The sequence below is a fragment of the Miscanthus floridulus genome, chromosome 8, assembly GCF_019320115.1.
Source record: "Miscanthus floridulus cultivar M001 chromosome 8, ASM1932011v1, whole genome shotgun sequence".
Classification (NCBI taxonomy): domain Eukaryota; kingdom Viridiplantae; phylum Streptophyta; class Magnoliopsida; order Poales; family Poaceae; genus Miscanthus; species Miscanthus floridulus.
In genome coordinates this window covers 143,060,388-143,132,476 of record NC_089587.1, presented here as the reverse complement: position 1 = coordinate 143,132,476, position 72,089 = coordinate 143,060,388, and the positions used below count along the sequence as shown (strand labels likewise).

At 46.5% G+C, this 72,089-nt stretch overlaps 1 protein-coding gene, 1 long non-coding RNA gene and 2 pseudogenes across 2 annotated transcripts; 3 read left to right on the top strand and 1 right to left on the bottom strand.

Moving 5' to 3' along the window:
* Nucleotides 1–35,124: 35,124 nt before the first annotated feature.
* On the top strand, nucleotides 35,125–40,763 carry LOC136477322 (pentatricopeptide repeat-containing protein At1g09900-like; annotated as a pseudogene).
* A 181-nt stretch (nucleotides 40,764–40,944) lies between these two features.
* Nucleotides 40,945–43,020, top strand: LOC136473610 (uncharacterized). Its single transcript, XR_010762694.1, has 3 exons — nucleotides 40,945–41,374; nucleotides 41,669–41,743; nucleotides 42,683–43,020. It is a non-coding gene; the product is annotated as an uncharacterized lncRNA (long non-coding RNA).
* Nucleotides 43,021–44,022: 1,002 nt separating this feature from the next.
* Nucleotides 44,023–48,893, top strand: LOC136473609 (uncharacterized; annotated as a pseudogene).
* A 10,558-nt stretch (nucleotides 48,894–59,451) lies between these two features.
* On the bottom strand, nucleotides 59,452–64,222 carry LOC136477319 (high mobility group B protein 9-like). The gene is made up of 7 exons (XM_066475448.1): nucleotides 63,960–64,222; nucleotides 63,428–63,689; nucleotides 61,966–62,044; nucleotides 61,093–61,255; nucleotides 60,924–61,010; nucleotides 60,229–60,611; nucleotides 59,452–60,131 (listed from the first exon to the last, which is right to left on the bottom strand). The coding sequence occupies exons 2-7, from the start codon at nucleotides 63,682–63,684 to the stop codon at nucleotides 59,733–59,735; spliced, it is 1,368 nt and encodes a 455-aa protein (XP_066331545.1). The 5' UTR covers nucleotides 63,685–63,689; nucleotides 63,960–64,222; the 3' UTR covers nucleotides 59,452–59,732.
* Nucleotides 64,223–72,089: the final 7,867 nt, after the last annotated feature.

The following is a 72,089-nucleotide window of genomic DNA, read 5'->3' as shown; positions in this document are numbered from 1 at the left end:
GATACACTATTATGCATTCATCGTATGTTTACTTTTTATGCATTAAACTTCTTATGTGATAGTGATATCTATGTGATTCTGATATATGACATATGTGCTCTCTACTTTGTATTATTTACATGTCATATCAGTTGTGGTAAGCTCATTTGCTCTTGCTTCCGTGTTTTACTCTGATGCGAATGAGCTTTGTTACTTGTACTCATGCTTATTTCATATTCTTTTAAGTACATCATATTGGCTTGGGTCATATAAGCTTGCCTAACACTTTTGTTCTTATTGCCAAAAGCTTATATGAACCAAGCTTGTTAAAAAAACTCATCTCTTTCACATACTCGAGGTAGTATTGTCATCAATCACCAAAAAAGGGGAGATTGAATGCATCTAGGCCCCTAGTTGGATTTCGGTGATTAATGACAATACGTGATTACTATGACTAACGTATGTTTTGCAGAGGCAATTAAGTTAGGTCACGGTAATAGAGATCGATTGGGCAATCATGGTGGTCATGCCCGTACGATGGAAATCGTTTTGGTTTTCAAAGGATGGACGACAAGGTTAAGGATGGACTAGTTCTAAGTGTTGTTTGGAGTTGAAGAGACACTTAGAGTAGTTTAGGACTTTGTTTTTCCTTTAGCCGTACTATTAAGGGGGGTATGGATGGGTAGCTTGACCTAGGTGAGTCTAGTGAGTTAGGTGTGGTGCACACTTACTAAATCTAGCACTAGGTAGCTCCAAAATAGCCCTTAGATCCAATGGAGCAAACTTCATTCATGTATGATCGAGAGTTGAAAGTGAATGGAGGGTCAAATACTGACCGAACGCAGGCTCAGGGTCCGGTCTGTTCATTTGGCCAAGGTATTTTTGTCTGGTGCGATCGGACGCTGAGAGGTCAAGTGACCAGACGCTGAGGGCCAGTGTTCGATCGACACCAGTAAGGTTCTAGAGAGGGAAATCATGACCGAACGTGTCTGGTCACACTGTAAACACTAGAGTTTGGGGTGAACTAACCGGCGCTTCCGGTCAACATGACCGGAGCGTCCAGTCACCCCGCAGAGGCACATAATGGTTTGTTTTTAGCCCATGTTATAAATACTTCCTTCATTCATGTGTGGGGGTACTTTTGCTCATTTCAACAGCTGAGAAACATCCTTGAGAGTGCCAAGAAGAGCAAGGTCCTAGTGAGGTGATTGAGATTTGAGAATCCCAAAGAGAGCCCTCATTAGTGAGATCAAGAGTAGCAAAGTGTGCATCCATCCTTCTCATTAGGCTTGCCATGGTCAAGTGAGAGTTCGTGCTTGTTACTCTTGGTGATCGCCATCACCTAGACGGCTTGGTGGTGATTGGAGAGCTTGGTGATCATCCGGCGGAGCTTGTGGATGACCCAACTCAAGTTGTGAGCGGTTGTGGGTGATTCACCACGATGGAGTATTGAAGAATCAACCTATAGAGAGCACTTGATCCTTGCACAGATCAAGGGGGAGCTACACCCTTGCGCGGGTGCTCCAACGAGGATTAGTGGGGAGTGGCGTCTCTCTGATACCTCAGCAAAATATCATCGTGTTCCTCCTCTCTTTACTTGTGTCTAAATCGTTGTCTCTGCGCCTTGTGTCACCATCTGGTTCCTGATTACGCGCATCCCCACCGACAAATCTACCATCATGGGATACCCCTCGGTGGACTGCCGAGCATCTTTTGTCGATAGTTGGCGCGCTAGGTAGGGGTTGCGCTTGATCCATGGTGAGCCAGATGGATCTCAAATCAACAACACATTCTCGTTGTCAATCTCATGGAGATCCATCCTAGTCCACAACGACAATTCATCACTGCTACACTAGCCCCTGCAACAGCAGATCCGATCTCGGAACCACCTCTGAGGTCGTCTTCACCAACAACTCACCGCCGCTGCTCTCGTCAGCCCTCGTCGATGACTCGCCACTGCTGCCCTCGTCAGCCCTTGACGACGACTCACCACCGCTACCCTTGATGGCCTTCGCCGACATCTTTCACCGACGTCCCTCGTCGATGACTCGCCACCGCTGCCCTCGTTAGCCCTTGATGACGACTCACCGCCGCTGCCCTTGGCGGCCTTCGCTGACAGCCCTCGCCAACATCTTTCACCGACGTCCCTCGCTGTCGACTCGTCATCACCGCTCAACGACCTTCGCTGACATCTTTTGCTGACGTCCCTCGCCGTTGACTCGTCGTCACCGCTCGACGGTCTTCGCCGACATCTTTCACCGACATCCCTCGCCGTCGACTCATCATCACCGCTCGGCGGCTTTCACCGACATCCTTCGCCGACGTCCCTCACCGTCGACTCATCGTCACTGCTTGGCGGCCTTCGCTGACATCTTCCACCGATGTCCCTCACCGTTGACTCATCGTCACCGCTCAGTGGCCCTCGCCGACATCTTTCGCCGATGTCCCTCGTTGTCAACTCGTCGTCACTGCTCGACAGCCTTTGCTGACATCCTTCGCCGATGTCCCTCGCTGTCAACTCGGCGGCCTTCACCGACATCCTTCGCCGACGTCTCTCGCCATCGACTCGTTGTCACCGCTCGGTGGCCTTCGCTGACATCCTTCGCCGATGCCCCTCGCCGTTGTCTCGTCATCATTACTTGCCGGCCCTCACTAACATCCCTCGTCACCACCGAGCTACAAGCAAGCTGCCCGCGTCGCTGACCAGATAACGCCATACGCCACTGACCTGACATTCTGTCTAAAGCTAAGTCACGTTTTAATATTCTTCTAAATATTCTCCAATCTCCGTATATCGCCATTATTTTTCTCCGAGCTATTTTCTCCATATTTGCTCTCCAAACAATTTTTCGAACCCCCGAACAGTCGCGTTGATGCTCGAACACCTCCAGAGATGGCCCTGTCTCTGGCTCCTCCCTACATGTGCTATGGGCTCCACGCTCTACGTTATGGGTGGTCGGCAGCGGCTCCTTAGCGACGCCTGTTCCTCCTACACGTGCACGGGCTCCGCGCTCGATGTTATGGACTATGGGCTAGCTAGGGCTGGAGACTCAGCTACACACTAACTAGTCAGGTGGTTTATATTAAATATAAATATATTTTCATGCCAACTAATCGCCAAACTGCATACGTCGTTTCATCACCATTGCTAATTTTTCTCCGGAGTTTCTTTATTTGTACATCATGTACTACTCGTTCTACATGTTTGTATTGCAGGATCATCGTCCAGGTGATCAGACCACCCGGTGCTCGGACTTCTCCACCGATCAACTGGTCGGACCACTTGGTTCATGGACTCCGTCGCTAGCCAGTTGATCGGATTGTTTGCCGATCGTTTCTACTCAATGTTCACTTCGCCGCCGACCAGTTGACCAGACTGTTCGCCGCTCGTGCTTCATCGCTAGCTACGCCGATTACTCCTCAGCGCTCGGATTCTTCGTGCTCGATGACTAAGTGGGCACACTTCACCGCACAGACGTCGTCAGCTACGTCGGTGCTCGGACCTCGCCGCCTACGCTGGGGACTCCTCGCTCCTTGGTGCTCGGTCATCGCCAGTAACACCGGGGACTCCTCGCTCCTCAGTGCTCGGACATCACCAGCGACGTTGGGGACTCCTCACTCCTCGATGCTCGGTCATCACCTGCGACGCCGGGGACTCATCGCTCCTCGGTGCTCGGTCATCGCCAGCGATGCCAGGGACTCCTCGCTCCTCGGTGCTCGGTCAGTCGCCGCCTACGCCGGGGACTCCTTGGTGCTCAGACCTCACCACCTACACCGGGGACTCCTCGCTCCTCGGTGCTCGGACATCGCCAGCGATGCTGGGGACTCCTCGCTCCTCAGTGCTCGGTCTTCGCCAGCGACGCCAGGGACTCCTTGCTCCTCGGTGCTCGGACATCGCCAGCGATGCCGGGGACTCCTCGCTCCTCGGTGCTCGGTCATCGCCAGCGACGCCGGGGACTCCTCGCTCCACAGTGCTTGGTCATCGCCAGTGACGCCGGGGACTCCCTTGCTGCTCGAATCTTGCTACATCTCATCGGTGTGCTATCAAGCTGCTTCATGCTGTTCGGATCAGGGTGCTGATTTTGGGCAGCACATCTGGGGTCTGGATACGCGCATGTCAGAAGATGTCGGCAAGCTTTCAGACTTCTTTGACCCTGCTACAAGATTCATTCTTCATCTTCCAGTAGGCTCGGGGACTAAGTGGGCATACTTCACCTTGCGGTGAATGTGCTTGTTCCCATCTCGAGGCTACGCCCGGAGACTGGCTGCCTGCTTGGCTGCTCTTCTACTTTATGACCCTGGCACCATGTGACTGCATCACCTACTATCAGGCTCGGGGACTAGCTATGGGGGTATGGCCCCAAAGACATGGGCCGCACCATCAGAGGTGGCCCGGCCCACAAGATCAAGGCATGCACGGCGTGCACCGCAAGACATTATATAGTACCAAATAGGATACTTTACTTATAACCCTATCTCTCCAGACTATATAAGGAGAGGCAGGGGTCCCCTAGCAGATAGGATCTATCAGATTGGATATATATACAGATCAATACAATACACCAAAGACACAGGACGTAGGGTATTACGTCGATCAGACGGCCCGAACCTGTCTAAATCGCTGTCTCTATGCCTTGTGTCACCATCTAGTTCCTGATTACGCGCATCCCCACCGACAAATCTACCATCATGGGATACCCCTCGGTGGACTGCCGAGCATCTTTTGTCGATAGTATGTGTGCTAGATTTCAAGCTAATCCTAAGGAAACTCATTTAATTGCCGTAAAAAGAATTCTTAGGTATCTTAAGCACACACCAAGCATTGGCCTTTGGTATCCCAAAGGAGCTATATTTGAATTAGTTAGCTATTCTGATTCGGACTATGCCAGTTGTAAAGTTGATAGAAAAAACATATCCGGAGGGTGCCATTTGCTTGGTAGATCACTTGTGTCTTGGTCCTCCAAGAAGCAAAATAGTGTGGCTTTGTTCACCGCTGAAACGGAATACATTGCCATGGGTGCTTGTTGTGCACAAATACTTTACATGAAACAAACTTTGCTAGACTATGGTGTAGTTCTAGATAAAGTACCTCTTTTGTGCCACAATGAAAGTGCGGTAAAACTTGCAAATAATTTGGTTCAATACTCTCACACCAAGCACATAGATGTCCACCATCACTTTCTTAGAGATCATGTTGCTAAAAATGATATATCATTAGAAGGTGTAAGGACCGAGGATCAATTGGTGGATATCTTCACTAAACCGCTAGATAAGGCAACATTTTGTAGATTGCGAAATGAGCTCAATGTTCTTGATTTTAGCAACTTTACTAAAAGATGAGCTTGTGTTGTCCCTTGCATTGCATTGTAATATACAACATGTTTAATTTTTTATAATGCATATAGGGCTTGTCTAACATGGTTAAGATAACCGCCGTAAAGCGTGTGAAAAGGCTTAACCTTGGATCAAACTTGACAAGCAACTAGATTTATCTTCAAGTATTGCATTGCATATGCATGAATGTTGTTTTATCATTTATCTTCAATTGCCCTCTTATTGCCTATTTTCTTAAAAAGAATTATAGCCTAAGGCAAAATATTTTCAAAAAATTGAGGGTTTGAGAGAGGTCACTCACATCAGTCCCAATTGGTGTTTATTTAGATCTTATTGGAGTTGGGACTTGATTGGGAACAGGCAGCACGAAGGACTTTGAAGATTTGCTGGAAAAGGACTGACCGGATGCTGTACCGGACTCTGATGTCCAACGTCCGGTCAGTTCATTGGAGGTGAACTTGTTGTGAAGGAGTGACCGGACGCTGGAACAGTGTTCTCCCAGCGTCCGATCAGATGGTGGCTCTACGTTCGATCGATCGAAGACGATGATGGCTGCTTGCACCGGACTCTGGCTGCATCCGGTCGGTGTCCACCGGACGTGTTCGGTCATGATTCCAAGGGTTTTCGACCTTACTGGAATCGACCGGATGCTAGGTGGTAGTGTCCGATCGCTGCCACCAGAGCGTCCGGTTAGTACAAAACGTGCGAGACCCGGATTCTTTCTCCTTTTCCTTTTTCTACTCCACGGGGGACCCCCATATAAGCCGCGCGCCACTTGACCTATTCCCATACCATGCGCCGACATCGCCGAGCTGCCGCATCGCCATCGCGCCCACCGCCGCCATCGCCGCGCCGTGCCTCCGCGCATCGCCGTTCGCGCTCGCCGCGCGCCGTCGTGCCTCCACGCTGCCGCCTGCACTCGGTCGCGCCTGAGCTGCCGCTGCCGCCGCTGCGTCATGCCTCCACACACCGTCACGCCTCTACGCGTCCATGCCTATGTGCCGCCACCTGCACTCAGTCGCGCCCAAGCCGCCACCGCCGCACGCCGCTACCACCGAGCCCCACTCTAGCGCCGGCACCCACATCGTGCCCTAGCTTGCTTGTGCCCTAGCTTGCTCCAGCACCATGATTGCATCTCCACTGCCGATCTGTCTCATCACAAACCCTAACCCTAGCCAATTCGATGGTTCCCCGCGTATCATATCTCGTCTCTTCGGATCGCCGGTTCATCAGGAGTAAGCCCTTGATTCAATTTTGTACCTAATTGTTTGCTTTCATAGGGTTTTGTATCTCTAGATGAATAATTAAGATTATCTGTATATCCTCTATTCTATCATGCAGCGAGTCAGTGCTATTGAGATCCTATTTGCAGTTGTCAGTCAACTTGGGCCCAAGCTCGCAAGTACGGATCGAGGCCAAGCCTCAAAAGTGACAGTTGGCAGTTGTTTCTTGTCAGCGGTAGTTGTTCTTTTCAGATCCAACTGATGGTTCACGTCAAGAATGTTGGAGGTGGTCCCAAAGATGAGGATCCGAGGCATCTGCCTCGCTTGCCTGTAGATCCAAAAGGCAAGGCAACAAAGAAGCTGGCAACAAAGAAGCACAAGTATCCAGATGCAGATATAGCTAGAGCAGCCACAGTTGCAGAGGCCGAAGAGCATGGCAAGAGAGGAGGTGCTCGCAGTGTAGTTATTGTAGATCAGCTGCTTCCACCAGTGACAATAGAAGCACTTGAGCAGGTTGAGCGCTGTCATGGTGGTCTAGCTGGGACTATCATGGTAGTGGGATGGAGAGTTGTCTTGGATGAGAGTCAGCCTCAGGGGGGTCACAGCAGAAGCCACAGGCAGCAGAGCAGTCTTAGGAGGGACAGCAGGCCTAGGAGACAGAGCAGGCACCTTAGCCATAGCCTCGCCGCTCTGGTCGTACTCGTGCTCCAGTCACACCAAGGGCAAATACATAGTGGAGGGGTTCTCATCCACCGCCCAGACCATAAGGTCTGCCTCCAGTGACTCATCTAGATCTAAGGGCTGCCATGGCCAAGTAGGTGCAGTAGCTCAGATTTGTGGAGTTTGAGCAGTGGTTTCTACCGAGGTGAGATGAACGTGCATCAGAGGGCTTCTATACACCACTGTAGGAGGATTTCTACAATGCATATCTTAATAGTGGAGCTATTTTTAGATCTCAGAGGGTGTGCAACATAGAGTCTATTGTTGCAGCAGCTGGAGAGCATATTTGCCCCTACCTTTCTTACCTGCCAGGGTTGATAGACTTACTTGGATGGACAGGATTGTATGTTCCATCTTGGGTCCGTCAGTTCTATGCTTCTCTCTGGATTGACCCATAGCACAGATTCATACACTTTGCATTTAGTGGTAGAGATTATAGGCTGACGAGCACTAGGGTCAGAGAGATACTCAGGCTTCAGGAGCAGCCTGTCTAGCTACATGAGGTTTGCTATGGATAGACAGCGCCCCCAAACATCCTCATGGTGGGATGGTGCCCCCTACTGATCTAGTCCGCCACTGCTTCATAGAGCCATTCAGCATGGGGTCGAGCAGGACACCCAGTGATCTTACTCCCACTGCTAGAGTGCTTGATGCCATTATGAGGAGGACACTACTTCCAAGGATGGGGTATCGCGAGGGCTTGACTCGCATATAGTTGTGGCTATTGAATTGTCTAATACAACAGACAGTGTTTGATATTTGGAATCTCTTTCTATCAGAGATGGAGGACACTATTGCTGAGGGGTTCATAGGTCACCGACAGTTGCCCTATGCCACTAGATCATGTTTCTTTTTCATAGGGTAGTTATAGTGAGGCCGCCTAAGATGCTAGCTGAGTACAGTGGTGCTACAATAGAGTTCCCTGCATATAACCTGACTCAGATGATCCGCCATAGTACACTAACTGCACCTAGCCAGCCTCACCATCATCCAGAGGTGCCAGAGACTATAGCCCAATAGGATGATACTATTAGGGGCATAGCAGCTATTGAGGAGGAGTAGTTAGATGCTCAGCAGGAGGGGATGGTCGAGAGCAACCCCAGTGACAGCTCAGATGAGGACTACCGTGATATCCCTCAGATGCCTCCTAGACGACATGATCATGAGGCCGGTAGCTCTAGTTTAGGTCCATCTGCACCGTAGACTGACCCTACTTATTTCAACAGCTGAGAAACATCCTTGAGAGTGCTAAGAAGAGCAAGGTCCTAGTGAGGTGATTGAGATTTGAGAATCCCAAAGAGAGCCCTCATTAGTGAGATCAAGAGTAGCAAAGTGTGCAACCATCCTTCTCATTAGGCTTGTCATGGTCTAGTGAGAGTTCGTGCTTATTACTCTTGGTGGTCGCCATCACCTAGATGGCTTGGTGGTGATTGGAGAGCTTGGTGATCATCCAGCGGAGCTTGTGGATGACCCAACTTAAGTTGTGAGCGGTTGTGGGTGATTCACCGCGATGGAGTGTCGAAGAATCAACCCGTAGAGAGCACTTGATCCTTGCGTGGATCAAGGGGGAGCTACACCCTTGCGCGGGTGCTCCAACGAGGACTAGTGGGGAGTGGCGACTCTCCGATACCTCGGCAAAACATCGCCGCGTTCCTCCTTCTCTCTTTACTTTGAGCATTTACTTTGAGCAATTCAATTCTTGTCATTTATATTCCTAGAATTGCCATGCTAGAGTAGGATTGGAACTTAGGGTGCTAAACTTTTGAGTGTTAGATCAATAGAAGCACTTTTTGGCACAAGGGGTTATTTGGGCTAACCGTAGAGTTTAATTATTGCAAAGAAATTTAGAATTGGCCCAATTCATCCCCCCCCCCCCCTCTTGGACATCTTGATCCTTCCAACTCTGATATCTACCAAGCTAAAATCTCTAGTTTGGTTTTGGTTAATTGATGAAATCCTAAGTGCTAACCTAGTTTATCAAAGTGATTACGAGATAGGTAGCACTACTCCAAGTCATGAAGCAATGGCAAAGATCATGACGATGGTGATGGCATGGTGATGATCAAATGCTTCAACTTGGAAAAGAAGAAAGAGAAAAACAAAAGGCTCAAGGCAAAGCTATAAACCATAGGAGCCATTTTGTTTTGGTAATCAAGACACTTGGCGAGTGTGATCACATTTAGGATTGATAGCCGTACTATTAAGAGGGGTGAAACTCGTATCGAAATGCGGTTATCAAAGTGCCACTAGATGCTCTAACTCATTGCATATGCATTTAGGATCTAGTGGAGTGCTAACACCCTTGAAAATGTTTGTGAAAATACGCTAACACATGTGCACAAGGTGATACACTTGATGGTTGGCACATTTGATCAAGGGTGGTGAAGTTTGGGAGCAAGGGAAGAAAACTCCACCGGCGGAGTGTCCGCCCATAGAGTGCGGATGGTCCAATGGTGCCACCGGCGCCCTAGACAGAAAAGATAGAGGTCACTGGGAGTGACCAGACGCTGGCCATGGTTGGACCGACACATCCGGTCAGATGTATTAGCAAAGAGGCTGGGGTCGGTCAAACGACCGAACGCTATCAGGGTGCGTCCGGTCAGTGCTGACGTACACTGACGTGAGGCGCACAGAGGAGACGTCGTCTGACCGGACACTGGCAGGGTCCGGTCAAGCATGACCGGACGAGTCCGGTCGGCAAAATACACATTTGGAACCTTACTGGAAACGACCGGACGCTGAGGTCCAGCGTTCGGTCACTTTCTAACTGACGCGTCCGGTCATCACTTGACCGTTGAAATTGGGTGATCGACGTTTGAAGCCGATGACACATGGCGCACATCGCATGACCAGATGCTAAGGTCCAGCGTCCGGTCAATATGACCGGAGCATCCGGTCGGCCCGTGTTCAGTGTAGTGAGGAGCCCAATGGCTCTATTTCATGGGGGCTTCTATTTAAGCCCCATGGTTGGCTCAAGCTCACCCTCTTGCACATTTTCAATGACATAGCAACCTTGTGAGCTTAACCAAAGCTCTCCCACTCATCTCCATCATTGATTCATCATCTTTGTGAGATTGGGAGAGAATCCAAGTGCATTGCTTGAGTGATTGCATCTAGAGGCACTTGGTATTCGTGTTTTGCTACGGATTTTGCTTGTTGCTCTTGGTGGTTGCCACCACCTAGATGGCTTGGTGCAGCGGTGGAGGATTGGCATGAGTTGGTGATTGGTCGTGGGCCATCTCCGGTGATTGTGAGGGGATTTGTACCTTCCCCGGCGGAGCGCCGAAAGGTAACTCTAGTGGATTGCTCATGTCATTGAGTTACCTCACTTGTGGGTAGGTTCTTGCGGTGTCCAATTGTGTGGATGAGGTTTGTGCAACACCTCTTAGCCACTGAACCACCAAGTGTTGGTCGACACAATGGAGACGTAGCGTGTTGGCAAGCACGTGAACCTCGGGAGAAAATCGGTTGTCTCTTGCCCTTTGGTATTCTCCCAGTGATTGATTTCATCTTCATCTTGTGATTGGTTCATCCCTCTATACGGCGGTATAATCACCCTACTCACTCTTTTATATTCTTGCAAACTAGTTGTGGCAAGCTCTTTAGTGTAATTAGAATTGAGAGCTTGATTTGTTATTTAAGTTCATCTAGTGGAGCTTTTAAGTGTAGCAAGATTGAGAGCTCTTAGTGAGTAGTATCATAGCAAGTTGTGTGTCTAGTAATCATTGCAACTAGAATTGTTGGATAGGTGGCTTGCAACCCTCGTAGAGCTAGAGTAAGTTTGCATTTCGCTATTTATCTTACTAACCAAATTGCTCTAGTTGATTTGTAGAATTTTAAATATGCTATTCACCCTCCCTCTAGCCATATTAGGACCTTTCAAGTGGTATCGGAGCAGTGGTCACCGTTTGATTGAAGGCTTAACAACCTTGGTGTCAAATTATGGCTCAAGTTGTGTTCAACCATATGGGGGGCAAACCACCGTTCTTTGATGGCACATGCTATGATTATTGGAAGAGAAAGATGAGGATGTATCTTGGTTCAATCAATGATCAAGTGTGGGAAGTGACCGAGAATGACTATGCTATCATCGATCCCGATGATCCCACCAACCAAGATAAGATCAACAAGCAATGCAATACAATGGCTCTCAACACCATATACAATGCCATTGATTCCAAGGTGTTTGAGCAAATCAAGGATTGTGAAAGAGCAAATGAAGTGTGGAAAAGATTGGAAGAAACTTATGAGGGCACACCGGCGGTGAAGAGTGTCAAATTATATATCCTCAAGGATAAATTGACAAGCTTCAAGATGAAGGAAGATGAGAGCATTCTAGAGATGTTCCATCAATTGCAAATGATTGTCAATGATTTGAAGGCATTGGGAGAGAAGATCAAGGATGATGATGTCTCTCATCGGCTCTTAATGTGCCTACCTCCAAGATTTGAGATGTTGAGATTGCTCATCATAAGAGGAGGATTGAAGGAGATTACCCCCAACCAAGTACTAGGTGATGTCATGACCCAAGAGACATACCGTGTGGAAAGGGAGGGGGATGACAAGGATGACAAGAAGGAAGAAGAAGACAAGAAGAAGAAGAGTATAGCATTCAAAGCTAGCTCATCATCATCCAAGAACAAGGGCAAGTCCAAGAAATAATCAAGCGATGATGATGATCTTAGTGATATTAATGATGAAGCTATGGCCCTCTTTGTCTGCAAGATGGGAAAATTCATGAAGAAGAAGGGCTATGGTGCAAGAAAGAGAAGAGATCACACCAAGAGCAAAGAGTATGTGAGAAGATGCTACAATTGCAAGAGCCCCGATCATGTTGTAGCAAATTGTCCCTACAATAGTGATAATGATGAAGATGAGAAGAAGAAGCACAAGAAAGATAAGAATGAAAAGAAGGAGAAGAAGGAGAAGAGAATGACCTTCCAAAAGAAGAAGAAGGGTGGAGGCTATTAGTCACTTGGGATAGTGATGGTTCCTCAGATGGTGATAGCTCTAGTGATGATGACAAGAAATCTATCAAGAGAGCACTAGCAAGCATTGCCATCAACAAGAAGCTCTCCATCTTCGACACTCCATCAACATGTCTCATGGCAAAGCCTACCAAGGTAAAATATAATGAGAGTGATGATGATGAATGTGAAAGTGACTCTTGTAGGAATGATAATGATGATGATGATGATGAGGATGAGGAGTACACCAAGGAGGAGCTCTTGGACATGTGTGAGGAAGTGCACGCTTGCAATGAGATGAAGAGAAAGGAGTGCAAAGAATTGCGCAAGAAAGTAAAATTTGATGAGCTCAATGCTACTCATGATAGGCTAATGGAAGCCCATGAGAAGCTTGGCAAAGCTCACTCTAAGCTTGAAAAGGCTCACTCCTCTCTCATTGAGCAAGTCAAAGTGGAGGAAGCCAAGAAGGAGCAAGTGATCATATCATGTGATGTGGGACTAACATGTGATCTTATTGATGAATCTATTTTTGTTGCTCCCACTAACACTCCTTGTAGCACTACCACTTCCACTTCACCCTTGAGTGATGGTCTCACTTGTGAAAACTCACTAAAAGTGGAAAATGAGACCCTCAAGAAGGAGGTGAATGAGCTCACTCGTGCCTTAGGCAATGCCTATGGTGGAGATGCCCGCTTGCTAAAGTGCTTGGGTAGCCAAAGGTTTTCTCTCAACAAAGAGGGATTAGGCTATACCCCCAAGAAAGGCAAGGTGGTCTTTGTCACTCCCAAAGCTAGCTTTGTGAAGGGCAATGGTCGGTTTTGCAATAGATGCAAGCAAGTTGGGCATATAGAGCAATATTGCAAGATTAACAAGAACAAGCTACCTAATGTATCCTCAATTAAATTTGATTCTTGTTACATGCTTTTTAAGGGTGCTAATGGTGTGAAGGCTAAGTTTATTGGTACACCAATTGTGGGCCTAAAGAAAAAGGCCATTTGGGTACCAAAGACCTTGGTAACTAACCTATAAGGACCCAAGCAAGTTTGGGTACCTAAAAAGAATTGATCTTCTTTTGTAGGTCAATTATAAAGCCAGAGGAAGGTATTGGGTGCTTGATAGTGGGTGCACACAACACACGACCGGTGATCCAAGAATATTCAATTTAATCAATGAAAACAAGAGCAATAGGATTGATAGCATCACATTTGGTGACAATGGCAAAGGCAAGGTCAAAGGGCTTGGTAAGATTGCAATATCCAATGACTTGAGTATTTCCAATGTGCTACTAGTAGAGAGCTTGAACTTCAACCTATTATCGGTAGCTCAATTGTGTGATATTGGTTTCAAGTGCATATTTGGTGTGGATGATGTAGAGATTATAAGTGTAGATGGCTCTAACTTAATATTTAAAGGATTTAGATATGAGAATCTATACTTGGTTGATTTCAATGCTAGAGAAGCTCAATTGTCAACATGTTTGATCACTAAGTCTAGCATAGGATGGTTATGGCATAGAAGGCTTGATCATGTTGGAATGAAACAATTAAATAAGTTGATTAAGCATGACTTAGTTAGAGGCTTAAAAGATGTCACATTTGAGAAAGATAAGCTATGTAGTGCATGTCAAGCCGGAAAGCAAGTTGGTAACACACATCCTAAGAAGAGCATGATGAGCACATCTAAGGCATTTGAGTTAATGCACATGGACTTGTTTGGACTAACCACATACACTAGCATTGGAGGAAATAAATATGGATTTGTGATTGTGGATGATTTCACTAGATATACATGGGTTTTCTTTCTTGGTGATAAGAGTGATGTGTTTGCAACATTCAAATCTTTTGTCAAGGGTATTCACAATGAATTTGAAACAACAATCAAGAAAGATAGAAGTGACAATGGAAGTGAGTTCAAGAACACTAGAATTGATGAGTTATGTGATGAATTTGGAATTAGACATCAATTCTCGGCCAAGTATACTCCTCAATCAAATGGGCTAGTTGAAAGAAAGAATAGAACCTTGATTGATATGGAAAGATCAATATTGAGTGAGTACAATGTGAGTCATTCATTTTGGGCCGAAGCAATCAACATGGCTTGCTACTATAGCAACCGACTCTATTGTCATTCTATGATGGAGAAAACACCTTATGAGCTATTGAATAGAAGAAAGCCCAACATTGCATACTTCCAGGTTTTTGGTTGTAAATGCTATATATTGAAGAAAGACACTAGATTGAGCAAGTTTGAAAAGAAATGTGATGAAGGTTTCTTGCTTGGTTACTCCACTACTAGCAAGGCTTACAGAGTTTGGAATTTGGCTAGTGCTACTCTTGAGGAGGTTCATGATGTGGAGTTTGATGAAACAAATGGTTCCCAAGAGGAAGATGAGAATCTAGATGATGTGAAAGGTACTCAATTGGTCAAGGCAATGAGAAATATGGACATTGGTGAGTTAAGACCTAGAGTGGTGATTGATATTGAAGATGACATGAATCAAGTGCTCTCTAACTCAAATGTGCAAGCTAGTGGTTCTCATAATCAAATCCAAGCAAGCACTAGTGATGGCAATGTGCAAGATCAACAAATGGCTAGTCATCATCTCAACCAAGCGATAAATCAAATGCTAGCAATCAAGTGCAAGTGCTTCAACCAACCAATGTTACAAAAGATCATCCATTGGACACTATCATTGGTGATATTTTAAGAGGTGTGCAAACAAGATCAAGATTGGCTTCATTTTGTGAGCATTTCTGATTTGTGTCATCCATTGAACCTAAGAAGATAGATGAAGCTTTGAGAGATGTTGATTGGGTCAATGCTATGCATGAAGAGCTAAACAACTTCACAAGAAACCAAGTATGGGATTTAGTTGAGAGGCCTAAGGATCATAATGTGATTGGAACCAAGTGGGTCTTTCAGAACAAGCAAGATCAAGATGGGATAGTAATAAGGAACAAAGCAAGATTAGTGGCTCAAGGTTACACTCAAGTTGAATGTCTTGACTTTGGAGAAACATATGCCCCGGTTGCAAGATTGGAAGCAATTAGGATCTTGTTAACCTATGCTTGTGCCCACAACATCAAGTTGTATCAAATGGATGTGAAGAGTGTATTTCTCAATGGGTACATCAATGAGCTTGTGTATGTTGAGCAATCTCCCGGTTTTGAAGATGAAAAGAAACCCAACCATGTTTACAAGTTGAGAAAGGCTTTGTATGGATTGAAACAAGCACCAAGAGCATGGTATGAGAGATTGAGGGATTTCCTACTCCCTAAGGGATTTAAGATGGGAAAGGTTGACACCACTCTCTTCACCAAAAAGCTTGGAAATGACTTGTTTGTAATGCAAATCTATGTTGATGATATCATTTTTGGGTCAACAAATCAAGATTTTTGTGAGGAGTTTGGCAAGATGATGGCAAGTGAGTTTGAGATGTCCATGATTGGAGAGCTTAGTTACTTCCTTGGTCTTCAAATTAAGCAAATGAAGAATGGCACATTTGTGAGTCAAGGCAAGTATATCAAGGACATGCTCAAGAAGTTTGGAATGGATGATGCTAAAGCTATTAGCACACCAATGGGGACAAGTGGAAGCTTGGATAGTGATGCTAGTGGCAACATAGTGGATCAAAAGATGTATCGGTCCATGATTGGAAGTCTACTCTATGTGTCCGCATCAAGGACGGATGTGATGTTTAGTGTATGCATGTGTGCTAGATTTCAAGCCTCACCAAGAGAAAGTCATTTGAAGGCAACTAAGAGAATATTAAGGTACCTAAAGCATACATAACATGTTGGATTATGGTATCCTAAAGGAGCAAGATTTGAGTTGATTGGATATTCAGACTCCAATTATGCGGGATGCAAAGTTGAGAGAAAGAGCACATCGGGCACATGTCAACTATTGGGAAGATCACTTGTATCTTGGTCATCAAAGAAACAAAATAGTGTAGCACTTTCAACCGCCGAAGTGGAGTACATTTTGACCGGTAGTTGTTGTGCACAATTACTTTGGATGAAGGCCACTTTAAGTGATTTTGGAATCAAGTTCAAGCAAGTGCCATTTCTATGTGACAATAAAAGTGTCGTAAAGCTCACCAACAACCCGGTTCAACACTCAAGAACAAAGCATATAGATGTCCGTCATCACTTCATAAGAGATCACCAACAAAAAGGGGACATTTGCATAGAGAGTGTGGGCACCGAAGATCAACTTGCCGATATATTCACCAAGCCACTTGATGAGAAGAGGTTTTGCAAGCTAAGGAATGAATTGAACATACTTGACTTCTCCAATATGTGTTGATGCACCCCCACTATATGACATGCCTCTACTTCGAGCAAAGCAAGGTAAAATTGATTGACATGTCATCCATCCATCCATTGCTAAGGACTTGTTTAGTGCATCTAGTCATTCCTATCATGTCCTAGGCTCATTCATGAAAATCAAATGAATTTGATGCTTGTATGGTACAACTATTGCTTGTATGCTTGAAATGATCTAGTGGTACCATATGACATGTTTGTGGGCTTGTAAACCTAGTGTTTGATCTATAAAATGAGCTATAAGTGTTTAACTCAACATGGTACAAGATAACCCTTATTTGGAGGTGTGAAGAAGCTTGTCCTTGAATCAAACCGAGTTAAATATCTTTTGCAAGTGATCTAGATTGAACCAAATTGAGAAAATGATCCTCATTTCACATGGTTTCACCCTAACCTATCTATAATTTGAGCTCACCTTTTGTGCTAATTGTTGACAAAGGGGGAGAGAAACAAAAATATGGGTGATAGGTTGACATAGGGAGAGAGATATGATAAAAGAAAGGGATCAATTAAAATTTTGAGCACACAAGTATTAAAATTTTGAGCACACAAGTAGGGGAAGCAAGCTCATAAACTTGTATGATGCATTTGAATGTGCATTTCATATATTTGCTTGTGTGGTGTATGCTAGTTGTAGGTTTGAATGTTGAAATAAAAAACTAGCATGCATAGGCTAAAGTAACTAGACCTATGTTCATTCTATGGAAACTAGACCCTTATTTGTAATATTGATCTCATGGGGTATTCTAGTTTTTGTGTATGTCTAGTTACTAATGGTGCTAAGGATGGTATATTGGTGTACTCCGATTGGTATCAGGCTTCAAAGGTCCATCTCTTATACCTTAGCATCATTTGGTAGACATTATCTCCTATATTTCCTATCTAAGCATATATGCAAGCTACAATCCAAACTCTTAGCACATATATAGGGGGAGCAATTGCTACCATTTGAGATTCATGAAACTTGTCCATATTCTTTTACACATGGTAAATATGCTTAGGCAAGCAACGTGAATTCAATTAAACCTTAATTCATATCTTTGTGAAAGGGTTGTCATCAATTACCAAAAAGGAGAAGATTGAAAGCTCTAGTTTGGTTTTGGTTAATTGATGAAACCCTAAGTGCTAACCAAGTTTATCAAAGTGATTACGAGATAGGTAGCACTACTCCAAGTGATGAAGCAATGGCAAAGATCATGACGATGGTGATGGCATGGTGATGATCAAATGCTTGAACTTGGAAAAGAAGAAAGAGAAAAACAAAAGGCTCAAGGCAAAGGTATAAACCATAGGAGCCATTTTGTTTTGGTGATCAAGACACTTAACGAGTGTGATCACATTTATGATTGATAGTCGTACTATTAAGAGGGGTGAAACTTGTATCAGAATGTGGTTATCAAAGTGCCACTAGATGCTCTAACTCATTGCATATGCATTTAGGATCTAGTGGAGTGCTAACACCCTTGAAAATGTTTGTGAAAATATGCTAACACATGTGCATAAGGTGATACACTTGGTGGTTGGCACATTGATCAAGGGTGGTGAAGTTTGGGTACAAGGATAGAAAACTCCACCGACGGAGTGTCCGCCCATAGAGTGCGGACAGTCCGACAGTGCCACCGGTGCCCTAGATAGAAAAGACAGATGTCACTGGGAGTGACCGGACACTGGCCATGGTTGGACCGATGCGTCCGATCAGATGTATCAGCAAAGATGTTGCGGTCGGTCAAATGGCCGGACGCTGGTAGGGTGCGTCCGGTCAGTGCTGACGTACGCTGACATGAGGCGCATAGAGGAGACATCGTCCGACCAGACGCTGGCAGGGTCCGGTCAAGCATGACCGAACGAGTCCGGTCAGCAAAATTCGCGTTTGGAACCTTACTGGAAACGACCGGATGCTGAGGTCCAGCGTCCGGTCACTTTCTAACTAACGCGTCTGGTCATCACTTGACCGTTGAAATTGGGTGATCGGCGTTTGAAGCCGATGACATGTGGCGCACATCGCATGACCGGACGCTGAGGTCCAGCGTCCGATCAATATGACCGGAGTGTCCGGTCGGCCCGTGTTCAGTGTAGTGAGGAGCCCAACGGCTCTATTTTGTGGGGGCTTCTATTTAAGCCCCATGGCCGGCTCAATCTCACCCTCTTGCACATTTTCATTGACATAGCAACCTTGTGAGCTTAGCCAAAGCCCTTCCACTCATCTCCATCATTGATTCATCATCTTTGTGAGATTGGGAGAGAATCCAAGTGCATTGCTTGAGTGATTGCATCTAGAGGCACTTGGTATTCGTGTTTTGCTACGGATTTCACTTGTTGCTCTTGGTGGTTGCCACCACCTAGACGGCTTGGTGCAGTGGTGGAGGATTGGCACGAGTTGGTGATTGGTCATGGCCATCTCCGAAGATTGTGAGGGGATTTGTACCTTCCCCGGTGGAGCGCCGAAAGGTAACTCTAGTGGATTGCTTGTGTCATTGAGTACCTCACTTGTGGGTAGGTTCTTGCGATGTCCAATTGTGTGGATGAGGTTTGTGCAACACCTCTTAGCCACCGAACCACCAAGTGTTGGTCGACACAATGGGGACGTAGCGTGTTGGCAAGCACGTGAACCTCGGGAGAAAATCGGTTGTCTCTTGCCCTTTGGTATTCTCCCAGTGATTGATTTCATCTTCATCTTGTGATTGGTTCATCCCTCTACACGGCGGTATAATCACCCTACTCACTCTTTTATATTCTTGCAAACTAGTTATGGCAAGCTCTTTAGTGTAATTAGAATTGAGAGCTTGATTTGTTATTTAAGTTCATCTAGTGGAGCTCTTTAGTGTAGCAAGATTGAGAGCTCTTAGTGAGTAGTATCATAGCAAGTTGTGTGTCTAGTAATTATTGCAACTAAAATTGTTGGATAGGTGGCTTGCAACCCTCATAGAGCTAGAGCAAGTTTGCATTTCGCTATTTGTCTTACTAATCAAATTGCTCTAGTTGATTTGTAGAATTTTAAATTGGCTATTCACCCCCCTCTAGCCATATTAGGACCTTTCACAAGCAACCCGATAACAAATGCTAAGTCAGGGCGAGTACACACTTGAGCATACTGTAAACTTCCGACAGCTGAACTATATGGAACCGCTTTCATTTGATCGATCTCATATTGGTTCCTAGGACATTGAAATTCCTCATATCTATCGCCCTTGACTATGGGAGCAGGTGAAGACTTACAATTTTGCATACTATATGTCGGATACCGTGAGAAGGGGTACCCTAAGCCAGAACCAAAAAACGACTGCTTAGACTTCATGAAAATCGAAACCAGCTAAACACCACTGGCCTCGGCCGAATCTCCGACTCGCCCGAGGCCCCCTCACCGCAGGCCTCGGCCAATTCTCCGACTCGCCCGAGGCCCCCTCACCGCTGACCTCGGGCAACCCCCCACCGAAGGCCTCGGCCGACCCCCTCTCGTCGCAGGCCTCGGCCGGGCCACCGACCCTCCGTCTCGCACGAGGCGGGCACGGCAGCACTCCGCTGCCTCTTCCTCCTCCCGTCCCTCTGACAAAACGTCGTGTCGCATTAACTCAGCCGACTGCTGCCCCTGACATCAGCCGCATGCTCGGCACAGTACAGCAGAACGACTGACGGGACAGGAGGCAGGACTGGGCAGGGGTTACCCGCCACTGTGCTAACCACCATACACATGATTGGCGCCCGTACCTCACTGTGCTGCCAACTCCTGCTCCGAGGACAACGCAGCGTGGGGAGCCATGTCTGGGCTACTGTGGCCTCAGAATCAGTACCCAGGACCTATAATTCTCTCCAAGGCCTCGGCAGTTTGCTGCGGGGGCTCGGCAGCCTGAGGATCCATGTCCGTCGGGCCCCCCCGCGATGGCTCGGCCTCGGCACTTGCAGAGCCGTAGCCCCCTACGACGTCATCACACGATGGCCTGCACGTCGCCCGGACGGGGCTGGGGTTACCCGCCACTGTACCAACCACTATGCGCATGGTTGACGCCCATGCCTCACTGTGCTGCCAATTCGTACTCTGAGAACAACGCGGCGTGGGGAACCACGTCTGGGATACTGTGGCCTCGGAATCAGTACCCAGGACCAATAATTCCCTCCAGGGCCTCGGCAGTTAGCTTCAGGGGCTCGGCAGCCTGAGGATCCATGTCCGCCGAAGCCCCACGATGGCTCGGCCTCGGCATCTGCAGAGCCACGGCCCCCTACGACGTCATCACACGATGACCAGCACGTCGCCCGCCGTGTCCTGCGTCAAGCTGTACGGGAGCCCCACAATGCACAAGACCAAGTATGACCGGCGCGTCACTTCTGCACGACAAGGACGGGGGCACTCCATCGACCATGCCACGAACAGTGGCCGGCTACAGGGCTCGGACACGCCACCCCTATTAATAAAGCGCTAGGTAGCAATATGTGTACGTTCCGGTTTCTCCCTTAGAGTATAAAAGGGAGGGACTGGGGCCATTTCTAAGGGGGGAAGAGGAATGGGTAGAAAGACAAACACACCGATAGAACTACACACTTCTACGCTGCTTGGGAACAACGTCTCAAGCAGCCCGCACCACCCTCGCCGAGACCTGGGGCTAGCTCCCTCTCTCACCTAGCTTGTAACCCCCTACTACGAGCACTCCGGTGCAAGGAATACAAGATCGATCTCTCAGACTGGACGTAGGGCCTCGATTGCCCGAACCAGTATAAACCTTGTGTCTCTTTGCATCACCATCCGGGATTAGGGGCACGCAGCACAAATTCACTCGTTGGTTGAGGGACCCCCGGTTCCGAAACACCGACAGTTGGCGTGCCAGGTAGGGGACTCTGCGTGTCAGCTTTGTCATCCTAGCAAGTTCCGGATGGCAGACCCCGTACGACCATTGCGTCTCAGCACCGTAGTTTGGTTCGGGAGCCTGGAGTTCATGTCTCTAGGGCATGAATACGACATGGTGCTCCTCACTCCTTGAGCCCCACCGTCCGACGATGAAGTCACGCCCCGGCAGCCCAAGCGCAGGCGGCGCTCGGGCGGCCGCTCTCACCACGCTTGCCAGGAACGACACGAGCAATGCCACCCCGATGCTACGCGAGCCCGGGGCGGCACGCCATTCCCCGCCGATACCCTACGACCAGCTATTGGTACGGGGTCCCTGGCTGGGGACCTGCCTGGCCTGAGCATGGACGAAGGAAAATCGCCGGTGGCTCGCGCCGATGCCCAGTCATCTAGCTCCGCTCCACCACTCCCTGAAAAGCCGACCCCGGCGGGGCAAAATATGGAGACGGCACCGTCCCCATACCCCTTTGGGTTGAGAAATGCCACCGCCTCTTATGCTTACGCTTACGCTACCACTCACGAGCACCCCTCGGAACGCCGCCAGCGCTTCGCTCTCGACCTGAGCACCCACTCCGACCCCTCGGACGAGGACGAGGCATGGCCCGGGGTAGATTTCTCCGAACTCCACAACCCTGGGGCTTTGCGCCAATTCTTGGCCGCAAGCGACTACTGCCTCGGCTATTCCGACTCCGACAACGAAGGGACTTACGATCCATCCCGTGAGTGCTTCCACGTCGGGCTCGGGATGCCAACAGCGGGCGAAGAGGAAGAGAGGACAGGCAACCATTCACCGCCCCGGGCAGGGGCGGGTGATGCCACACCTCCACGTCTCGAAGCCCCGGCAGCACGGAATGAGAATCCCGTTTGCGGGGGGCATCGTCGCCCAGACCTGGGGCAGCTCCGCGAGCTTCAGGCCAAGGTCGAACAGGACCGACTCCTTCTGCAACAGCTTCGGGACACTCTCGAGCAGGAGCAGCGAGGGCGCGGTGAGGGCGGAGGAGCCCGAGGGAGGGCCCGCGACGTCCATCACCGCATCAACGACAGCGAGGGGGGAGAGCCACCCCCAATCTTTAATCGTGCTAGCCAGAATGTCGCAGCGGCTGCGATGCTGGTCCGAGCGATGCCCGAGCCCTCCACCACCGAAGGGCGACGGGTCCGCGGAGAGCTCCGCGACCTCCTCGAGACCGCAGCGGTGCAGCAGGCCGAAAGTTCCGCCTCCCGCCGGCGCGGAGGCACTTCGGAGCAACCCACAGCGCAACCTCGCCGGGGCCAGGATGCCTCGGTCCGTCCCGAGGCCGCTCGCACACCGATGGTCGACAGGGCCCCCTCGGTGCGCGATCAACCTAGGGACCAACGCGAGGCACAGGGCAATCACGAAGTAGTTGGCAGGCGACGGCGCCACGACGACAGAGCCGCCCGAGGCTACCACCCACACCGAGGCGGTCGCTACGACAGTGGTGAGGACCGCAGTCCTTCCCCTGAGCCGCCAGGACCTCGGGTCTTCAGCAGGGCCATCCGCGTTGCTCCTTTCCCCGCCCGGTTCCGACAGCCGGCCAACCTCGCGAAGTACAGCGGCGAGACCAACCCGGAACTCTGGCTCGCCGATTATCGCCTGGCCTACCAACTAGGTGGCGCGGACGATGATCTGCTCATCATCCGCAATCTCCCTTTGCTCTTGTCGGACTCGGCGCGAGCCTGGCTTGAGCATCTCCCTCCCTCGCAAATCCACGACTGGCGCGACATGGTTAGGATCTTCATCGGGAACTTCCAGGGCACTTACGTGCGCCCTGGGAATTCCTGGGATCTTAAGAGCTGCCGCCAGAAGCCGGACAAGTCTATCCGAGACTTCATCCGGTGCTTCTCCAAACAGTGCACCGAGCTACCCAGCGTCGGCGACTCGGAGATCGTCCAGGCTTTCCTCTCCGGCACCACTTGTCGGGACTTGGTCCGAGAGTTAGGACGCAACGTCCCGCGCTCTGCCGCCGCGCTCCTCGACATCGCCACCAACTTCGCCTCGGGCGAAGAGGCGGTGGGGGCCATCTTCCCCAACAACGACGCCAAGGGGAAGCAGAAGGACGAGGCCCCCGAGGCCTCGCCCACCCGCGTCCCTAAGAGAAAGAAGAAGGGTCACCCGGGGAAGCAGGAGGTCCTCGAGGCCGTCCATGTCGCCACAACAGATCGCAGGAATCCCCGAGGCCCCCAAGGCCCCGGGCTATTTGACGACATGCTAAAGAAGCCCTGCCCTTACCATCAAGGTCCGGTGAAGCATGCCCTCGAGGAGTGCACCATGCTCCGGCGTTACTATGCCAGGCTTGGGCTCCCCGACGACGATGAGGCCAGGAAAAGGGGCGCCGGCGAAAGGGACGGTGATAAAGATGATGGGTTTCCCGAGGTACGCAATGCCTTCATGATCTTTGGCGGACCCTCGGCATGCCTCACGGCGCGCCAGCGAAAGAGGGAACGCCGGGAGGTCTTCTCGGTCAGGGTAGCCACCCCCCAGTACCTCGATTGGTCTCGGGAAGCAATCACCTTTGACCGGGATGACCACCCCGATTATGTTCCAAACCCCAGGCAGTACCCGCTTGTCGTCGACCCGATCGTCGGCAACACCCGGCTCACCAAAGTGCTCATGGACGGAGGCAGCGGCCTCAACATCCTCTACGTCAACACTCTGGAGCTCCTGGAGCTCGACCAATCACGGCTTCGAGGTGGTTCCGCGCCCTTCCATGGCGTCATGCCAGGGAAGCGCACACGACCCCTCGGACGCATCGACTTACCCGTCTGCTTTGGCACTCCCTCCAACTACCGTAAGGAGGTCCTCACCTTCGAGGTAGTTGAATTCAAGGGGGCTTACCACGCCATCTTGGGGCGCCCGTGCTACGCCAAGTTCATGGCGATCCCCAACTACACCTACCTTAAGCTCAAGATGCCAGGCCCCAACGGCGTCATCACCATCGAGTCCACGTACGAACATGCATACGACTGCGACGTCGAGTGCATCGAGTACGCCGAGGCCATCGCGGAGGCCGAGACCCTCATCGCCGATCTCGACCAGCTTGGTAGCAAGGTTCCCGACGCCAAGCGGCGCACCGGGACCTTCGAACCCGCGGAGGCCGTCAAGTTCGTCCCAGTCAATCCCACCGTCCTCGACGGTCGAGGACTGAAGATCAGCGCCACCCTCGACAGCAAATAGGAGGCCGTGCTCATCGACTTTCTCCGTGCGAACGTCGATATGTTCGCATGGAGTCCCTCGGACATGCCAGGCATACCAAGGGAGGTCGCCGAGCACGCCTTAGATATCCGGGCAGGCTCCAGGCCGGCAAAGCAGCGCCTACGCCGATTTGACGAGGAGAAGCGCAGGGCCATCGGCGAAGAAGTGCAGAAGCTCATGGCAGCCGGGTTCATCAAGGAAGTATCCCATCCAGAGTGGTTGGCTAACCCTGTACTAGTCAGGAAGAAAAGTGGCAAGTGGAGGATGTGCGTGGACTACACTGGTCTAAATAAAGCATGCCCGAAAGTCCCATTCCCACTACCACGAATTGACCAAATCGTCGACTCCACTGCAGGATGCGAAACCCTCTCCTTCCTTGATGCGTATTCCGGTTACCACCAAATCAAGATGAAAGAGTCCGACCAGCTCGCGACTTCTTTCATCACCCCATTCGGCATGTACTGCTACATAACCATGCCGTTCGGCCTCAGAAACGCAGGGGCTACTTACCAACGGTGCATGATCCAAGTCTTTGGCGAACATATCGGACGAACCATTGAGGCCTACGTGGATGACATCGTAGTCAAGTCCAGGAAGGCCGGTGATCTCGTCGGCGACTTGGAGGTTGCCTTCACATGTCTCAGAAAGAAGGGCATCAAGCTCAACCCCGAGAAGTGCGTCTTCGGGGTTCCCCGAGGCATGCTCTTGGGATTCATAGTCTCGGAACGTGGGATCGAGGCCAACCCGGAGAAGGTCTCAGCCGTGACCAACATGGGCCCGATCCGAGACCTCAAAGGCGTGCAGAGGGTCATGGGATGCCTTGCGGCCCTAAGCCGCTTCATCTCGCGCCTCGGCAAAAAAGGCCTGCCCCTGTACCGCCTCTAGAGAAAGTCCGAGCGCTTTTCTTGGACCACCGAGGCCGAGGAAGCCCTCGCCAGGCTCAAAGCACTGCTCACCAACCCCCCCGTCCTGGTTCCGCCCATCGAGGGCGAACACCTCTTACTCTACGTCACCGCGACGACCCAAGTGGTCAGCGCGGCCGTAGTCGTCGAGAGGCAGGAGAAGGGACATGCTCTGCCCGTCCAGCGACCTGTCTACTTCATCAGCGAAGTACTCTCCGAGACTAAGACGCGTTACCCCCACATCCAGAAGCTGGTTTACGCCGTAGTCTTGGCTCGACGCAAGCTGCGTCACTACTTCGAGTCCCACCCGGTGACTGTGGTGTCGTCTTTTCCTCTGGGAGAGATAATCCAAAACCGGGAGGCCTCGGGTAGAATAGCCAAATGGGCTATCGAACTCATGGGGGAGACCTTGTCTTTCGCGCCTCGGAAAGCGATCAAATCACAGGTCCTGGCCGACTTTGTAGCCGAGTGGACCGACACACAGCTGCCACCCGTTCAAATCCAATCAGAATGCTGGACCATGTACTTTGACGGGTCTCTGATGAAGACTAGGGCCGGCGCGGGCCTGCTCCTGGTCTCGCCCCTCGGATACACATGCGCTACATGATCCGGCTTCACTTCGCTGCCTCCAACAATGTCGCCGAATACGAGGCCCTCGTCAACGGCCTGCAAATCACCATCGAACTTGGAGTATGACGTCTCGACGTACGGGGTGATTCGCAGCTCATCGTCGATCAGGTGATGAAAGAGTCAAGCTGCCATGACCCCAAAATGAAGGCGTACTGCGCGATAGTACGTCGCCTGGAGAACAAGTTCAACGGTCTCGAACTCAACCACGTTGCACGAAAGTTCAACAAGGCCGCGGACGAACTGGCAAAGATGGCGTCGGCACGGACCCCGGTCCCTCTGAACGTCTTCGCCAGAGACCTCCACAAGCCATCTGTCGACTACGCCTCGGCGACGGAAGAGGGCCCATCGGCCGAGCCCACCGCAGGGCCCGAGGCCCCCTCTGCCACCGAGACCCCGCCAGCCAAGCCCGAGGCCATGGCGATTGACGCAGAGCCTCCCAAGGCCGACCAAGGAACGGACTGGTGAGTCCCTCTCCTTGATCGCCTCGTCCGGGGAGAGCTTCCTGCTAACAGAACCGAAGCCCGACGGCTTGCGCGACATGCCAAGACTTACGTCCTCTGCGACGGCGAGTTATATAGGCGCAGCCCATCTGGTATTCTCCAACGATGCATCACCACCGAGGCTGGCCAATCCTTACTTTGGGACTTGCACGCGGGAGTCTGCGGGCACCACGCGGCGCCTCGGATGCTCGTGGGTAACGCCTTCCGCCAAGGTTTCTATTGGCCAACAGCGGTGGCCGACGCCACGAAGCTAGTATGCTCCTGCGAGGGGTGCCAGTACTACGCTCGACAGACGCACCTCCCGGCCCAAGCCCTCCAAACCATCCCCATCACATGGCCATTCGCTGTGTGGGGGCTGGACATGGTTGGGCCTCTGCAGAAGGCAACCGGGGGCTATACCCATCTGCTGATAGCTATCGACAAATTCTCCAAATGGATCGAGGCTCGTCCGATCGCTCAGATCAAATCCGAGCAAGCGGTGCTGTTCTTTACGAATATCATCCACAGATTCGGGGTCCCTAACGCCATCATCACTGACAATGGGACACAATTCACCGATCGCAAGTTCCTAACGTTCTGCGATGACCACCACATCCGGGTGGCCTGGTCGGCCGTAGGGCACCCAAGGACGAATGGCCAAGTAGAGCGTGCCAACGGCATGATCCTACAAGGCCTTAAGCCAAGAATATTCAATCAGTTGAAGAAGTTTGGCAAGAAATGGCTTGCCGAACTCCCGTCAGTCATCTGGAGCCTAAGGAATACCCCGAGCCGAGCCACGGGATTCACACCGTTCTTCCTGGTCTATGGAGCCGAGGCCATCCTCCCCACTGACTTAGAATACGGTTCCCCGAGGCTACAGGCGTACAACGAGCGAAGCAACCGCACTGCCCGCGAAGACGCCCTCGACCAACTGGAGGAAGCCCGAGACGTCGCGCTGCTACACTCAGCCAGGTACCAGCAAGCCCTACGACGCTACCAAGCCCGGCGCGTCCAAAGCCGGGACCTGAAGGTGGGCGACCTGGTGCTGAGACTGAGGCAGAGCAACAAGGGCCGCCACAAGCTGACCCCACCCTGGGAAGGGCCATACATCGTCGCTCAAGTGCTGAAGCCCGGGACCTACAAGTTAGCCAACGAGAAGGGCGAAATCTTCACCAACGCTTGGAACATAGAACAGCTACGTCGTTTCTACCCTTAAATTTCCAAACGTTGTTTATGTTGTTTCTCGAAATACAATAAAGAAGCATTCTTAGTTGTTATAATCTTTCGAGGAACCCCCCCCTTTATAGACAAGTCGATCGTATAGAACCTAAGGACCGTACGGTCGTCTCAAGGGCGAAAAGGCCGGCCGAGCCGTGAGAACGGCCTACGCCTCTAGGCTATGGCAGCTCCCTCACCACCTTTTTACCCAAAGGACAGCGTAGGCTCCGAGGAAGTTCTGTGCAGAGAGCTTGTCTATCAAATAGGGGCTCAACGTCACAATAGCGCTATAAGGGAGACTCAGCTCTGCCTCTGCAAAGCCGAGCCTCCCTCGGGGGCTAAAAAGGGGGAACCCCCCAAGTCCCGAACACCGTTTGTTAATGATCTTTCAAAAAAAAAATTTACGCCAAACTCTCTCGCGCTCCGACGGGACCTTCGCAAGAAACCCAGAGACCAAAAGCTTGTCTGGAGGCCAAAGGGCCGGTCGAGTCGTGAGAATGGCCTACGCCTCTGGGCCACGGCAGCTCCCTCACCACCCTTCGCCGAAGGACGGCTTAGGTTCCGAGGGATTTCTTCGCGGGTTCCCAAGATCAAGACAGAGGGCACAGGCTCGAAAGTAGAACAGAAAACGGTTAAAAGGCGCACATACGCAAATACTTTAAAGGCCCCGACGGCCACAAAAACGTCACGGTATGACAACTAACCCAATCCGGTTACATGGCCCCTTTTGGCCCAGGTCAAAGCTCAAAGATCGGCGGCCGGCGCGGGAGGGACCACCTCTTCTTCAAATAGACTGGCCAGCGCTGTGCCAGGTGCCTCGGCCGCCTCCAATAGCTTCACGACCTCCGCATCAGCCTCCTCGTCATCTTCTGGCAACACATAGCCGTCGCTGACAGCCTCGAGGTTGATGGCGTAGTGCGAGGAAACGACGGCCAGGGCACGCTTGACACCCGTGTGCAACGCCCCTCGGAGTCTCTCGTGGACGTGGCCGCTCAACGCAATCAGGCGGCTCCTAAGGGAGCTAGCTGACTGGACCTCCTCGACGTCCTCAAAGTTTTTCTAAGTATGCCTTTTGTGATAATCCTAAAACCTCATTTTCTCTATCTCGGTGAATCTCTATTCCTAGAACAAACAAAGCTTCACCGAGATCTTTCATATCAAACTTTGAGGACAAGAACTTCTTTGTTTCTAGTAGTAGATTAACATCACTGCTAGCGAGCAAGATGTCATCCACATACAAGACTAGGAAAATGTATTTTCCATTCTTGAACTTTGCATAAACGCAATTGTTCTCTACATTTTCTTGAAACCCAAACTTTCTTATTGTACTATCAAACTTCAAATACCACTGTCTTGAAGCTTGTTTTAATCCATAAATGGATTTTCTTTAGGCGGCATCCCATACGTTCTTTTCCTTCCACAGCAAAACCTTTTGGTTGTGCCATGTAGACATTTTCCTCCAGATCCCTATTTAGGAACGCCATCTTTACATCCGTCTGATGTAATTCTAGGTCGTAATGTGCTACAAGCGTCATTATGATTCTAAAAGAATCCTTACATGATACTAGAGAAATGTCTCATTGTAATCTATGCCTTCTCTTTGCGTGAAACCTTTCGCCACAAGTTGCGCTTTAAACCTTTCTATATTCCCTTTGGAGTCATATTTAATTTTGTAGACCCATTTACAGCCTACTGTCTTGGCTCCTTTAGAAATTGTTTTTAAGTTCCAAACACCATTGGCTTTCATTAATTTCATTTCATCTTCCATGGCTTCAAGCCACTTAGATGAGTGAGTGCTTCTCATGGCTTCTTCAAATGAGGTGGGATCACCCTCCATTTAAAATTCCTCATATTCATAAACTTCGTAGTCATCAGGAATGGCTGGTCTCCTGACTCTTTGAGACCTTCTAGGGGCATCGTTAGATGATGCTTGCCCTATATGAGGTTGTTGTTGCTCTTTCTCATATGTGACAATGGGTTCTAGGGGATCCTAAAGGACAGGTTCCTCATGTTCATTCATTGTCACCATAGAAGAACTAATAACAGGTGTTGTAACTACAGTGCCTTGCACTATTGGTACAGCAACAACAGGTAGCGTGAAGAATGGCTCCTGAACCATAGGAGGGCACATATACCCGCTTCTCTTCAAAACTAATTTCACATGCTACCATGCTCCCCCTAATCATATCATCCTCTAAGAAGACAGCATGTCTTATTTCTACAAACTTCGTTTATTTGTCAAGACAATAGAAAAAATAACCTTTTAACTTTTCTGGATAGCCAATAAAATGGCAACTGACTGTCTTGGAGTCCAGCTTCCCTATGTTTTTGTTAAATACTTTTGCCTCAGCTGGACAACCCCACACACGTAAATAGTTTAGTGAAGGTTCATTTCCTGTCCATAACTCATACGGTGTTTTGGGCACCGACTTACTTGGCACTCGATTAAGTATATGAATGACGGTTTTTAATGTCTCCATCTATAAGCTTATCGGTAGGGTGGAGTAACTTATCATGCTTCTCACCATATCCATTAAGGTACGGTTGCGTCATTCAGCTACTCCATTCTGCTGAGGCTCGTCCGATGTAGAATACTGGGCTACTATGTCATTTTCCTATAAGTACCTTGCAAAGGGTCTAGGAACTTGGCCATATGGGGTGTGTCGGCCGTAGTACTCTCCCCCACGGTCGGACCTTACTATCTTAATCTTTAAGTTGTGCTGATTTTCTACTTTAGCCTTAAATATTTTAAATTTATCCAATGCTTCCGATCTTTCCTTAATTGGATAAATATAGCCAAAACGAGAATAGTCATCTGTGAATGTTATAAATGAATCATCTATGCTCTTCACAGGAAAAGAACCAGATGTCTGTGTGAATTATTTCTAAAATTCCTACGCTTCGTTTGACATCTTTCTTTATTTTCTTAACATACTTTCCTTTTATGCAATCTATGCATTGTTCTAAATATGAAAATTCTAAGGGCGGAAGAATTGATTTCTTAATCAATCGCTCTATTCTCCCCCTCAAAATATGGCCTAAACGATAGTGCCATAATTTTGAAGATACATCATGCACTCTCTTTCACTTATTTATTGCATTCATAGACGAGGAAACATTCTTATTATTAATACTTACATCATTCACATTCTCAGAAAGTGATAATAAATAAAGCTTGTCTTGTCGGAAGGTAAGACCAACACATTTATTATTATAAACAATCTGACATTTGCCATTACCAAAATGACAATTATATCCATCGTCATCTAAACATGAAACACTTATTAAGTTTCTTCACAAAGAGGGTACAAATAGTACATCTAAAAGCTTAAGTAGAAAACCATCAACTAATTCTAGAGATGGTCTCCAATGGCTTCAACTCCATTTGCTACTTTAATTCTTCTTTCTGCTCTTTGCAGGGTCCTCCTCATATGGAATCCCTGTAATGAATTTGCAACATAAACAGTTGCTCCTGAATCAATCCACCAAGTCGATTTTGCATAATTTAAATACATGGATTGATCTATGAATGTAATGAAATCCTCACCTCTCTTCAGAAGGTTCTTTAGGAAGTCTAGATAGTCTCTCTGGTAGTGTCCATGCTTCTTGCACCATTTGCACTGATCCTTTTCAACTTGAGCATTGTTGTTCTTCTGATGATGCTCAGTCTGAGGGGCTTTCCCTTGAGGTTTGGCATTCTTATTGAAATTCTTTTTCTTGTCCTTCACAAGGTTAGCAGAGTCACCCTATAAGGATTTTAGTCTCTCCTCCTTTTGAACATACATTGCGATGAGCTTCTCTATATCACACTTATCGGGCTGCATGATGTAATTAACAACAAATGTTTCATATTCCTTTAGCAAAGAAGCAAAAACCAAATAAATCAGGAACTTATCCTTGAGCCCTAAATCCATTGGCTTCAGCTTCGAAGCCGTGTTGCTCATCTTCAATATGTGTTCTCTTATACCTCCACCAGAGTATTTCTCATTGAATACTTTTTTTATCAAGGTGCTTACATAAGTCTTTGAAGAGCCAGTAAACTGACTCTCCACTTTCTTAAGATACTCGGTGGCAGTATCACAATCTAGAATTCATCCCCTTATAGCATCTGAGATAGTGGACTTGGCCACCATCAAGCACTTACGGTTCGAGATGTCCCATTTCTTCCGATCAAGATCGTATTTCATTCTAACTTTTGCATGATCTCACTTTTGAGCATTGAAATCAGCATTAGTCTCATTTTCTACCCTCACCGGATCCTCTGGCTCAGTAGGACATGGAGAGGTAAGTGCTAAGTCATTCTCGGACAGCGCAAGTGCAAGCTCATACTTCTCTAGCCATACTCTATAATTGCCCCTTCAAGAGGCGGAATATGCGAGATAAAGCCGTTGGGTTGAGTCCTGGAAAACAGTGTCAGAGAAAGTGAGAAAACATAATAAAATAATTGCATGCCTTAATTTAACGTCGGTCAAAATTAAAACATACAACTTCTTCTACATTAATTCTACATCACCGTTGGACAGAAAATAGAATTAATGCATAAACTCATGAATCAAACATTTATAATATTGCTATCCACAACTTCGGTAAGAAAATAGCAAAATCATAAATTTACTAAAAATTATAACTACTCCTCAAAATTAAATCCTTCCATTGGTTCGAATTTAATTAGAAGATCATAAACATCATCATTTGCAGCGGAAATATGAAAAATACTTTATCTACTTTTTAGAAGCATTTTACTATACTCATGTACTCTCTAAAAAATTATTCCGTTGGTTCAATTTTTGATAGAGATTGTACCTCAAAACATAGCAAAATTGTCAAAAACTGCTTCTGAAAATAAATAAAAAAACCTAAACCATTTGAAACTGTTCATTTGGCCTGCATGCAGAAGCAGTGCGCAGCCCAGCAAGCCTCGGTAGCGCGTGGCCTAGCAGCGCGCACCGCTCTCCCCCTGCGCCTAGGCCACAACCTGGGCCTAGGCCGAGAAACTACAATCCCACCTAGGCTCATTTTGGCTCGATGACGTTCCACCGTCGGATCAGATCCGATGGCCATCCGCGCACATCGCCCGATCAAAACGGCGACCTCAGCTGCTCCCCTAAAACCCTAACTCACTCTTCCTCTTCCCCATCTTTCTCATCTAGTAGTGGCTCGCATGGCGGTCGGAGACGAAGAAAAGGTACGGCGTCGCTGTGGGGCCCCTAGCCAGTGCGCACGCTAGCCCGTGGCTGAGCGCACCGCCGTCGAGCAGCCTTGTGGCGATGCCCTGAGCCCCGATCTAGGAAAGAACCTCGCGGCGACAAGGACACGCCCTCTGGTGGCTCCCTACCCGCACGCCCGGGAAACGGCGGTGCAGTTTCCTTCCCGTACCCACCGCGGTGGTTACATCGACGAGGAAACCCGGGTAGGTCACTCGCATCTCTCGGTAACTTAGGGTTAGGGTTACGGGTTCGTTGGGGATTTCTGGGGTTTGACCGAAAACAAAATTTGAATCGCCTCCTTCTAATGTCTTCTTCTTTTCTACCCCAAAGCCTAGATCTACGCCCAGATTAGGCTTGACTAATACCATTAATAGTAACTGTAGGATCAAATAGGCATAGATCTAGCGGGTACAACCTCTTCTATTTGTGATAAAAGATGTAGATCATCCTAGTACATGAAGAGTAACAGAGAGGAGACGGTGAGAAGTGAGACATCACCGACCGTCGCAGGGCTTAGCGGAGGAGCTAGAGCCATCCATGGCGATGTCGGTGTTGCTGTGGAGTCTGGTGGTGCGGTGGTGACCGTGTTGAAGTCGGTGTAGTGAAGACAATGGCGTAGAGGCAACGGTGAAGTGGTCCAATGGAGCTTCCCGTCACCGGCTGCGCACCCTCTCGAGATCGGGCTAGGGTTTATCGATGGGGCGACTGTGGCCGCTCACGGTGAACCTCGTGAAGAGAGCCGCCAGCCTCCACCTCTCTTTTTATAGGGTAGTGTGACGGGGGGCCACCAACCATGCAGGGTTGGGCGTCCCCGATTAGGACGCGGATCCAAGGGCCCAATTAGCCAATTGGTTGGAGATCATCTAACACGGGCTACACCGACGACAAGATGGAGCTCGGCGCGAGCTGCACCGGCGACGAGGTGGAGCTCGACGCGGAGCCAGCAAGCGTCGTCGCTCTGGCCTCCGCACACGAACGGTTGCCTCAGAGGCTCAGACTTTCGCCGTCGTCGCACAGGAACGGTTCATCAGTTCGTGCGAGTGGATAAGGACCAAGGAAAGAGAAAGGAAGAATAAAGAAATAAATAAAGGAGAAGAAAAAAAGAAAAAGGAAAAAAGGGTATCGTGGTTATTTTATTATTTCATCAACCATGTGAAGCTGCTTACCAAACACTCTACTAAAATAGCTTTAGCTCTACGTGTAAAGATGTTTCTAGAGATAAAGCTGATAAAAGCTGATTCACTAGTGAAGCTGAGCTGTACCAAACAGGTCCTGCTACTCTTTATCATTGTGGCCTTATCTCTTTCATCTCAATGGTTTGTTAGTTAACAATTAATTGGCCAAACAATACTAAGTTAGTCTGCGTATAACGCCTCTTCTATACTGAGTAGTAGTACTCTACTCTCTCTACCTTAAAAAAACTCATCCAGGGTTTTGTTGTGTAGATCAAAGTTTCATAAGCTTGAATTTGTTTATAGAAAATTGAACTCCCTTTGTTTTTTAACATGTCATATTAGGTTTCTCCTAAGTTAAATATTTGTATTTTGACCATCGATTTCAAAAAAATTGTATAGAATCGTGTCATATAATTTATGTTTTTAGATTCAAACTAATGTACCAAGGACGACCAAACAGCTAGTCATCGGCTATTCAGTGTTCTTATAAAATGTAAATGTTACTCGAGTCAAATTTGAGTGTTGACACCCAAAAAAACCATCTTAGACTTCTTTTGGGTTATCCAAACCAAGAATCCTTGTGAGCTAATCCCTCTATCTTAAAATAGAAGTTATTCTCGCTTCATGAGAAATCAACTTTTTAAATCTTTAACCAATTATATATAAAATAATATTAATATTTATAATACATAATTAATATCATTAGATAGATCATTGAATATACTTTATAATAAACTTATTTGAAGATATAAATGTTGCTTGCATTTTATATAAACCTTAGTGAAAGCTCATTCTTATTTTTTTAAGGGCCGAGGGAGTATTACCGTCGAGATGGATGATGTGACATTAACCAACGACGTCGACAACCAGATACTATCCGGAACTACTGTATGTTCTTGAGGTTACCCGAGCCGAGCATGAGCACTCCAAGAATGGTCTCCCCTTCTTCCTCGAAGACGCCGCCACCCACCGCAGCGGCCGCCCACCGACTGCCCCGCCGCCACCGCCTCTCCGCGGTTGTTGCTGCTTCAACGAGGAGGCAAGCTGCCGGAGCAGGACTACCCCACCCGGGCGGCGCGGCGGCGGCGGGGTGGGCTCCATCTGGGTAAACCCGAGCGCCCCACCGCGCCCCGGCGTGGCCAGCCGCACTCTCCGCCGCCTCGTCGAGCTCGACAACCTCGACGCCGCGCTGCATCTTCTCCTCGGCGGTCCCTCCTCCACCTCCACCTCCACTCCCGCGACCTCGGACTCGGCGCCGGAGCCGCCGGCTGTCATCAGCAGCAACATCCTCATCAAGAAGCTCTGCGCCCGCCGCCACCTCGCCGACGCGGAGCGCGTGCTTGAGGCGCTCAAGGCCTCCGGCGCTGCCGACGCCGTCTCCCACAACACCCTCGTCGCGGGTTACTGCCGCGACGGCAGCCTCGGGGACGCGGAGCGCGTGCTCGAGGCGGCTAGGGCATCCGGCGCCGCGAACGTAGTCACCTACACCGCCCTCATCGACGGGTACTGCCGCTCCGGGCGCCTCGCCGATGCCCTGCGCCTCATCGCCTCCATGCCCGTGGCGCCGGACACCTACACCTACAACACCGTGTTGAAGGGCTTGTGTTGTGCTAAGCAGTGGGAGGAGGCCGAGGAACTCATGGGGGAGATGATCCAGAATAATTGCCATCCGAATGAAGTGACCTTTGCCACACAGATCCGTGCTTTCTGCCAAAATGGGTTGGTTGACCGAGCTGTGGAGCTTCTTGATCAAATGCCAAAGTATGGGTGCACGCCTGATGTTGTCATATACAGTACGCTGGTTAATGGATTCTCAGAGCATGGGCGTGTAGATGATGCACTCAAGCTATTGAGCACCATGTTATGCAGGCCTAACATGGTTTGTTATAATGCTGCATTGAAGGATTTATGTATTGCTGGGCGATGGGAGGAAGTTGGGGAGCTCATAGCTGAAATGGTTAGGAAAGATTGCCCACCAAATGATGCGACATTTAGTACGCTGATCAATTCCTTATGCCAAAACAGGTTGGTTGAATATGCGATTGAAGTTCTTAAGCAAATGCAGAAGTATGGATATATGCCTGATGTTGTCAGTTACAACACAATCATCAGCTGTTTTTCTGAACAAGCATGTGCAGATGATGCCCCAAGTTACTAAACAGCATGCTATGCAAGCCTGACACAATTAGCTTCAATGCTGTGCTGAAATGTTTATGTAGAGCGGAACGATGGTATGATGCTGCGGAGCTTATGGCTAAGATGTTAAAGGAGAATTGCCATATAAATGAAATGACTTTTAACATACTCATCGATTCACTATGCCAAAATGGACAGGTCAAGGATGCCATTGAAATGTTTGAGCTCATGCCAAAGTATAGATGTACGCCTGATATTGTCACATACAGTAGCCTTATTAATGGCTTTTCTGAACAAGGACTTGATGAAGTGGCCTTTGATTTGTTCAGAAGCATGCCATGCAGGGCTGATATATTTAGCTACAATGCTACATTGAAGGGTTTGTGTATGGCTGCATGATGGGATGATGCTGGAGAGCTTATAGCTGATATGGTCACAAAAGATTGTCTCCCAAATGAAGTGACATTCAATATACTAATCAATTCCTTGTGCCAAAAAGGACTGGTCAATCGTGCAATTGAGGTTTATGAGCAAATGGCCAGCTATGGAATTACACCTGATATTTTCACATATAATGCTCTTATCAATGGCTACTCTGTACAAGGCTGTTTGGATGATGCCCTCAAGTTCTTGAGCACCATGCCTTGTGAGCCTGACACAACAACAACAACAACAAAGCCTTTAAGTCCTAAACAAGTTGGAGTAGGCTAGAGTTGAAACCCAACAGAAGCAATCAAGGTTCAGGCACGTGAATAGCTGTCTTCCAAGCACTCCTATCTAAGGCTAAGTCTTTGGGTATATTCCATCCTTTCAAGTCTCCTTTTATTGCCTTTACCCAAGTCAACTTCGGTCTTCCTCTGCCTATCTTCACGTTACTATCCTGACTTACGATTTCACTACGCATCGGTGCATCTGAAGGTCTCCGTTGCACATGTTCAAACCATCTCAACCGGTGTTGGACAAGCTTTTCTTCAATTGGCGCTACCTCTAATCTCTCACGTATATCATCGTTCCGAACTCGATCCCTTCTTGTATGACCGCAAATCCAACGCAACATACGTATTTCCGCGACACTTAGCTGTTGAATATGTCGTCTTTTCGTAGGCCAACATTCTGCACCATACAACATAGCAGGTCTAATCGCCGTCCTATAAAACTTGCCTTTTAGCTTCTGTGGTACCCTTTTGTCACATAGGACATCAGACGCTTGCCGCCACTTCATCCACCCTGCTTTGATTCTATGGCTAACATCTTCATCAATATCCTCGTCCCTTTGTAGCATTGATCCTAAATATCGAAAGGTATCCTTCCTAGACACTATTTGACCTTCCAAACTAACATCTTCCTCCTCCCGAGTAGTAGTGCCGAAGTCACATCTCATATACTCAGTTTTAGTTCTACTAAGTCTAAAACCTTTGGACTCCAAAGTCTCCCGCCATAACTCCAGTTTCTGATTCACTCATGTCCGGCTTTCATCAACTAGCACTACATCGTCCGCGAAAAGCATACACCAAGGGATGTCCCCTTGTATGTCTCTTGTGACTTCATCCATCACTAAAGCAAACAAATAAGGGCTCAAAGCTGATTCTTGATGTAGTCCTATCCTAATCGGGAAGTCATCTGTGTCTCCATCACTTGTTCGAACTCTAGTCACAGCATTGCTGTACATGTCCTTAATGAGCCCGACGTACTTCGTTGGGACTTTATGTTTGTCCAAAGCCCACCACATAACATTCCTTGGTATTTTATCATAAGCCTTCTCCAAGTCAATAAAAACCATGTGTAGATCCTTCTTCTTCTCTCTATACCGCTCCATAACTTGTCTTATTAAGAAAATGGCTTCCATGGTTGACCTCCCGGGCATGAAACCAAATTGGTTCATAGAGACCCGTGTTATTGCTCTCAAGCGATGCTCGATAACTCTCTCCCATAGCTTCATAGTATGGCTCATCAACTTAATTCCACGGTAATTTGTACAACTTTGAATATCCCCTTTATTCTTGTAGATCGGTACCAATATACTTCTCATCCACTCATCAGGCATCTTTTTCGATCGAAAAATATGATTGAACAGCTTGGTTAACCATAGTACAGCTATGTCCCCGAGGCATCTCCACACCTCGATTGGGATACCATCCGGTCCCATCGCCTTACCTCCTTTCATCCTTTTCAACGCCTCTCTGATCTCAGATTCTTGGATTCTCCGCACAAAGCGCCTATTGGTGTCATCAAAAGAGTCATCCAACCAATGTTTTCAAGTCGTCCAGTCGAACCTAGTCGCCATGGGACCGACCAGAAGACTAATCGCGATTAGTCGTCGACCAGGCCGATTAGTCGAACCTAGTCGACCCCTGGTCGTCCTATATATCAGGATATATATACCTACTATATATATACCTATATATACTATATAGCATACACAATAAAGCAAGCATCAAGACTACATTAGTGTTTAGCTGGTGACTTACTTGTGGGAGTTGTTTTCTTCTCTTTTCTGCCATGTCCAGAGGTCCATATTCCTGTCCCAAACTCCATTTCTTTGCTGACTTGCTGCTGGAAGCCTAAAATACCAAAGAAGACCATAATTAGCAACACTAATGTAGTCTTGATCTTGACACAACTCAACAGCAGCATTGCTGCTGAATTAGCAAGCACTGCTGCAGTAGCAAATAACTAGCATTTAGCAAACAAGTTCAGTACACATAAGCTAAAGTGTTCAAGTTCAGTACACATAAGCTAAACTGCTAAAGTGTTCAACACAGAGTCACAAACATTGACATTTAACAGTCCAACAAAAGTAGACAACTAGCCATCTAATTAAGCAAATCAACATTAAAAGTGAAGCCTCCATCTCCATCTCCAGTTGGTCCATCTCCAGTTCAGTTGGTGCAGATTCTTCATCCTCCTCCATTGCTATTGCTGAATCTACATGCTGATCTTGGTCTTCATCATCAACTTCATCAATTGGAAGCCCAATAGGCCACATATAGGCCCGGTTGAACAGGCCCAAAAAAACAGAGCCAACACCCTGGTCGTCCATGGCCTAGTCGGACGACTAATCGCGATTAGTCGTCGACTAGTCGGACGACCAGCTTTCTGATCGAGCTAATCGAGTCGAACCTCCTAATCGAGCACCAGGGACCGATTAGGACGATTAATCGCGATTAATCGCGATTAATCGGACGACTTGTAAACATTGCATCCAACTGAAAGGTTGTGTCCATATTCTCACCATTGAACAATTTGTTAAAATACTCTTGCCATCGATGTCGGATCTCATCCTCCTTTACCAAGAGATGCTCTCTTTCATCCTTAATGCACTTAACTTGGTTGAAGTCCCGTGTCTTTCTCTCACGAACCCTAGCCATCCTATAAATGTCATTCTCTCCTTTCTTCGTACTCAAATGTTGGTAAAGATCCTCGTACGCTCTACCATTTGCCACACTTACAGCTCGCTTTGCAGTCTTTTTTGCCACCTTGTACTTCTCTATATTGTCCACACTCCTGTCTTGGTACAAGCGTTTATAGCATTCTTTCTTCTCCTTAATAGCCCTTTGGACTTCCTCGTTCCACCACCAAGTATCTTTAGCCTCGCGTCCCCTTTCTTTGGTTACTCCACACACCTCTGAGGCTACCTTCCGAATGTTGGTTGCCATCTTGTCCCACATATTGTTTATGTCGTCTTCCTCTTTCCAAGAGCCCTCTTTGATAACCCTTTCCCTAAATACCTCTGACGTCTCCCCTTTTAGTTTCCACCACTTTATTCTTTCAATCTTAGCTTTTTATCCCTACGGGCACACACCTGAAAACGAAAATCTGCCACCAAAAGCTTATGTTGAGAAACAACACACTCCCCTGGTATCACCTTGCAATCCAAGCATGCTCGTTTGTCCTTTCTTCTTGCGAGGACAAAGTCAATCTGGCTACAGTGTTGTCCGCTACTGAAGGTCACTAGATGAGATTCTCTCTTTCTAAATAAAGTGTTGGCTATCATCAGGTCAAAAGCTACCGCGAAGTCCAGAACTTCCTCCCCCTCCTGATTCCTACTACCATACCCAAAACCTCCATGAACTGTCTCGAAACCTGCGCTTGTAGTACCTACATGCCCATTAAGATCTCCTCCTATAAAAAGCTTCTCACTACTAGGTATAGCTCTAACCAGGCCATCTAAGTCTATACTGAAGGGTTTGTGTAGGGCTGAGCGCTGGAAAGATGCAGAGAAACTTGTCACTGAGATGCTTAGAAAGAATTGCACTCCAAATGAAGTAACATTCAAGTATGCTAATCAATTATTTATCAAATAGGAGTGGTTGAATGCATAACTAAATTCCTGGAGCTAATGCCAAAGTATGGATGGCTACGTTCTGAAATGAATGTTGTTTTCATTGATGGCTTTTCGTGGCAGAGGTCAATGATCCTAAGCAGCGACGAAGCCAGGAATCGACGAAGCCAGGGCTGGCTTCCTCTTCTTCTTCCTCCAGCCCCTCCTTGCCTTCTTCTTCCTCCTCATGGCGGTAGCCCGGGCTAAGCCCGGGCTCCATGTAAATCATGGCCATAGGGGGGGCTGGAGCACGGGTAGCCCCCCCGCTGGCTTCGTCGCTGATCCTAAGCAGCATAATTGTGCAAGCCTAGCATAGTTTTCTATTATGCTGCATTAATGGCATTTTTCAGTAGAAATGAACAACATGAGAATTAAAAAACTTGTAGCTGACAGAAGCAATGAGAGCATCCCAGGAGTTCGCGTTTGTGATTGATAGGAATTCATGCTCCAAAATGAAGTACTAATTGGTATGCTTGGAAGATGCAGTTCAATCTGCGACAAAGTTTGTTGGAAAATGGCTGAAAAAGGTTTATAGATAGTGTCTGGCTGCCTGCGAATGATATTTTAAAGGATTGTCAAGGTACATAGCATTACTGAGCAAATGTCAAGCAACAAAGAAGCATATCATAAGATCATGTATGATGCTATTAAATCAATAACAAGCACCATGTAACCTCTACTGGAGAACTGTTGGATCCAAGATATTCGGGGTATGCAATCTGTCATGGTTGAGTTCATAGATGTTTGGGACTTGGTGACTATTCAATATAATCTGTCTGTAGTTGTTTTGTTGTCTATACCTACCTTTTGTTTACTGTCAATTATATACCACTAGATTTTTTCTGTTTTACATTTGCCAAGACAGAGCCTGGATAGTGCTTCCTTGGTAGTGCAATTGGATGTTTTAAATTTGCCAAAACTGTTGTGGTGACCTATCCTTGCTTACTTACCTTTTTATCCATATGCAAATATTTTACCCAGTTTGCGTTCTATACCATCATCAGGTTTTACGCCATCTATGGAGCACATTCTTTGTGTCGATGTATCAGAATTGAGAAGGATCTTTGAATTGCTCAGATGTAAGTCTTCTCTTAAGTTGTAGCAAATGTGCAGCATGTTTCAGAACCTCCTGCAACATCTGACGAGTAATATTATGTTCCATGTAAAGGCATGTGGATTTAAGCTAAAAACAAAAGTTGGTGGGTTTTGGGAAGAGGGGGAGGGGGTGGGGGGGGGGGGGGGGGGGGAGGGGTCTTTGATATATTGGTAGGTGTGAAGCTGGTGTAGAATGGTCAATGGAACATGTGTTTCTGACTGTAGTCATGCAATTTTTTTGTACATGTTATGTCTTTAGTAACTCAGCTTCAGCTAACTTTGATGCTTTTTTCTCGAACACGTAGCAGAGCTATGTATCTTTGTACTAGGAAGGAAAAGAGAAAAATTTGGTGGCTGTGAATACAGTCACGGGATGCCTGCCGCGTAGATGCTCTAGGGATCCAACAGAAGCACCCAAGTCCTTGTAGCTTCAGCTTGGCTCCTCACAACTCATTGCAACACCCGGTTCCGCATGACGCCCGAGGCTATCAGCCTAGTTCCCTGCCGGTCGCCGCTTTCTTTTCTCCTCTCCCAAGGCAGCTGGTTTCCACCGCCGCCGCCTCTCTCCTCCCATGGTTGTCGCTGCCTCTCTCTGCCCCCCATGACTGATTCTCTTCTCCTGCTGCACCACAAGGCGACCAGGACAATCACTGCCCCGGTGGCAGTGCCATCAGGCCCCAGCATGGGGCACCCGTCGAGCAGAAGATCTCAAGTCCATTTGCTGTTGATTAGTGGTTGTGTACTTTTTGAAATAACGAAGTAGATTTTTTGTTTGTTTGTTTCATGCAGTACCATGGACATCCTTTGTAGTGTTTTTGTTACTTAAGCTGAAGAAATCTTTTCATGGTTCAATTACCCGCCTTCTCTTAAATACTAGTATAACTTACCTGTTACATTTCTGAAAATAATGTGCCTCGTTTCAGGCTTGTGATGCTGAAAGGCAGCATGTGGGTTCTACTGCTATGTCATCTTTGAGCACCACAGGAACTAGCCTGCTCTCAACATCTCAGACGTATGATCGGCCCGCTTTCAAGCTGAACATGGACAACAATCGTATATATAATCACTCTGCACTTCTTACATTTCACTTGGTGTTGTCCTTGCCTGTAATCCCAATCTTCACCAATAAATTACCATACAGGTTACATAAGGGTGTGTACCCTGATCAAAACAATCCCATCCCATACAATCTCAGAAAAGAGAGACACCATTGGTTCCATACAATCTGTGTGACCTGTAGTGAAGAAATTCTCTTGTTTGATTCTAGGTGGCTTCTCTCCACATGAATCAAACAAGTGAAAGTCTTCAAAAGTTGGCATCGATGGCATAGTTGTTAAGGCACTTGGAAGTTATCAAACTCGGCATAGTCTGATGTAAAACTTCTCACTGCAATGCTGAAAATCTGCTTTGCTGCTTCATCCTCGTGATGATCTCCACTTTTGTTGTGGCGGCGTTGGGGATGAGGCAGGTGGAACTCCGGCGCGATTAGGAGCCGAGGCAGGTGGAACTCCAGCGCGATTAGGAGCCAAGCCGCTGCGGGAACCGAGCTGATGGATCAAGCTTTTGCTGTGCAGAAATTGGTCTCCCCGAAGGCCGTATGGACACACATTGGCAGATGGCGGTGCGTATACAAAGCGCCCACCAGTTTGCATACTGGCTGCACCCAATTTTTCTTTCAGAAAAATAGGCAGAACCCTTGCAACACACACCAAGTCACCAATACATCCTTGTTTTAGGTAAACATACGTGCCTTTTTCATACAACAAACACGACCTTAACAAACCAGAACACCTACTAGTTACCATCTGGCTCCCAGGCAAGAAAGAAAGATATTCCCCAAGCCCCAGCCAAACTCCAATACATCTCAAGGAGATTCATGATGACCGTCAAATGGAATTTAAACATCAGAATGTTTTAATCCTTGAAAGATTGGTCAACCTTTTTTGTGTGTGTTTTTACCTTTTTAGTATACACCATGACATTACTTTCATTGATAATTCCAGCTTCACAAGGAGTCAAAAGTTCAGGCTTGGGGTAAAGCTTCTTGATGATCTTGGCGAGCGAGTTCAAGAAGGTGTAACTGAACCTTTCATTGTTAAGGACCGCCGTGGATAAGGTAATCCTAAAACTGAGTTTGAAATTTGTACCTTCAATTTTGTACTTTTAAAATTCAAAACATGGATCCATATGTTTCTTACATTTACAGGATACAGAAAGCGTGAAATTCCAAGGTTAGATGATAAAGTATGGTGTCTGAAAATGATTGGAAAAGGTGGTGTCTTTCATAAGGCATTGGAAGCTATACAGAAAGCGTGAAATTCCAAGGTTAGATGATAAAGTATGGTGTCTGAAAATGATCGGAAAAGGTGGTGTCTTTCATAAGGCATTGGAAGCTAATGGCATTTCTTCAGTGGAGGACTTAATGAGGTTGTATTATAAGGATGAGGAAGCTCTGCGCAATGTAAGAAAACAGTCTTGTTCATACCTTTTCTCATGGTTCGATCTTGATCGTTGTCATAGGCTAATTTTTTATATATGTATAGATTCTCGGTAATGCCTCACCGTCTGCTTTGAAAGCTATTATTGATCATGCTAAGAAGTGCGATCCTGGGAGATCCCTTTACTCTCACTTTATTGAAGGCAAGAACATTAGGGTGTACATCAGTTCTCTGGGTCAGGTTGTTGGAGCAACAATAGCTGGTCAATATAATGCTTTTGGTGAGCTTGATATGCTTAGGAAGGTACTTTTCCCTGATACTCACAGTGATATCCACTAGAAGTACATTCATGCTCAGATATTTGTTCACATACTATCAGCGCAATTCACATCAAATAAGTACATTTAGCAAAAGGACTTTTTGCTTTGGGCATATAATTTGCTTCTGTTGTTTTGTGAAATAAGCAGCATGAAGATGAAGTAAATCTTTGTGTTTTTATTGGTAAAGCATTTTTTTTAACAAGTGAAGAAAACAGATGCCACAACATATTGAGTGGCTGAAGAAGAAATTCTAAATTGTCATTCACATCAATGTAATAGACATGGAGAGGTCCTGAAGTTGCAGAATAAAGTGTTGATAGGAAAATTTTAGTTTTTCTTATTGCTATGTATGAGGAAAAATTCTGGGAAACACTGTGCAAAGTTACTATGTTTATACCTTTGCAGGCCCAATTGGAAGAATTAAGCGAGGATGCATATAAATGTATAACCTACCATCATCATGATTATGAAATGTATAATGGACAGCCAAGGCCAATTAACAGCACACTCCAGGAATCGATCATTCCTGGGCATAAGCCCACTGAGCCTAATGGTGAAGACTTGTTAAACTGTATATATTTTTCTTGTTTCAATCAAAATTGTTTGTGACATGAAAGCTTTAGTGTTTCCAGATCAAACTATTCATGGAGCAGATGAACAAGGAACTTGAAAGGTCAACGGATTTTCTGGTACTCTCTCCCAGCAGTGTATATTTGGAAGGATTGGATCTGTGCGAGTGAGGACCTTATCTTCTGTACCAGAAAACATTGAAACTGTAAGTAATGCCCATTATTCAGCAGTGGCATGAAATTAAACTGCAGTTCAATTACAGCAACTTTCTTATAATTTGGCTGTAACAGATATGGTTCACAATTCTAGTTTTTAGTGTTTTATATATGCATTTAATTTTAATCTGGGCCCCATAAGATTTTATAAATCAGTATGACTGCCAAATTTTTATTGTTGCTACAAAGGAAATGTTCCATGTAATAAGTACTTTCATGTTGTCCAAAATCTATTTCCGTGGTTAAGGATTGCTTGCAAACTGCCCTCTCAGTTGTTTTAGGATTTCCCTTTAAGAAAGCATTGAAGCACTTTTTTTTCATATTACTGACTCAACTGCACATTGCATTTGTTAAGTGTATATCAAGGCCCATCCTATAGGCCCATATAGCCCATGTGACTCTATATATATATATATGGCCATCTCCACTAATTGATACATCTTCTGTCATTTCTAAGGTTAGTTACATGGTACCAGAGACATGGATTAGGGCTGGGATTAGAGCTAATCAAATTTTTTAATCCCCCCACGATCCAATCCCTATCAGGCCGCCGTCGCGGTCTGTCGCTCCGCGCCGTCCGCGCGGCCCTTCGCCACCCGTGCGACCGTATACGTATCTCCCGTGATGTGAATTTTGTTGAGGATCGCCCTTTCTTTTACAACCCATCTACTAAACCTTCATATTCCCCCACTGAGTCCACCTCCTTTCTTTGTTTTCCTACTAATTCATCTGGAGGTGATGTTCCTGCACCATCCTCCTCCATTCCACCTCATGTGATATCTACACATGAGAGTCCTCCACCTCCACCTCCACCTCCATCTAAACCACCCATTAAACATGTCTTCACTCGTCGTCCCAAAGGTCCCACTGCTCCTTCATCTACCTCTACCACCCTGGCCAGTCCTGACGATCCCGTTGCTGATGTTTCTAATGAGTCACCAGCTTTATCTGATGAGTTACAGGTTGGTCCAAGATATAATCTTCGGGACCGCAGTACTATTGGGCCTGCTGACAAGTATGGTTTTCCATCTGTGAATGCTGTTGTTGATGAACCCTCCACGTATCAAGAAGCTTCCAGCATCCCTGAATGGCAGCTTGCAATGTGTGAGGAGCTTGCTGCCCTTGATCGTCAAGGGACCTGGGATCTTGTTCCATTACCATCACATGCAGTGCCAATCACATCTAAGTGGGTGTTCAAGATTAAGAGAAAATCTGATGGTTCTATAGAGAGATATAAAGCTAGACTTGTTGCAAGAGGTTTTCAGCAGGCTCAAGGCTGTGATTATGATGAGACATTTGCACCCGTTGCTCATATGACTACCGTTCGTACTCTGATTGCAGTGGCTGCCACTTCAAACTGGGCTATCTCTCAGATGGATGTTAAGAATGCTTTTCTTCATGGTGCCTTGAATGAAGAAGTTTACATGCAGCCACCTCCAGGTGTTGATGCTCCTTTAGGATATGTTTGTCGTCTTCGTCGTGCCCTATATGGTCTCAAACAGGCTCCTCGTGTTTGGTTTGAGAGATTTGTTTCTGTGATACGAGCTGCTGTTTTTTCAGCTAGTGCTCATGATCCTGCTCTATTTATTCACCTCTCTCCATGTGGGCGTACTTTGCTCCTTCTATATGTTGATGACATTTTAATTACTGGAGATGATGTGGAACATATTTCCCATGTGAAGAAGCAACTTGGTGTGCAATTTCAAATGTCTGATTTGGGTCCTCTTAGTTATTTCTTGGGCATTGAGATTTCACATTCTGCCAATGGCTATTACCTCTCTCAGTCAAAATACATACATGACCTTATTGTTCGTTCGGGCATTACTGATAATCGCACGGCTGCCACACCTATGGATATGCACTTGCAACTTCGTGCTAATGATGGAACGCCTCTTCAGGATCCTTCTCGCTATCGGCATCTTGTGGGCAGCCTTGTTTATCTTACTGTTACTCGACCTGACATTGCTCATGCTGTTCACATTCTAAGTCAGTTTGTGAGTGCTCCTACTTCTGTTCATTTTGGCCATTTGCTGCGTGTGCTACGTTATTTAAGGGGGACATCATCTTGATGCTTGTTTTATGCTTGCGATACTCCACTTCAGCTTCATGCTTATTCAGACTCCACTTGGGCAAGTGACCCCATGGATCGCCGCTCTATCACAGGCTATTGCATTCTTCTTGGTTCTTCTCCTCTTGCATGGGAGTCCAAGAAACAAGCTGCTGTCTCTCGCTCTAGTACCGAAGCAGAACTTCGAGCACTGGCTACTACCACTGCAGAGATTGTATGGCTTCGATGGTTACTCGCTGATTTTGGTATATCTTGTGATGCACCCACACCTCTTTTGTGCGATAACACTGGAGCCATACAAATTGCCAATGACCCTATCAAACATGAGCTTACTAAGCATATTGGTGTTGATGCCTTTTTCACTCGTTCTCACTTCTCACTGTCATCAGAAGACAATTGATCTTCAGTATGTACCCTCTGAGCTGCAACTGGCTGATTTTTTCACGAAAGCCCAAACTCGAGAGCAACATCGGCTTCATTTGATCAAACTCAATGCTTCAGATCCTCTGCTTCCACCTTGAGTTTGAAGGGGGGTGTTAAGTGTATATCAAGGCCCATCCTATAGGCCCATATAGCCCATGTGGCTCTCTATATATATATGGCCATCTCCACTAATTGATATATCTTCTGTCATTTCTAAGGTTAGTTACAGCATTCTCCCGGATGCGTCTTTTGACATCGATGTCCAGATGGACTCTGGTACTAGATTTCAGTATGAAGCTCCGGAAGCAAATTACACTGTAGGTTCAGTAACACTTCATTGCCCAACCACTGCTTCAAGCGAAATTATAGCATCAGTAGCACTGGATCAAACAACCTTGGCAATCCATCAAGAGGATTATCAGACGTCTTTCACAAACAATGGTACCTACTGACATCTAATTTCACCCAACTATTCATATCCTATTTATAACTAAATGAAGTTGAAGGCCATACACTGAATGGTATTTTCTTGCAGGTCCTTCACTTGGTCACTGGTATGTGGTATCCAGAGCAAGAGCATCTAATGGTTTCTAAGTATGCATCTCCTTTCCCACTGAGTATGCAAGCTGGTGATCCTGTTTTGTCGACACAAAGCAGTTTTAACATGGATGAGTTTTTCAAAGACCTCCAGCACGACAAACCTCAGTTCTGCGCACCCAATGTAAGCATGCTGCCAACTGATATTGGCAGCAGCATGACGAAGCTGCCATCCTGTCGTAGGTGGGTTAAATTGAGCGCGCTTGTCAAGTGGAAGGCTATAATGAGGGCTTCAAAGACAGCAAGACTTATGTTTGAGCAAGAAAGTTGGAGTCCCTGAGCAGTTAACACAAATGAAACTGCTGTTGTCGTTTTGTTCTTGCAGTAGTCTAAATTCTGTGTGGGGGCTTTATTGTATTCATCGTTTATTCTGTATTATTATTCGTTATTGTATTCATTGTTTAAACTCAAAGAGGGCAAGACTTAATGTTTGTACTGTGATGTACCAATATGGTTAGATTTCTGTAAGTTACCATAAACTTGCTACTTGTAATGCTGGTACTCCCAAGTTGTCTGTAAAATATAATAAAGATGGAACGATGTCATTCTTGCATTTGTTTGCTTTAAGCTGAAATTTTCTGAAACGTCTTCATGTATAGTTCAGACCAGGAGATCGAATTGAAAGTAATGACGTTCGCGACGCCCTGACAAGACAGACAAATGGGATGAGCGAGCCTGTTTTGTGACGCCAAGAAGAGGTGTTACGGTCTCGCCGTGCTCACCCAGATGAAGGTGTTGATGTTGGCACCGGTCGCTCGTTGTAGTGGATCCATTGCATCCATCCGAGTGGTCCTTATCAGCTCTAGAATTTAATGACATGTGATTCACCAATGGAGTAAGCAATGCAAAATTCCAGAAAATTATTCCAAACTGAAGCTAGCATGTGCTAGGAAGTCAGCTCTTACCAGGTGTGAACATGGTGTGTGGTTGTGGATATCACCAGCAGTTGTCCCAAGCGACTATCCGGTGTTGTGGGAACAGTTAATATAGATACGACGTTGACTGTTGGTAGTAGCTACCTAGAAGGTAGAGGCAGAGAATCCTAGCTAAACCAAGGCCTTATTAGTGTGAGCTAACCTGTTGATCATGCAATTAGATACTAAATATAGCGATGGAATTAGATGTGAAAATGATCAGAAAATAGGAGATCTTCTTGACGGCCAAAAGCGAAAAGTGATCAATAAATGGCACATAGTCCTGTGGTGTTTATCATCTTGCAGGCAACCTTAGAGTCCTAATATAATTCCCATGTTGCTTCTATCGCCTGAAACATAAGTACATGACGGTACCCGCCCTGGGGCGTTGCACGCCTGTCATCTCATCTCGCTCATTGTAAACGCATTCCGCTGGTGATTGTACGCGGCACATAAATGGATGGTGGCACGTAGCAGGGGACGGTGGATTCTCATCATGCATGGTCGGTGCCTAATTAGCATGGTGGTCGGCACGCATGCGAGTGCACGTGCGTGCATGCTGCTGGGGCCTTGCTTGCTTTGTGTGTATGCATGGACTATCTATTTGTGTGTGCGGGTGCACTGCTGACACTTGGTCCCTCTTTCCACGCGGCGGCGTTTTTCTCTATCGAACAACAGTGGTTATGAATGTGTGTTCAAAACCGGTGGTTACGAGTGCTTGTCTGCTTGCCGCAGCATCTGCCTCTGCTGCAATATGGGTGCATGCAGCATGGTCGGCAAGGTGGTCAGGTGCATGTTGCTTTCTGAGGGACTCGTGGCCATCACATCACGTCAGCTCGCTCCTATATATGCAGACCATATTACATCTTTTTTTATTATTTTTTACTATTCTAGTGTAGGTGTAGATTCGGCTTGCATTTGGTGTAAATTATTTGTTCGTAACTGGAAATGGCCAGAATTGGTTCGAATAGTTACCTGTTTATTTTAAGCTTGGTTTAGTTTCTATGTGTTTACTTTTGGTTGCGTCCGTATGCTTTCTATGTAATCTTGCTTTGATGGCCTGCTAATGTGCCTTTCATAGAGCTTATCTGTCAAAACTGTCTTTCCCCTGTGCTTTCCCCTCCTATTTTTTCTAATTTGCCTGCCGTACCAGCGATCTGTTTACTTTGTGTTCTTTTCCCTATGTTCTTTGGCTTTGAATTTGATCTATTTTGTTTAGTTCATTCAATGTGGATCTTGTGGTTATGGGAATCGAGTGATGCAGAGCTTTGAATCCCTACATTTGTTTTGTTTGCTAGAATCGAGCGATTTAATGTGTTCTGTCACTCGGATGACAAGAAGGTGTAAATCACCTGAATTATCAATACACAGCCAAAAAAAAGGTTCAAAAGATGTTGGGATCAAGGTGTGGTATAGATAGCCAACAGAGCATCATTTGCGTGCTGAAATTAGGCCTTGCCCATGCATCGTTTGTGTGCTAAAAAGCTAAACATATGGATGGCATACTGGCGGTGCACGCGCACAAGTGGCCTATGCGATGCGATAGCCCGGTCCCTAACTAAAACAGGATCTAGGTTGCGGTATCCATATATTACAAACATTGATAGACATGCAACAACGTATCTGATTACAAGAATATGTTCTACATACTGGCCCTCATCTGTACGCTCCTCCTCCCCCACAGCGTATGGTTCAATAAAATGGCGCGCGTATCGGGCGACCCTTGCGTGATGTCCTCGGAAGCGTTGCGATCTTATTGAGTGAGCAGCTAGCTTCAGCGGCATCCTCCAGCTTCAATGTGCGCTTCGACAGCCTAGCGTCCTGTGTCGTGTGAGTTGCAGTAGCTTGCTACATAACAACAATTCAAAGAAATGATCACTAAGCTTATGACCATAGCTGTTTTTTAAAGAAAAGAAATAGGCACCTACGTGTTTGCACCCAATGGAGCAAAACATGTATGCAGTCTTGAGTCTCCATCTGTAGGCATCATGAGGTACCGAAGCTTAGCCCTAGACACGGAGCCTTTATTACTAGACCGTTTCTTGAGGTAAACCACTTTATACCCGTTACAGGTGTATTGCTGCACCCCAGCTATGTTAGTGAGACTCGACACATCTCGTACACGTACCACGTCTCTCGTTGCTTTCTTTAGCACCTGCGCGATGAGCTAGGTGGTTATTCAATTAAACATGGGGTACTTAGGGATGGCGTAAAGGAAGGCTTAGGGTTGTCTATAAAGGGCGAATCCTAGAACCTGTAGGGTCCGGTGGGATACATGGTCTGCTCGGCAATGTAGGCACAAAGCTTCTTGGTGTAGTCCTTGGCAATCTAGGCAGATGTAGTTACAGGCTCTATGGTGCAGTGGGCATGGCTGGCAAAACTGGTTGCCAAGCAACGCTGCCATGCGCTCAGCATTTAGCATGGTGCACAATGTTTGTTCTAGAATCCAATAAGGGAACTCGATTCACAGGATGCACGAGGTGTCTGCGCACTGTGGTCCCGAGAATGGCTATTTAATGGACTTGGGTCGCGTTGCTATATTGGACAAACTAGACTGCACCATAAATGACAGTGGTATACTAGACAACCTGTACTGTCTCATAAATGTGGACTTAGGAAGGGATTGATGACCTACCCAGGTGGTATACTGGGCAACCTTTGGTGTGCCATAAATGTGGACATAGGAGGGGGTTATGACTTGCCTAACCATACCTTCTCCTATTTCTTACAACCGCCTGCATGGTGTGTTCCTATTTCTCATTCCGTCTGCCTCATGCAAGTCGCTGTTACCATCAGCTGAAAAAAGTAGCAGAGTACCTCATAGTTGCTTTTTTGCATGCAGAGAAATACAGTGGCTTATAGTGGCTTTCCTGTGTGTAAAGTAGTACCTGGTAGTAAGTTTATATATAAGAAAAGAAGAAACATGTTGTGTAAATTTCTCCTACCGTAGTAACTATCCTACCTGGGAAGGACAAGTGTTTTTTGTGTCCTTTTATGCATGGCCCATCAGCTGTTCATACACTTCATTGGATGTTATTTTTATTTTTTTGTAGTCCTAAGACCCTCCACAGGGACACATTGATCGCATATGGGGCTTCCTCTCACCGACCAAGAAAGAGGCAGCATGGCCTATCGATGCAATTGGGTCGTAATTAAAATGCTCAAAATCTCAGCGAGTGGTGTACTCGGATCCTGTGGCGCAGACCTCCCCTTCATTGCATCATAATCGCCGACGCCCTAGAACTTCCTACTCAACCGTGGTGATCGCGCCGCAGCCAATATGATTGATGTCACCATAGTAGGAATTATGATAGCAAAGATGGTCATAGTGACCTCATCTTCATCTAAGCACATCTTGAGACTGTCAGCTTCTTGCTTCTGACAGTGTACTCTGGCTCCTGCTTGATGTTTTCTTTGATAGTCTCCAGGTTGCAGCACTTATCTCAGGCTTTTTCTTAAAATATTGAAATAGGTTGGCATTTGAATAGGGGGCTTATGCGGGTGATTAGTGTTGAGTGTGGAGTGTCTTGCTGTGAAGTATGGAGTATCTCAGCACTTATCTCAAGCATTCAGATGCAAGCAGTGGGGTCACTGACCACGAAACTAGCAATGGATTGTAAGGGAAGATTCAATCCTACAACGGATTTAATTTTTAAGGAAATTCAAGTGTTCTGCTGGGACACCCACAAATAGCTGATACAATGTTCTATGTCAACCAACCATAGCTGGTCTGCTTGCATTTGAATGGTTGCTTTTCTTGTAACCCGTTTGTTTTTTGCCTCGAGAGCCCTAAGTAAGTCTAACGAGGTCTAACAGTAAATTGACATAGCAAACACAACGGATAAAGCAAAATGCACATCCCAAACGCCCTTACATGGATACAACATACAAGCACTCGCTCTCCCATTCTGGACACATCGTTTGTCTCCTATGGCTCAACGATGCTTAACATCTACAGATGAAAATACAACGGAAAGATTACAACGCTAGAGAATGGTGATGACAAGCACTACTATCTACGAGTACATGTCCCCTAGGACAACTCATCTCCTTTGTCGGACCAAACGGCTTCATTCCTGACCTCGGTTGGTTCTTCTTCTACACTGGCTAAGGATCTACCTCATCTCGTGGTGGTGACTGAGTGAGGGGAAGCAAGGACTCTACTTCTGATACCTTTGAGGGTGGAGGTGCTGGTGGTACTGCAACACCGGTTCTCCTTCTTTCCGACGGTGGACAGGCATTCCCTCCAAGACCAAGGGTTCTTGCCTTTTGTGTCAAGTGTCCTACGCTTGGCCCTTGTGACCAGATAAGCATCCTCCAGCTGCTGGGTGCACCGATCTTCAGCCTCCTTCAGGGCTTCCGCCATGGCAGTCTCATGACTTTCTACGGCTGCCACATCGGCGTGCGCCTCAGCGAGTTGCACTTCGAGCATCCTGGAAAAAGATCTCGGCTTCCTCAGCTCGATGGAGGCACTTCCTCAGCTCCAAGGCCTATCGATCATACTGCTCATCTAGAGCAATCAAATACTTGGCCAGATATACCACAGTTGGGTTGTTTTCTTGCGCGTCCCCCACTTGCAAAGCCTCCATGCAAGCCCTCCATACACATCGATTCTTTTCCAAAGGTGGAAAGAACATCATGGGGTACGAGCAATTGGCTCTTTGTAGATCTAGCAAAGATACCGCAAGGCTTTGTGGGCCACAGCTTGGTAGGTGTCGAGGAAGCAGAACCCGGTTGTGGTCACATTCCAGGCTTCAGTGATATCGAGGAACTCCTCACTCTTCCCAATATAGACAGTGGCCTCACATCGCTCAGTGCCATGTTTCTCATACTCACGAGCCTCAAACTTAGGGCGGTCCTTGACTCCGAGTTTTGCAAGGTGGCATACAAGATTTTGGGAAAACCCTCAGTGTTCAGGCAATAGCTGCTAACCTAGGCTCCTGCCATCCTTGGTGGATGATGGTTACAAGGAAGGCTCGAGCGAGAAGCTTGCTCAGGAAAAGGCTAGGTAAGCTGAGACTCACCGAGTGGTGTTACCAAGTGGCTAGGCTAGGCCTTTTGTAATGGTGGAGCGGTCATTGGTCCTAGCATAGTCCACTATTTAGTCTGGCGCGGAGACCAATAAAGGAAAGTGGCAGGATTTTTACATGCACGAACGAGCAGTGTCCGAAGCCATTCCCTAAGGTATCCAGAAATTCACTAAGTTTGAAAGCACTGGACATCTTCACCTACGTAGGGTGGGTCGACAGCAGGTGGACATATTTGATGCCTCCCCTTCATGTTACCATCAGATAAAAACAAGTCGGGCAAGTGGACACATTTAATGCCCCTCCTCCTTACCATCAGATAAAAACGATTCACCGACCATGCAGGACCATTTGTACTTACACATGCATCCATGCATCTAAGACACGACTTGGGCTCTGTGCACGTTGCTCCTGAGATGGTCGGTGGTTGGGGTTGATCGCTGTTACTATAGCTACCATAATTGCATCTGCATCCATGCCTGCAGAGGCGGTCGTTCCATGTGGCTTTGTGCTTTGCATCGCCTACGGTTACGCCTACCATGACCCAAGTCTCCCCACACTCTTTTTTGGGCTCTTGTCGGAACCTTGGCTTGTAGCCGTATTAGTCATTAATGGCCTCGGACATCGCTCACCTCAAACGCATAGGACGTGCATTCATGCATATCCTGTTTGTGTATTATTGTGTCGTATTGCTAGCAGATACGCCATCCATAGGTGTCACGCGTGTCGTAGTGTGCATGGCCTACTCATTCTTGTTACAGAATTAGGTCTGCACTGTGGCTTTGTGCTCCGCGTTCGCCCGTGAGTCACGTCAATAGTGACCCACGTCTCCTCATACCCCTTTTCTACGCTCTTGTCGGACCCTTGCCCTGCAGTCGTACTACTCAGTAATGGCACCGCACATCACTCGCCTCGAACGCGCGGAATTTGGTTGATTCGTTCGTAGTGATCCCGCGCAGGAACCCTAGTGAACCGCACCAGGACCATAGACCGCTTCGTCTTTATAAGCAGAGCCTGGTTTAGCCATTGGTACCACCACTCAGCGCACTTTAGCTCGCTTAGGTTTTCCCTTTGAGCAAGCTTTTTGCTCAGCCCTTCTTTGTAGCCACCGCCAGAAATGGCAGGAGCCTGGTGAAAGGTCCTAGTATGGCTAGAGGGGAGGTGAATAGCCTATTTAAAAATCTACAAATCAACTAGAGCAATTTGATTAGTATGACAAATAGCATAATGCAAACTTGCTCTTGCTCTACAAGGGTTGCAAGCCACCTATCCAACAATTCTAGTTGCAATGATTACTTAGGCACACAAACTTGCTACTCTCAAGAGCTCAACTAGATGAATGTAAACAACAAAGCAAGCTCTCAATTCTAAATACTCTAAAGAGCTTGTATCAACTAGTTTGCAAGAATGTAATCAAGTAAGTAGGGTGATTATACCGCCATGTAGGGGATGAACCAATCACAAGATGAAGATCAAACCAATCACCGGGAGAATGCAAATGACAAGAGACAACCGATTTTCTCCCGAGGTTCACGTGCTTGCCAACACGCTACGTCCCTGTTGTGTCGACCAACACTTGGTGGTTCGGCGGCTAAGAGGTGTTTCACAAACCTCGTCCACACGATAGGACACCGCAAGAACCGACCCACAAGTGAGGTAACTCAATGACACGAGCAATTTACTAGAGTTATCTTTTGGCACTCCGCCGGGGAAGGTACAACTCCCCTCACAATCACCGAAGGCGGCCACGAACAATCACCAACTCGTGCCAATCCTTCACCGCTGCTCCAACCGTCTAGGTGGTGGCAACCACCAAGAGTAACAAGCGAAATCCGCAGCGCAACACGAATACCAAGTGCCTCTAGATGCAATCACTCAAGCAATGCACTTGGATTCTCTCCCAATCTCACAATGATGATGGATCAATGATGGAGATGAGTGGGAGGACTTTGGCTAAGCTCACAAGGTTGCTATGTCAATGAAAATATGCAAGAGTTCTCCCTTGAGCCGGCCATGGGGCTATAAATAGAGCCCCCATCAAATAGAGCCGTTGTACCCCTTCACTGGGCAAAACACGCTCTGACCGGACGCTCCGGTCATACCGACCGGACGCTAGCCCTCAGCGTCCGGTCGCCCGATGGACGCCACGCATCACCAGCTTCAAACGTTGTTCGTCAGATTTCAACGGCTACGAAGCTGACCGGACGCTCTGGTCAAAACTGACCGGACGCTGAAGCCCCAGCGTCCGGTCGTTTCCAGTAAGCTCCCCGAGACATATTTTTCCGACCGAACGCGTCCGGTCCACCTTGACCGGACGCAGCCAGCGTCCGGTGCTCAACCCTTAGCCACTGTGCAGACCGGTCAGTTTGACCGGACGCAGAAACCAGCGTCCGGTGCATCTCAGGTCCAGCGTCCGGTGCAACACCGAAACTGGCGACCTCTCTGCCAGCTCGACCGGACGCAGCCTTTCAGCGTCCGGTCGCTAAGTGACCCAGCGTCTGGTCAGTAGACCGACGCCAGTATCATTTCGACCAACTCCATTTCAACTCTAACTTCTTCACCCTTACTCAAATGTGCCAACCACCAAGAATTTTGCATCCGGCGCAATAGAAAATAGACATTTCATTTTCCCGAAAGCGCCGAATCCATCTCGACCCTGCAAACACCTTGTGCACAAGAGTTAGCATATTTTCACAAACATTTTCAAGGGTGTTAGCACTCCACTAGATCCTAAATGCATATGCAAGGAGTTAGAGCATCTAGTGGCACTTTGATAACCGCATTCTGATACGAGTTTCACTCCTCTTAATAGTACGGCTGTCTATCCTAAATGTGATCACACTCACTAAGTGTCTTGATCACTAAAACAAAGTGGCTCCTACATTTTATACCTTTGCCTTGAGCCTTTTGTTTTTCTCTTTCTTCTTTTCCAAGTTTAAGCATTTGACCATCACCATGCCATCACCATTGTCATGATCTTCGCCATTGCTTCATCACTTGGAGTAGTGCTACCTATCTCATAATCATCTTGATAAACTAGGTTAGCACTTAGGGTTTCATCAATTAACCAAAACCAAACTAGAGCTTTCACCTGGGTTAGTAGTTATTGCCTGAACGTTGAGGGTTTTCCTAGAATCCTGCATGCCACCCTGCAAAAGCTCGAAGTCAAAGATCATCCTGAGTATGAGGGCCGTGAGTATGAGAAGCATGGCACCGATCGGTGTGAGGTTACCGTCTACATTGGGAAGAGTGAAGAATTCCCCGACATCACAGAAGCCTGGAGTGTGACCGTAACCGGGTTTAGCTTCACCGACACCTACCAGGTTGTGGCCCGCAAAGCCTTGCGGTACCTTTGCCAGCTCTATGAAGACCCTATTGCCCGTACCCCCATGAGGTTCTTTCCACCCTTGGATAGGAATCGGCGGGCATGGAGGGCTCGCATGGAGGCTTTGCAAGGGTGGGATGTGCAGGAAGATAGTCCTACCGTGGTGTATTTGACCACGTACCTGCTTGCTCTGGATGAGCAGTATGACCGACAAGCCTTGGAGCTGAGGGCGTGCCTCCGGCGCGCCGAAGAAGCCGAGATCTTCACTCGGATGCTCTAGGTGCAGCTTGCCGAAGCGCATGCCAGTGCTGCAGCTGCTGAGAGCCAGGAGACAGCCATGTCAGAAGCTCTAAAGGAGGCCGAAGATCGGCATGTTCATCAGCTGGGTGAGGCCTATCTGTTCACTAGGGCCAAGCGGAGGACACTGGTTGATGAAAGGCAGGATACCCTGATCTTGGAGGGGATCCCTATCCACCTGCTTGAAAGAAGGAGAACCGGTGATGCAGAATCGCTAGCACCTCCACCTTCGGAAGTGTTAGAAGCAGAACCCTTGGTTCCTCTCACTCAGTCATTGCCACAAGAAGATGTAGATCCATAGCTAGGGCGGTAGAAGAATCCGCGGAGCACAGGAATACAGATGCGTGGTTCCAAGGTAGATTAGTTGCATTGGGATGTTGTACCCATAGTAGTAGTACTTTTCGTCGCTGTCCTCCTGTATTGTACTCTTGCCGTTGTTGTCGTCCGTAGTTGTTGGATGCGTGTTGTAGTTTCGCCTAAGGGGAGTGGATCCTAATTCACTTTTTTATAAACCCTCACATTAGAAGTACTTGTGTTGTAGTTTTTGCTATTTTCACCTATAATGTAATCCTACTCAATGTTGTGCTTTAAATCTAAGTGTGTTAGTTGCTTGAGTCCAACTCTATCAAATACTTCTTTTCACTAACATGTCATTGATTTGCTAGACTAGAATAGGCACCATGTAATGACAACCAACCTCTATGTTCGTTTACAATATTGAGACCAACCTTCCGTATCAACAAGATGAGAAAACATATTAGACATATGAGCCACATTTATTAAAAAAATTCCTATACCAAGTACATCAACCGCAGCGAAGCGCGGGCAGCAGTGGCTAGTAATGATGAAGTAGCAACCCGGAAGCGTGCAACTTGTCATGGGATTCAGCTTGTCATGACGGGATAGAGGTAGTTTTTGCTATGTACTTAGATATACACTATGTCTAGATACATAATAAAAACAGTATATATAGAAAAGCCAAAATGTCTTATAATTTGAAGGGGTAATATTTTTCTTGTATGAATTGTAGGAGAAGACATGCAGCCTGTTCGCTTGGTCGTAAACGATCGTAAATTTTTAGTCAGAACAGTATTTTTCTCTCATACCAAACCAGCCAGCAATAATAATCCACGATCGTATACGATCGTTTCAGCCCCAGCCGAACAGATTGATGGCTTTTATACGGTTGTATAATAAATGAAACTAAGCGGTACTGATACATACATTTTTTTAAAGTACAAGGAGTACCAAAAAAATCGTGATACTGCAGTAATCCAAGTTTTTGTAACTCAATCATATCATGCTACATAGCCAGAGTTGCTTGTTCAAAATTCCGTCGATGATAACCAGACAACAATCTTTTCGATTGGACTATGATCCATTTCCTGTACATTTTATTCATATCTGAAGCAGCATGTAGCTGCAACTAGAAATGCAGATTTGGATTTTCGCTGACATTACACATACTCAACATATCAACATACTTGAATGACAAATATTGAACGAAAGAATATACTTTCTATGCAAGTCAATCAAGTATCCATCCACTCATCCCTGGCTTGTGGGAATTTTACCCAGTAGCCCCCTCTTAAGTTCGAAAGAAATTTAGCAATACAAGTTCAGAACTGTCAAAATGAAGGGTATTCCAACTGCTAATAGAGCTCTGATTGACATTAGCACATAGCCTATGTTCCTACGACAACAGGTATGTGTAGCTTGGCACCACATGGAAATTCCTCTCTTTCAGACCTTCAGAGATATACCATTCAAAGCGGAAAGTCATGAATCAGGTGGTGCATTATCTTTCTCATCTGCCTTGGGGTTTTCTCTCCGCCGCAACTCAAAGTGGTCCCCATCCGCAGAGAGATCAGGGTGTCCAGGAGAACCAGTTGCTTCCATGCTCACCTCAGGGGACGTTTCAGTGTTGAGCTCGTCTTCTACAGTTTTATCTCCTGAATGGTCACTTTCATCACTACTGCTGTACCCTTGGTTTGACAGCAGTGTATCACCTTCGCTCACCTTGGAGTTTACTTCATCAATCGTCACTTCTGTCAGAGGGAGTATCTGCTGGATAGGCACAGCATTGCTGATAGGTTGGCCTGTCCTCAGTTCTTCTTTATAAGCAGCCAACTGGGTCCGGTATCGCTCCTTATCCTGTACACCTCTTTCTTGATATACCTGAAATACCAGGAAGTCATACACAACACATGAATATAGTGTGCAAAGTAACTGCAGGTTCAGAATAGTGAATCTTTAAGATTTTGTCTCCACTTACAGCTTTATCTTCAGGACTTAGATTGTTCCATCGTTCACCAATCATTTTACTGATCAGCCTGTCTTGTCCAGGATATTGTGGCTTAAGCATTCTATGTTGATCCTGGAAGAAGAAATTATAGCCACTCCTGTTTGGTTTGGGGTGCCTGGGGTCTGTTGTACTTAGCTTCTTCCTACGTCGTCTTCGGCGACGTCCACCCTTCAAATCAGTGCTGTTACTTGCAACAGGTGGCTCCGGAGTTGGTAGAGCAGGTTCTTCAGTGCAATTATAGAGGATTGCTTTAGTGGATTTTGATCCCATAATAACAGTTACTATGTAGCCATGTTCAAACTTGCCATCAACTATCACATCTACGGCAACATTATCTGAAGACGAAGCTGGATCTGAAACAGTTGATCAAACAAGGAGTGAATAATATAATTTTAAACTAGCTCGATGCCTGTCCATTGCAACAGGATTTCCAATAAGTATTCCAGGATTATAGTCATATAAAAATGTTTTCCATAAATCATTTCCTTTTTTTAACAACATACGGAACAGCATAATTAATTTAGAAAATTGTTAAGTGGGCTGCAGAACCATCTACAGGTCAAGTTAGCTATCAAACTCACAAAGTCACAAGCTATGCTTCAATAAAGATTGAAATATCTTAGAGGCATTAGATGGTCAATTCTTGATAATTAACATAAACTAACCTGAAGGAGATGCATTGATACCCCTTTTTCTTTTGTGGTAAGCTTGGGCTTCGGTTTTAACTTCAATGGAGGAATTCGTTCTGGAATCTGCAGAGAGAACAGGGTATGTGTTAGGGGAGATTGCGTCATTTAACTAAAAAGGGCATAGAATTCTGTAGATCACGCAGACCTATTTCTTGTTGATGCCAGCCTTGCACTCTAAAGAAGTATAGCTGCTCAAAATGATATAAGAGTGACATATAGTATTTCTTCAACATAAAAGAAGCATTTGTTGCAGTGGCAGGGAAAATAAATGATGCAGTCACTTCCCTCCATCTATTCTCTGCCTTCACCTGTGGATTCAGTTATTTATCCACCAGTCTGAGTTGGAATGTTTGCAAATCAAGTGAACTGACAATGAGATAATGATAATACCACAGTATTTTGAATAAACATGCCTTCAATTTAGCTTTTATTTGACAAAGATCATGCTTGCCTTCTCACTAACAACAAAACAACTAGCTTGAAAAAAAAATGGTGTAAAAGCATCACTTAATATCCATGCCAGTCTAGTGCAACAAATCAGCCACATGGGTGATGTGGAGCGATATTAAAAGCAGGGTTTAAGTAAACCAAAAGATAATTTGAGGGGTTTAATGGACAATATAATATTTTTGGGGAACAGTAAGGTGGACATTTCATAATTTATCATATGTTCTTGTGTTTCAAGGAAGGATCCATTTCATTCTAGCTACGAATACAAATGTAAGCTAGGACATATCTGTACTTTCTGACAAAGATTAATTAATTTAAGGAAGCAAAGTACTGTAATATTTGTAAAAACTTTATATTATGGACTTACTGAGTCACGGACCATGTGTAGCATTTACAGCATATATATAGTAAAAATGGTAAAAAAGAATTAGGGATGCCCCTTAACGGTCTTACATAAAAGTAGAAAACTAGTGCAATTGCACAACATGCACAATTAAGTTAATAATCTGACCAGATAAACTAATTTATTAAGGAAAGTTGAATCTACAGCACTATATTCATTTCTTACCTTGTCAATACCACCCCGTGATGTGACCTCCTTATATAGCTGATGAAGATCCAAATCTTTCCCTCCAATAATCGGCACCCTTACCCCAAAAAAGGGTTAGAAATGAACCAGATGGAGCATGGCAATTAATAAAACTAAAGAAAATAATGAATGCAAATCAGAAGAGATTGCCAAATCAATAAGTCATTAGCTGGCATAGTATATAATTGTATAAAGAGAGACAGATTTAAGTAACTTTATCTAACATGCAAGTCATGTTTTAAAAAACAAACTCAGTTGAAGTATTTTCTGTGTCAAGTAAGTTGTTTTTTCAAGGGATAAGCTTGAATATTAGCTCAAATTGATCTAAATGTCTACTTTAAGTGAACAGGAACAGAAAATATTCAGTAATCTAAGCCAACATAGAAAGGAAAGTCTGTCCTTGATATTGTGAGAAAGGAGGATAGCACATAATACTATTATATCTATTTAATTAGATAATCCAATTGATGTTAGGAATCAGGGACACAACAGTTGAATTTCCATACATAGTTGTATGAAACAGCAGACAAAAACAAAGAATAGGCTACAAGCAAATGACCTTCCTTCGCTCCAGGTCTATCTAATTCGGATGGCCATACATTTAAATGAAAACAACACTAAAGCTTGAAGCCAAATACACCTTGCATGGTATTGCAATTTGCAACATGCAATAACCTGACAAAGCAAGCCAGCAAGCAGAACTAATCAATTCTTTTGCTGACAAAAGACATCCTGGTTGTTCAATACATCAGACATCCTATGCCACTACCGACTAATGTAATGTCCTGATAACCTGACAAAGCAAGCCAGCAAGCAGAACTAATCAATTCTTTTGCTGACAAAAGACATCCTGGTTGTTCAATACATCAGACATCCTATGCCACTACCGACTAATGTAATGTCCTGACAAGGTCCCCAGAAAACAAGAATCATATTTCATCCTCGACAAAAACAAGAATCCCAGATGCAAACAGGATACTTTGAGCAAACCATCTCATACCCAGAAAAAAATCGAAAATAGCATCAAGCTACCAATGTAGGCCATCCGACATATCGATGGCCGAAATCCCCAACCCGTGTTGGAGGATTTGGTCCACACATAAATAAATGTTATAAAGGGAACACGAACACGGGTTGATTAGTCAAAATCGATGGCATGCGGATTCCCAGATCGCAGGCATTTGCATCACACATTACTAGTAGGATCGGCACCGCCCCCTCAAACTTCTCTTTCCCACCACGCATTTATATCAAGTTGCGATTTTCGCGCATTGAATTCAAGAAATTGAAGGTAATAAAAGCAACAAGGATAGTAACAACTGTAACGGCACCATCTCATCAGACGCAGAAGAAAACGCGACAAGGGAATTAAAAATGCGGCAACCGGATCGGCACCGGCGGCGAGGTCATGTGCGGATTGGAAGTCGGAAAAAATGCTTACTTGAGCCTGGTGCCCATCTGCGCGTGCAGCCCCTCGAGCGCCGCCCTGAAGCGCGCGGCGTCCGCCACCACGTCAGCGTGCTCCGCCACCCGCGCCGGGTAGGCCACGAACCACCCCCTGGTGCCGGCCGCTGAGGCCGTCAAGGCCGGCGCCACCTCCGCCTTCTCTTTTCCCTTCGCGACCACAGCCGCATCCGCGTCCGCGACGGCCTTCTTCTCCTCCTCCGCTGCCGCCGCCGCTGGTGCCGGCTCGCTCATCTGCCCTGCACAAACGCGACGGAACCGTCGTCATCGTCGCCTGCGCCCCGGCGGCAGAGACGCGTGGAGGCGAGACGAGGTGGCGGTGGTTGTGGTGGCCGCCCCCCCCCCCCCCCCCCCCCCCCCCCCCCCCCCTCTCTCTCTCTCTCTCTCTCTCTCTCTCACTCCTCATCAAAGATTTTTTTTTCTGAATCTGTAAAGGAAGAAGGAAAGGTGCCATGCTATGCGATGCCACCATGTAGGAGGAGAGAGTATGATCCATGCGCTTTGCTTACCTTAACCTCGTCTTCTCCGTCTAAACAAAACAACTATGCACCCGCGGCGAATATTTTGGGACGTGCTCCCACTTTGGCTTCCTTTAGGTTTTGGGCAAAAGAAGGGATTACTGTGAGGTTAACGATCTCTAAAAAAATATACTCCTCTCCTATATACTATACTTGGGAACGGATAGGTAGAGAGAGAAAGGATGAGAGAGAGAGAGAGAGAGAGAGAGAGAACGTTATAACCTAAGGTTGTTCTGGGGTGGAGATAGAGAGCCATATGTGTTACCGTCAAATAAAGGAGAGATAAGATGGATGGATGCAAACTGCAAACTTATAAGACATCTGCTAGTAATAATAGGCATCCATGGATATAGAAAACACATAAAAGAGTCCCTTTATAAAAACCAGAAAATAAATAGACAATAGAGACTATGACCTATCTAGACAGAGATGGTTGGAACAATGCATTATAGCAATAATAACATCTTACTAATTCTAAAAAAAACATCTTACTAAAGAGGATACATCATATACCACTCTAATTGAAATAGTATAAGCCGAGGTTTTTGTTAGTATCCCTTCTAATAATGAAACAGTTCTTTTAGCTATTTAACTAGTACTATTATATCTAGTACGGCTTCCATGCATCATCTCTAATATGATTCATATGATTTATATAGGGTTCTATACTTTTGGTTCTATTCTATTGATTCATAAACTTACCACGATGGGGTCCCATCCTATACCACTATAATTGAAATAGTATAAGCCGAGATGTGTTTAGTAGTATGCCTTCTAATAATGAAATGGTTCTTTTAGTTGTTTAACTAATACAATCATATCTAGTATGACTTATGCATCATCTCTAATATGATTCGTATGATTTATATAGGGACTGTACTTTTGATTCTATTCTATTGATCCATAAACTCTCTTTGACGAGTAAAACTACATACACAGGGCGGTGAAATATATGGCACAAGAACAACAACATTTAATTTTGAGTCCGTCTATGTGTCACTCGCGTGTTTCGCCCTCAATCCACACCCGATTTTTTTCTGGGCATTGTTCTTCTTCCTCCTCTAGTTGTCCACCGCCGTTCCTGCTCGTCCTCACCTCTACAGCCGACCACCGCCCCGCCGCGGGCGCTAGGGTTCACCGGAGCTCCGACAAACCCTAGCACCCACGGTGGCCTCCCTCTTCCCCTCCCCCCACAGCTGCCACCTTCTCATGCTCCGGTAAGCTCCCCCACCCCGACCTGGCCCGGCCACCGCTACCACTGCTTGGTCTGCCTGGTTCCCCCCAGCTGGCCCCTTCTATACCTGCCAGAGTTGGAGAAGAAAGAGGAGGAGAGGCTTGCCGAAACCCTAGCCACCGCCGTCATCGTCTTCGTCTTCGTCTTCGGAGGAGGAGGAGTCGGGCACCTACCTCGTCGGCGTCGGCACCGTCGGAACCTGCCGCCGCCGCCGCCGAAGGGGAGAGAGGAAGGAGCCGCGAGCTCGGCCAAGTGCGGGATCGAACGGCCTCCACCGCGGCCCCTCACGGATCCGACGGTGCAAAAATTGCATGTCCGTCCATGCTAAAACACCTCAGTGATGTTTAGCATTTCTCTTAATTTTATATTGTAACCGCACCAAATAACATCTATCACGCAAATTGCACGAATAGCATTGAAATACCATACAGCTAATGACTAATTAAAGCCTTCGACTAACATTATCATTTTTCCACTTTTGCTTTATATATCATCGATTAGTTATGCTAGTGACAAGAATGGACACTGATAGATATAAAAGTACAAAATAGAGGTAGGATCTAGTATTGATCTTATATGGACAATAATTCAAGCCGTGGCTATCCTACGTTTTTATCGCTGACATCACTGTCAATAGAGCCGTGTAGAATCACTGCTCCTATGAACTGCAGGCCCTACAGCGCGAGACGAAATTACCCCATTTCAAAGTTTACCCGCCCAAGTTGCTGTCAGATAAACTTCGAGAAAAATCCAGGCTCCAGGTAAGCAAAATCCAGGCCCCGTTCGCGTGCCCTTAAATCTAGCTTGATCCGTTCATCTGAAACAGTATTTTCCTCTCACAAATTCCTCTAGATTCATCCAGATTCCTCCAGAATTTCTCCAAGCGAACGGAGCCAATACTAACGGTTTAATTAGTTCGTACCACTTTCTCTACTTCCTCTATCCTCTATTCTCTTAAGGAAAAAAAACGAGATCCAACCTAGAAGGAATTAGGTGGTTTTTTATTAAGAAGAGAAATAAACACCCAAATTCAGTCCAAGAGAGGACTTGAACCTGGACGGTTGGGTGCATTGCCACACCTCCCACCCAACCAGTTAAGCTAGGCTCACTTAAGAAAAAAAAAGTTAGGGTGGATTTTTCTTTGCATGCCTAGAGCCTGCATTGAAAGTACGAACTAATTGAACCGTTAGCATTATATTGATTTTCTCGTTTATATAAAGAGTTAGGGTTAAAAAGGTAGTAGATGTGTTTTTGACGATTGAAAGTTAAAATCCTCAATCGGTCGTGATCCTCTCGTTTATATAGAGTGCAGGTGGTATCATCCCAATAGAAAACATCTCCAAGCCGCAATGTTTAAGTTTTCCACGATAAAAAATAGGTCTAGACCGAATTGGACTCAACCTGGTCTCTGAACAGCAAAACCGGCTTGGCCGGTTTACTGGGGGCTAGGAAGTCGTGTCGGGCAATGCACAGGAAAACCAGCACCCGACTAGGCTAGTTTTGGCCGATCAGGCACAAAACCGTCCTTTTCTTCATTTAACTTCTAATTTTGTTGTTCCAAATATTTTTTTGTTGTTGTCTTGATGCCACGAACTTGATGCTGGAGCCCACTACTCTCGTTGGCACAGTTTTGCTGTCAATATATGCCCCCCTGTTTTTAGTTTACATGAACCTAAAAACATAAAAGACCAAATAGCAATGATGTCCAACTCATCGGCTACTTGAGATCTAAGGGCGTTGTATACAACGGTCATTTTTGTTCTAAGGGCAATACATGTATCGGCCATTGTTTAAAGAGCACTCTAGAATTCTTGCCAAACACTTGGGAAATATTTCTTCAAACACCTCCCGTTAATTACTCTTGGTAGACAATCACCTTGCAACATCTCAAGCATATATGAATTTTCAAATATCACTTTGATCATTTTATAAGGACCTTCTTAACTCGACGACCACTTACCAAACTTGTTGCTTTTTGTTCCAAGCAGTAGTATAGTTTTCCACACTAAATCTTTAACTTGGAATGACATACTTTTGACTTTCTTGTTATAGGCTTGGTCAACTCGAGCTTTGTCTTTCTCAATGTCCTTTAGATCTTTATTCTTCTGTCAGTCACCTCATCGACGTTGTCCATCATCGTTCATGATACATAACAACAAACATATCATTTTGTCTTGCCAATCTATATGCATCTAAATTCACCTCAACGAGCAACACAACTTCTTGTCCATACATTAGCTGAAAAGGAGTAACTTTAGTACCACCATGTCTAGATATACGATGAGTATAGATGGCAACGAGCACATTTTCGTAGGTACATGGTACGGAAACCTGCACCCACACCCACACCCATTACCCTTGATGAATATAAAAGTGTGCCCGCACCCGCTACCCGCGGGCACAGCATACCCATGGGCACACCCACTAGCCTGCCATACATCAACACACAAAGTGAAAGTAACAACTAACAAGGCAAATGGATCACAACATTATAGTACATTACATGGAGATACCAAATTCTATACAAATTATGGTTCAAATATCACACTCACACTGTCACACAGGACACAACACCCACATGTTAGGGCTCTGGAGCGGGTTCGTGGGTCTAGTGGGCACGGGTATGAGTTTTTTTGTACTCGCTAGATTTTACACATTGGGTTCAATTACAAACCCTCGCCCACACCCCGGGGAGCCCCTAATAGGATCTAGATGGCTAGAGGGGGTGAATAGCCTATAACAATTTCCTACAAACTCACAAATTCACTAGAGCAAAGTGGTTAGAATAACAAAAGATCCTAACTAGCTTGTACTTTGCACTAGCTCTATCTCACTCAAGCAAGCCTCCTACTCAATTCTAGTTGTTAGGTCTCTAGGTTGAATCACACAAACATACAAGCTAGCAACTACTCAACTACACAAGAGAGCTAATTACAACTAGTTACAACTACAAGCTACTCTAGTGCTACACTAAACAAGAGAGCTACAACTACTCAAACTACACAAGCAAGCAAGCACTACACAAGTAGACTAATGAATGATTTGCAATTGTAGAGCTTTATACCAAACCAGGCAAGAGAGATGACACAAGATATATCCCCGAGGTTCGGTTGCTTGCCAACGACCTATGTCCTCATTGATTCATGAGCTAATTGGCTTCATACGCCTAGCCCACCACATGGGTGCCACAAGAATCACCCAAGAAGTGCACTCCAACTAGCCACGATTCCACTAAAGTTTCTCTTTGTGAATGTCCCGTGGGAAATGAGCACAAGAGCCCCTTACAATCAATCGATCAATGCCTGCAACAATCACCAAAGCCGCTCAATGATCCTTTGCTGCCTCCAAGATGTCTAGGTGGCAGCAATCACTAAGAGTAATAAGAATCACGCAGCTCAAATGATCAATAGTGCCACTAAATGCTTCAACTCAATGCAAATGAACTAGAATCACTCCTAATCTCACTTTGGATGAAGCAATCAATAAGGAGATGAGTGGGAGGCAAAATCTTATGCTCACAAGGTGTATCAATATATGTTGGGGAGCCAAGAGAGCCGACCAAGGGCCGACCACCATGTATTTATAGCCCCAAAAGAGCGATCCAACCATTACTCACACCTTGTTGAAATCGGGGCCATCGGACATGTTCGACGCCCTACATCTGACAAAGTCTGTGTTGTCCAATGCCTCGGCGTACGCCATGTGGAACTAGCCATATTTGAATTCGACCGTTGTCGCCCAACATCTCTCTGCACTCTATCGCCCGACGCTTCTTGTCCAATGCCCATCGGACAAACATCGTATGTCGTCCAATGCATTCTAGTAAGGTTCAAGAGAGCAATTTTGGCCATCGGACATGTCCAAGGCTCTACATCGGACAAGTTGCCAGCATCTGATGCCCTCTAAGTCTACGCTCAATCTAACAAGTAGGGCCACCTTGGTGAATAGTACCAATGCTCTGTCTGATGCGCCCTTCACCTCTATCCAATGCCTTTGTTGTGCATGGCTAGAGCTAGGTTTAGTCATCAGACAAACAATGCATTTGTTTGATGCTTGCACCATCAGCGTCCGATGGTCGGGTCCATAGTGAGCTCCTCTAGCTCAAACTTTCAACCCTTTCTCTCATGTGCTAACTCCAAAGTGTCCCAAACACTTGTGCACATGAGTTAGCATTTTCACAAACATTTTTCAAAGGGTTTTCATGTACTCACTAGGTACTAATGCACATGCAAGGAGTTAGTTCACCTAGTGGCACTTAGATAACTATATTGAACTTTGAGTTCCCTTAATAATATGGCTATCTATCCTAAACCCGATTATGCACTCTATTGCATCTTGACCAGCAAAACAAACGCCCTATCTTATACCTTTGTCTTGAGCCCATAGGGTTTTGTTTTTCTCTTTCTTTTTTTCCAAGAATTGAGCATTTGATCGCCATTTGTGGCCATCACCAACACCATGTGTGCCATCCTTGCTCATCCTTGGATGTGGACCAAACCTATCTCATTCTCAACACTAGAGTAATGGTTAGTCCACTTGGTTGTTTTCAATTATCCAAAACCAAACATAGGGCTTTCAGCCCCAACCGAGCAAGCATCCCCACCATCACTCGGCCTCAACTTGGGCCAAGCACCTACTTTGAGCAATGTTAGGATCATGCCCCAAAATCTGACAGGCACCAGAGCCTGACATCCACATAGAACAGCAGGGCGTCAGGCCTTGCTTGGTGCCTGTTTCCCCTCCACCACTGTGAGGTGGTGTTGGCCATTCCTAGAACAGGGCCATGCTCGGGGCGTGACACGCCACAATGAGGATTCTCATGCATCTGTGTAGTGGGTGACTCTAGGCCCACTTGATGGACTCCCTTTGTGCTAGGGAGGAAGTCTAGAATGCCAAGGAAGCCATGAGAAGGTGCACCTAGGATCATTTCGGTCCCTTAGCATTCAGATCTAGGATACGCATGGACTGCTACCCCAAGCGCTTCCGGCCATCGACCTAGTCGATAAGTATGATGGCAAGACTAACCTTAACCATTGCCTTAAGGATTAATGGCTTGCAATGAGGGCCAGAGGGGCAGACAATGACTTCACAATCTAGTACCTCTGACTGCTCTTATCAAGGTTGGTGAGAGCCTGGCTTGAGTAGTTGGATGCTAGCTGCATCCCCAACTAGGCCAACCTTAGCTCAACATTCGTATGGCATTTCCAAGGTACATGCACCTGACCCAAAAAATCTTGGGATTTGTGCAACTAGAGGCAAATGCCTTCACCTATGGCACCACATGTGGGGCGCTCATCCACACGCTCGAACATGAGGCTCCTCGAATGATGCGGGAGCTGCTAGACATCGCGACCAAGTATGCCACGTGGGAGGAGGCTGTCCTAGCCAACTTCGATGGCAAGAATAAAGCCATGGCCCCTCGAGAAGACAACAACGAGGAGGCCAACATGACAAACTAGTGCCATGATAGAAAGAATAAGAGCAACAAGAAATGCCACAGGGAGGATATGTTAGCGGTGGACGAGCATGCCATGCAGACCCAAGAGAAGGGGAAGGGCCTGTCGATGTTTGACCACCGATAGCCTACCATGGGGGTACCCGGGGCAGTATGTTTGGGCTTCAACGTATGTGGAACTCGACGGTTAACACAAGAGACAGTCGATTTATCCTAGTTCGGACCCTCGATCATTGATCGAGTAATAGCCCTACGTCCAGTCGACGTTAGCCTTTACGTTGGATTTATTGTAAAGTGTTGTGTTGTATTATCTCTAGGAACCCTGCCCTCCTTTATATAGTCAGGAGGTCAGAATCCTAGTCGGTTTACAATGAGATTTCCTAGTAGGATTATAGAATACTACTACTACTAAGATTACATGGGAAGAATCCTAGTTAGACTAGATCTTCTCCCTTTCTTGTGGGGTATCCCATGGGTCCCACACCGACAAGCCCCCAAGCACTTCATGGTTGAGCTCTAGAAGCCTCGTCTTGTTCCTTCAGGTCTTGTCGAGCAGGAACAAGCATCGTTCGAGTGCTTTCTTGAGCGAAACCGTGTAGCGCTTCATGAGATCTTCACGGGGTGTGTACCTTTTTTGAAGAAAAAAGTACTCCCATTTGGGCATAGCCCCCGAGCCTCTTGCTGTTTGGCACAAGGAGCTAGAGGGTCTTCTCTTGAAATCGCTCTGATTCTTCGTCGAAGAGCTCCTAAGCATATACCCGGGTTCTCTATCGAAAAGAGCTCGGATATATCTATGTCCGGGTTCTTTTTGTCATGTGGTCTTGAAGTGGTCTATCTTGAAGAAGTCTTCTGAGTGATGTGCATTTTTTGAAGGAAAAAGTGCACTCACTGAGTGTAGCCCCTGAGCCTCTTGCTATTTGGAACAAAAAATTGGAGGGTCTTGAATCTTATGTTGTTTTAAAAACTGCTGTCTTGAGGAAGTCTTCTAAGTGATGTGTGCTTTTCTTTTTTGAAGGAAAAACTGCACTCTCTGAGTGTAGTCCCCGAGCCTCTTGCTAGGTTATTTTATCCAAAAAGAACTTGGATATAGGTTCTTGGCATGTTCTCTGGTAGTCTGCTGTTGTTAGATGTAGTTGTATGGTGGTGGTTGATAGTAAATGTTGTTTGTTCATGAGTTGTACAGTGTTGATATATTCTTCCAAATATGCTTATTCTTGAGTACTGCTCCTTCACGCCTGAGTCCTATTTCATTGAATTCTGTCTTTTCACTGTGTCCTTTGTTAGGTTTATTCTGTTGGTGCTCCTGGTCCATGTGCACCACTTCTTTGGCCTATAAATATCCTCCTTATGTGTTGTTTTGATTCATCGAGCATTCTGTTGTGTGGTGTGAAATCTCTATAGTTATGAATATGGTAGTTTGTAAAGTAGAGCA

Bases quoted from the DNA above. Each gene is read 5' to 3' on its own strand.
- LOC136477319 (XM_066475448.1), bottom strand. From the start codon at position 63,684: ATGAGCGAGCCGGCACCAGCGGCGGCGGCAGCGGAGGAGGAGAAGAAG. The intron at 61,256-61,965 runs GTAAGAAATGAA...CTGAATCCACAG, and splicing joins CACGGGGTGGTATTGACAAG to GTGAAGGCAGAGAATAGATG. The intron at 61,011-61,092 runs GTCTGCGTGATC...TTCTCTCTGCAG, and splicing joins CTGGCATCAACAAGAAATAG to ATTCCAGAACGAATTCCTCC.